Source organism: Lactuca virosa, chromosome 7, assembly GCF_052849685.1.
Source record: "Lactuca virosa cultivar CGN04683 chromosome 7, Lactuca_virosa_CGN04683_v6, whole genome shotgun sequence".
NCBI classification, from domain to species: domain Eukaryota; kingdom Viridiplantae; phylum Streptophyta; class Magnoliopsida; order Asterales; family Asteraceae; genus Lactuca; species Lactuca virosa.
The window spans coordinates 10,481,727-10,553,815 of record NC_136432.1 but is presented as its reverse complement, the minus strand read 5'-3'; the positions used below and the strand labels follow the sequence as shown (position 1 = coordinate 10,553,815).

The 72,089-nt window shown below is 35.0% G+C and overlaps 2 protein-coding genes and 1 pseudogene across 3 annotated transcripts; 1 reads left to right on the top strand and 2 right to left on the bottom strand.

Moving 5' to 3' along the window:
• The first annotated feature begins 32,944 nt into the window (after window positions 1-32,944).
• LOC145124926 (phospholipase D gamma 1-like) lies at window positions 32,945-37,309 on the top strand. The gene is made up of 11 exons (XM_079060408.1): window positions 32,945-33,178; window positions 33,309-34,781; window positions 34,844-34,960; window positions 35,035-35,229; window positions 35,314-35,559; window positions 35,721-35,789; window positions 35,870-36,017; window positions 36,096-36,244; window positions 36,313-36,483; window positions 36,551-36,748; window positions 36,969-37,309. The coding sequence occupies exons 2-11, from the start codon at window positions 33,447-33,449 to the stop codon at window positions 37,260-37,262; spliced, it is 2,922 nt and encodes a 973-aa protein (XP_078916534.1). The 5' UTR covers window positions 32,945-33,178; window positions 33,309-33,446; the 3' UTR covers window positions 37,263-37,309.
• A 912-nt stretch (window positions 37,310-38,221) lies between these two features.
• On the bottom strand, window positions 38,222-41,598 carry LOC145124731 (Pentatricopeptide repeat (PPR) superfamily protein). Its single transcript, XM_079060182.1, has 2 exons — window positions 38,629-41,598; window positions 38,222-38,513 (listed from the first exon to the last, which is right to left on the bottom strand). Exon 1 carries the CDS (start codon window positions 41,559-41,561, stop codon window positions 38,802-38,804), a length of 2,760 nt encoding a protein of 919 aa, XP_078916308.1. The 5' UTR covers window positions 41,562-41,598; the 3' UTR covers window positions 38,222-38,513; window positions 38,629-38,801.
• Window positions 41,599-42,863: 1,265 nt separating this feature from the next.
• LOC145125132 (uncharacterized) lies at window positions 42,864-44,901 on the bottom strand (annotated as a pseudogene). The gene is made up of 2 exons (XR_013715827.1): window positions 44,204-44,901; window positions 42,864-44,109 (listed from the first exon to the last, which is right to left on the bottom strand). The product of XR_013715827.1 is annotated as an uncharacterized LOC145125132 (transcript).
• Window positions 44,902-72,089: the final 27,188 nt, after the last annotated feature.

The following is a 72,089-nucleotide window of genomic DNA, read 5'->3' as shown; positions in this document are numbered from 1 at the left end:
TAGCAAACTAGTCGTTGGTCCTGGAGTTGTCCCAACTCCATTAAAATACCAACAAAAGGACCAAAATAAGCACTATCCCCACCACCACAACCGCCACCGCCACCACCACTACAACCACCTCTGACCCCACCACTGTCACCTCCATTATTTATACCACCGTCATCTCTGTCACCACCATCTTTTTTGCCACCAACTGTCATAATCATTTATGATTACTCAGTCTGCTGTTGCCGGTACGTTGGAGCGTTAGAGTGGCAAATGAGAAATATGTGGCTGAGGTTGAATCTCACAATCTCTATTTTTTTAAATCTCAAGTGAACCGTCTCATATATATATATATATATATATATATATATATATATATATATATATATATATATATATATATATATATATATATATATATATATATATATATATATATTACGTAATAATGTCATAAAATTAAACCATATTTTTTACAACCGTAGAGAAAAGCTTTAATTATTACATCATCAACATCCAATTGTTTTCCAAAATTCAAAGGATTCAATAGGTTTGAACACAACCGTTGATGATAACTCATCGCATGAAAACAAAGAATAAGGTCTTATAATAATTTCCAAATGAAGCAATGATAATCCTTGATAAGAAAACATTTGGATGTGACGATGTTAGTGGTAAAATATGTACAAAATAATAAAGATTAGTGATTAAATATGTAAAAAAAATAGTGACTAAATATATATAAAAAAAGAAGAAAATTACAAAAATAGTCTAATCCCTTAATTACTTTGTGGAAAATAGGCAAAAAAAAACCCAAATTACAAAAATAGCCACCAAAATCGCAAATGGACTCAATCCATCTACGATTTATTTGTCCATCTGTGATTTCTCTTTTTTCAGGGGTATAAAAACATATTTTTTTCTTTTTAATTTTTCAAACTTTTTTTTTTGGAGAACTTTTTTTCTGGAGACACTATGGACGATTTCATTTTTCAAACATTTTTCAAACTTTTTGTTGGAGAATTTATTTTATTAGAGATGTTTTAAACAAATTTTCCAATGAAATAACAACTAATTTGATAATTTTTTGCAAAACTTTATATATAATAATGTTGTTTCGTAGTTAAACCCTATCAATTTTGTAGTAAAAAAAATAAAAAATTAAAAAGAAAAACGCAAAATCGCAGGTGGGATGAGAGGAAATCGCATCATCTGCGATTTTAGTCAGAGATATGGGTATTTATACGGAAAAAAAACTAAAAAAACGATCTGCGAATGTACAAGTCGCTAAAGCACGGTTGTGTTTTAGCGACTTATACGTTCGCAGATAGAATGCTAAAATCGCAGATGGGCTTAATCCATCTGCGATTTTCATGGCTATATTTGTAATTTGAGTTTTTTTTTTGACTATTTTCCACAAAGTAATTAAGGGATTTGACAATATTTGCAATTTTCTCTATAAAAATGATTAGTTATTAAATGCCTACAACAAAACCTAAAATATCCAATCATATTGATATTTTGTGAACAATATAAAAAACTATAATGGTAAAACATATATAAAAAAAACTTTAGTGACTAAATGTGTATACGAAACAAAACTTCATCCTAGCTATTTTACATTTATAATATCATTTTTTTTCAAGATCTTGATAGTTTATATATATATATATATATATATATATATATATATATATATATATATATATATATATATAGGGAAAAGTTCAATAGAGAACCATAATTATTGGTTCTTCAAGGAACCAAATCTTTTTTTTTCAATTTGTAGAGCTTATTCTTTATCGAAAAAAAAATTTTAAAATATCTAAATTCATATATTAACATTGTGAATGTGAAAAATATTTTTCGGATTCACATTGTGAATTTTCAAAGATTCACATTGTGAATTTGACGTAAAAAAATCGAATTTGATATCATTGGAAAAAAGATAAAAATGTATGAATTTCTGTATTTTTAGTTTTTTTGATAAAAATAAGTTCTAAAGTTGAAAAAAAGATTGGTTCCTTGGTTAATTATAGTTCTCTATTGAACCTCACCATATATATATATATATATATATATATATATATATATATATATATATATATATATGTGTATATATATATATATATACATATATATGTATATGTATATATATATATGTATATATATATATATATATACATATATATATATATATATATATATATATATATATAGGGTGAGGTTCAATAGAGAACCATAATTAACCAATGAACCAATCGGAAATCATAACGATCAACGGCCAAAGAATTAGTTGTACACTTTTACATTTGAGGCACACACACCGGATTATACCAAAAAATCCACTCTTTACAAAAACTCACCACTTTTTTTCGTTTAAAATTTTTTTTAGGTCATGTTTTTTATCAAAAAAAAAAACTGAATATACCGTTGTTCACGATTTTTCGTCCTCTTTCCATAGAGATCCATGATGATATATAAAAAACGAACTTTTTTTTTTCGAAAAAAACTCACTTCATTTTCTTTAATGAAAAAAGTTAAGGTCTATTTTTTATAGAAAAAAATTAATAAATATATCAAAATTCATATTTTTTGTACTTTTTAAATATATATTAATATTCATGTTAAAAAAACGATATTTCTGTTCAGATCCACATTGTAAACCTGTTCAGATTCACATTGTGAACCTCCTCAGATTCACAGTGTGCATAATAATAAGTCAGATTCACAGTGTGAATCTGAACTGATCGGAGCTTTTTCACATTGTGAATGTTAAAATTTGAAATATTTACAGTTTAGATTCACAGTGTGAATCTACACTGATCGAGATTTTTTTTAGTGAAGCTTCTCAGATTCACAGTATGCATAATAGTAATTCAGATTCACAATGTGAATATGAACTGTTCGAGATTTTTCATATTGTGAATGTTAAAAATTGAAATATTTACAGTTTAGATTCACAGTGTGAATCTACACTGATCGATGTTTTTTTTTTTAATCGGTGTTGATGTTTATTAATAGAGTACAAAAAATTAATATTTTTGGTATAATTAGTTTTTTTTGATAAAAATAAACTTAAATATTGAAAAAACTAAGAAAATTAAGTGAGTTTTTTTCGAAAAAGAAAGTTCGTTTTTTATATATAATCATGGATCTCTATGGAAAGAGGACGAAAAATCGTGAACAACGGTATATTCGGTTTTTTTTTCGATAAACAATTTGGCCTAAAAAAATTTTAAATGAAAAAAAGGAAGTGAGTTTTGTTATAATCCGGTACATGTGCGTCAATTATAAAATTTTACAACTCTTTCTTTTGCCGTTAATCGCTTTAAATTCCAACGTTTTGGATTGGTTCCTTGGTTTGTTGATTAATAATTGTTCTTTATTGAACTTTTCCATATATATATATATATATATATATATATATATATATATATATATATATATATATATATATATATATATATATATATATATATATCCCGTTAAAACAATGTTTCATGCCTTTTATCTTATTAAAAACTACAAATTATTCATTACTTATTTAATCTTTCGTACTAATAATCAGTTTTTAAATGGATAAAGTAGAAACCATGATACTTTTTAAACTTTACACAGCTAGTTGAAACATTTTAAACTTCAATTTGTGAAGATGTGATTATTCATCCAAGTGAAAAAGTTAAACTAACCACATGTCATCGTATAAAGTATTTCACTTCTATATTTAATTGTTTTCAATTATTTGTAATTCACAAATTTATATCAGACACAATTATACAGGAGTTCGGTTTGCAAAAACTGATGTAACAAAAACAACTATATATCATAAGTCATAATCTCTGTTCACTTGATCTATTTGGTTTATTTTTTGATGTATTTGATCATTTTTCCTTATAAAATGACTTTTACATCTTTTTAAATTAATCCATTTTTTTATAATTGTTTTGATTTAAAAAATGAGAATAAATAAATACATTGCCTCAATCTTTATCAGATTATTGAAAGGCAGGAGAAGGAGACGTCGTCCCTTCACCATTGGCTCCACCCTTCATCACCGACGTTGGCCACTTCCATCGGTGACCACCACCGACACTGCCTTCCATTCTTGAAACCATCTCTTCTGACTTCCAACAAAACTACTATATTCGGCCACCAATCACAAGTTTGGATCTCGACAACCCATGGAAATCGATGCTCAAAGCCCATAATTTAATACAACTCAATTCCCAATATGAAAATGTAGGTTATAAAATCTGATATGAATGTTTCGTTTCATATCTAAAACGGATAGTTCATGTGTGTGTGTTCTCATGCCTATAATATGAAATCGATGTGTGTGTAATATTTAAGTTATTTTTCCTCTTGGCCGGCGATGAGATTAAAGAATAGAAGAACACGAGTCGTAGAATCATTTCGATCCGACATGTCCCATGTTTTTCCCATTTGAGTAATGTATCTATATATTCATGAATTCGTATTCGAGTCAATTACAACTTTCTTTTAGATTAATTTGGCTAAAAATACTATATGTTTACTTTTAATGCCATAAACAAAGTTTTAAATGTTTTAGAACTTGTGGATGTGCATCGTTTGTTATGTTGTTAGATTGGAAATTATATATACTAGTAAAAACCTTGGGCTTCCCCCGGGTCAGTTTTTTTTTTTTTTTTTTTTGTTAATTGTGGAAACATTGTGAAAAAAAAAAGCCAGAAGTCATAGGAAGATCGTATTTTTAGAGGACAGCTAATAAGGGACTAAAACTGTAACAGTTTGGAAAGTAGTGTGGCAAAATGAAAGCGAACAAAAGTTTATTAAGGGACTAAAAGTGTAAAAGTTTGGAAAATGGTGTCGCAAAATGAAGGTCAACAAAATTTACTATTCCTAACTTGGTCAAATATATATATATATATATATATATATATATATATATATATATATAGAGAGAGAGAGAGAGAGAGAGAGAGAGAGGGGGGGGGGGCAAATCAATAGAAAATGCATAAATGTTTGGAAACTCTAAAACTTAGAAAATCAATACTAATACATAGAAAAAACATATTTTAAGATATCTAATCTCTTTTTTTTTTACTATATAGGGCTAAAAATCTCAGCTTTTGGAATAAATTCGTTGAAAAAAAATTATAAAAAAAATTATTTTTTTAAATTATTTTTTTTCTGCGATTTTATAAAATAAAGTAGCGACTTTTATGTTTGTAAAGTCAAAAAAAAAAAAAGATATCTCAGAGTATTTTTTATACATTTTTATGGTTTTAGGGTTTTTTTAGGTTCATGCATTTTCTATTGATTTTCCATATATATATATATATATATATATATATATATAGGGCTAGGTTATTTTGTTTCTTACATTTATTGTATGCTAGAATGCACCAATAGGAATTTAGTAAATTAAATAATTATTTAATTAAATAAATATAGATATTAAATGATTTCCATAATTATATGTATATTAAATGATATCCATAATTATAATTCTATTTTTATGAAAACTAATTAAATCCGTCATTAATGTCAGCAATAACATTCATTCAGAATGAATTCGCATCTAGGTTTTTATATATGAGTTCGTATTTTGTTTCAGAACTCACTCACTTAAAATACAATAAAGTTGCATGGAATATGAAGAACGAGAGTGTATTCTAGTAGAATACACTCTCATTCTTCTAGATATGAATTCATTCCGAAAAAATATTATTGTTGACATTAATGACGAATTTAATTAGTTTCCATAAAAATGAGTTATAAGTATGGATAGCATTTAAAATACATATAATTAATAATAAATTCCTATTGGTGCATTCTAGCACCCAATAGATATGAGAAACATTTGAACCTATATATATATATATATATATATATATATATATATATATATATATATATATATATATATATATATCACAAATGTTTTGAAAATTTTAAAACTTATGAACGATCAATTGATGGATGAACATATATTTTTCATGTTTTGAATTTATAATTAAATTGTTTTTGTAAAATCTTACGATCCCGACTTAATCTTACGATTCCAATTTTGCAAACCTGAAAACGATCTAATGTAGAATTCCGATTTTGACAACCTTAGGTCTAACACAAGTAGGGATGTCAACGGGGACAAACGGGATGGGGACTGCATCCCCGGGGACAAACGGGATGGGGACTGCCCCCGCCCCGCCCCCGCCCCCGCCCCGCCCCCGCCCCCGAAATTCCTCCATTCTCCCGCCCCCGAAATCTCCATCCTTTCTACCCCCGCCTTCGCCCCCGAATTCCCCTTATTACCCCCGCCCCCGCCCCCAAAATTGAAACGAGGGTAAACCTTACCCCCGCCCCCGCCCCCGATTTTTTTATACAAATACCCCCAAACGGGACGGGGCCCCACGGAAACGGGGTCCCACCGGACTTTTTGACATCGATAAACACAAGATATGGTGCCAGGTTTTGGTGGCGATATGGAAGAAGATTTGTACAAAAATTTAGATGTGTAATTGGACATGTATTTGGATGAGGATTAATTTAGCCTAATGTGTTTTTTAGTTATTTTATGTTTCAATTTCGTTAAAATTTATTATGTAATTTGTTTTATTTAGTTTGAAGTCATAAAATATCTCCCTTTATTATTAATTCTTAGATTATTTGTAATTAAATAATATCTTTATATATTTATTATTAATATTCTTGTTTCGCAGGACATATATCAAACACTTTTTGTATTTATCGAAACAATATAAGTATTGGATGCACTTTTTGATGAGAACACGTTACAACTTAAATTTAATAAATTAAATTAAAATGCTACCAAATATTCAAATGGATGCCATTAAACATGATCCACCTTTGTCAAGTGTAAATCACTAACAATGTGGAATGTATTTTCAAACTCCTTTTTCACAAGATAATCATCAAAATCAAAATAAAGAAATTACTCAAAACGTAAGGGTAGTATATTTTTAGAATTACGTATAAAAATAACCGTATTATTTTAGAAGATAATAAAAATTACCTTTTAGTGGTGAGTATTAAAAATGGTGAGTGTGGAGTATGGTTATACTTCCAACCCTTTATTTTCAGTAAAATATTAATAATACATAAACCTAATAAAAATATTATTTAATACTGCTGTAAAATAAATTGCCAAAATATACGATTTTTCTAGTTACAAAATCTCATAATGATGAAACATTATAAAAAAAAAAAAACAACCCAACACGTAGCCATAAAGTTATCAAGTATGAGTACAATATTCATATTCCAAAAGTGTTTTACACATCATCCCGGCTATCAGACCATGAATTTGAGAAATACTTTTCATTAAACCCTATCATATATATATATATATATATATATATATATATATATATATATATATATATATATATATATATATATATATATATATATATATAGGATGTTTCAATTGAGAAAAAAAAAAGGTTGAGAATGGGGGATTCATTCTCAGCCAATCATTTAATTAGCATCTTAACATAAAATACATGGTGGTAAAATTGTAAATATGATATGATATCTTTCAATCACAGATACATAATTGTGGATAATTTGATAACAATTCAAATTCATTACTACTCGATCGTTCATCATCCAAATTTCTTCTCCAACCTTCAGATCATCCAAATTTCTTCAATTAAATCCTCGATCAACATCATCCAGTGTTAATCAATCATCCATCTTCGTCAAAAACACGTTCATCAACATCATTCAACAGTAGGCAAAAAAAAAATTGTTTTTGGTTCTTTCAATCCAACCTTCAATTATGCTTGAATTCGAGCATATCTTCAACATCTACGATTAATTATACTCTCAGTGTTATTAGATCAACATCATCGATAATCAACAACAATTTCACTTCATATCATTCATTCAACATCGATCATCAAACAAAACTTCGAAATTAAGGTTAGAAAAACATCAAATCATTTTTTTTTTTTGAAAAATTTCATATAATTCTCTATCAATCTACTATTTTGTAAATTTTAAATAGTCAAAGTATCATGTTTTTAGCATTTTTAAAAAAGCTTACTTGTATGCACTCCAACTGTTTGATGAAATGCATAAACTAAATCACCACGTTATATTCACATATGAATATGTTTTCGTACCTTAATCAGTATATGATTATTAAAACACAAAACAAATATACAATTTTATATGTTATTCATATGTGAATAACATATAAAAATTATATATATTTGTGAATATACCTTGTAATATTCATATGTTAATATCCTGTGTAATATTCATATGTAAATAAACTGTGTAATATTCACATATGAATATACCATCTAATATTCATAAGTGTATATATCATCTAATACTTACAAGTGAAAATACTATGTAATCTTCACAAGTGAATGCATCGTTTAATATTTAAATATGAATATATTGTATCATATTCACAAGTGTATATACTATATATTATTCATATGTGAATATACTGTGTAATATTCATGAATGGATATACCATGCAATATTTAGATGTGATTAGAATGTGTAATATTCACAAGTAAATATATCATATACTATTCACATGTGAATCTACCGTATAATATTCATATGTGAATATACTATGTAATATTCATTTGTGAATATACCATGTAATATCACATGTAAATATACAATATAAACAACATATATCATATAATATTCACATATGATTATACATTCATATGTGAATATACCATGTGATAATTAGAATGTGATAAATCGCTATTATTATGAACTAAAAGTATATTTTTAACATTTTTTATGTGTATTCATATGTTTTTCAGCTATCGTTATAACTCAATAAAAGAATAACATTTCAATCAATGGTTGGTTCATATCCCGGTGGTTGACGATTGGTTGACGTAATTGAGAAGATATCATTGACGAAGACAATATGTTTTTATATTCACGTGTAAATGTCATACAATTTAATATATTCTTCATTTTGATCGTGTTAAATTCAAATGCAAATGATATTCATTAACCAATACAATGTTGTCTGTCTTAGTATAATGTTGATTTTACATGTAAAATAATATTGTTACAATATACAAAAAAACTATTCACAAACCAATTCTTATAGTGTATTATTTATTTTTATATATAAAGGTTGTATTCACAAAATAAATAAATCAACATGCATAGTTTATTCACATAAATAAAAATAACAGATTACAATATGTTTTTACTAGTGAGATTGAAGTTAGTAACATCATCAGTAAATATGTCGTAATGATTTCTAAACTTTATTCATATATGAATAAATAGCATGTCATGATGATGTCATCACTAGTAGGAATGAAAATTTAGTGACATCATCAAAACAATTTGCCGCAATGAAGTTTAGTCTCGGAATTGGACGAAGTTCGCATATTTGATGTAAAATGGTGCGATTTACAAAATTCACCGCTTCGCCGTGACGTACGGTGTTTTTCGGCCATTCGGGACTGTTTAGGGCCTCAAAATGACATTTTTCTATTTTTATAATTTTCCGAAAAAAAAGTTATCATTTATTCACAAATGAATATAACATTAATAAAAATATATATGCTTATATAATTATTTTATTAACCTAAAAAGATTAGTTGTATGTGAATAAATATATATTCTTATCAAATACTTTTTTTTATCTTTAATTTTATATATTTTGTAGTCTTCGGTTTTATTGACAGTTCTATTCATTTGTGAATAATACATATATATTCACATTTGATTATTACATATATATTCATTTGTGAATATTACATATGTTCACATGCGGATATAATTCTTATATGTTATTCACATATGAATTACAAACTTGCTTAGGACCTCAAAACAATGTTTTTTTTCCGAAAAAAATACATTATCACTTATGAATAAAAAGTATGATTAATTTTTTTATAATTTAAGTATCATTCATATATGAATATAGCATATAATAAACATAGTATATTCATATTTAAATATTAGACGATGCATTCAATTGTGAATATTACATAGTATATTCACTTGTGAATAATAGATGGTATATTCACTTATGAATATTATATGATATTTTCATATGTGAATATTACATAGTATTACATGGTATATCACATGTGAATTTCACATAGTATATTCACTTGTGAATATAAGATGATATATTCACTTATGAATATTACACAGTATATTCACATATGAATATTACAAGGTGTTTTCACAAATATATATAATTTTTATATGTTATTCACATATGAATAACATACAGACTTGCATATTTGTTTTTTTGTTTTAATAATCATATACTGATTCAGGTCAGAAAACATATTCATATGTGAATATAACGTGGTAATTTAGTTTATGCATTTCATCAAACAGTTGGAGTGCATACAAGTTAACTTTTTTAAAAATGTTAAAAACATGATACTTCCAATTCAAGTTATCAAATCCAAATCATCATATACTTTCGATTTCGACTTTGAAGTGTGCAATTCCGATTTTCATTTCATTCCAAAAAAAAATTCCGATTTCAGTTTTGAAACCTTGAAATCCCGATTCCAGATTTCTTTGTAATACTGATAATCAAGCCGCGAACTGTTCCGATTAGAATATATGTTCCAATTTCAAAAGCTTCCGACTTCAGATGCGACATCCTACGTCTGATCGATTTCACATTTTGATTTTGATTTCCGAAAATCCGATTAGGAACCTGTGAGTACCGATTCCGAGTCCTTCAATGTTGATTGTGACTGCGAGTCCAGAACTCCAATTCCAATTTCATGAACAACAAAGAAATTCCGATTCCAACTGAGTTCGTTTGCGAATCTGGGAAATTCAAATTCAAAGTATTCAACAAAGAAATCGATGTTACGTATTTGAGATTGAAGGTTATTATCATATTTACAAGTTTGCCACCGTGTCTTTTATGATTAGATTAAATGAGTGGCTGAGAATGATTCCCCCATTCTCAACCTTTTTTATTTTCTCAATTGAACTTACCTCTCTCTCTCTCTCTCTCTATATATATATATATATATATATATATATATATATATATATATATATATATATATATATATATATATATATATATATATATATAAAGAGAGAGAGAGAGAGGGAGGTAGGTTCCGTTGAGATTAAAAATAAAATAGAGATCTTAAGATTCAACCTCAGCCACATATTTAAAGTCTTCCGCTCTAACCTTCTGGCGTACTGGCACGGCAGGCCTATATAATCAAAAATGATTATATAGCATCGCCCGTTCTTTTCTCCTCCGCCACCATCACCACCACCACAACCGCCACCACCTCTGACACCAACCGACCCCACCACTGTCACCTCCGTCACTTATACCACTGCCACCTCTGTCACCACCACATTTTCTGCCACAAACTGTCATAATCATATATGATTACTCAGTCTGTGAATAGACATATATATATATATATATATATATATATATATATATATATATATATATATATAATCATTTATGATTACGCATACACTGTTGCTGTCGGTACACTTGACGTTAGAGCGACAAATGAGAAATGTATGACTTAGGTTGAATCTCAAGATCTCTACTTTTTTTTAATCTCAAGTGAACCGTCCCCTATATATATATATATATATATATATATATATATATATATATATATATATATATATATATAGAGAGAGAGAGAGAGAGAGAGAGAGCTAGGTTCAGGTATTCAAAGTAATTATTGTGTTTTTGTATGCATAAATGTGGGTCAATCAAAATTTAAAATAAAAATAAATAATTAAATAAATAAATAAGGGTAAATAGGTAATTTGATAATTAGTTTCCACAAATAATATCCTATAATTATGGTAACCATTGTCTTCAACTACCTAGGTTTTCTCCATCCATCGTCGGCTTTTTAAATTTGATTTGAAGACCACATGAGAAATCGATCCTAACACCATTACTGCCGAGGTTGAAGGGGAACATCCGACAGCCCCCAGCCATTGGAGCATCACTATCACATCTCCGAGAAACCCCACCGCACAATCGAGTTAGCACCGTTGCCGCCTTCACGCATTTGTTCATCGCCAAGAGCCGCTCCAATCATAGCAGGGACGCCACCACATTGTTGGCCCTGTAGTTCTTCTTCTTCCAGTCGTTTCTCTCATATACTAAATCATTTTTTCTTCTTCTGTTGAAAAGTAATCGATGACGGATGAAGGATCGGTAGACCTAGATTCGACAAGGCCATCGAATGAGGCGTCGATTAAGGGGAATCGGAAATAGTAAACAAGAACTCCACTACACGTTGTCGTGGATTTATTCTCTCCTCAAATGATAGCTGACCAAAAATATCGTGCAAATTCTCCAAGAGGTGAATCAATTTGTTGTTTTGTCGATCTTTTTCTGATATATTATGATCTGCAAACCTTTATTTGATCCGAATCTTTGGCCTTTTACTTGGTTGCTTTCGGGGTAATTTTAATTGCTTGTTGGATATAAATTCACGATAAGAGTTTTCTGATTTCTCTGCTAATGTGCATTTTTAAATAAGTATATTTTGAGATCGAAATTATGCTCTTTGATGAAAAGAAGCCAAAATTTGAGAACTAACTGTTGATATTTCAATAGGTTGTAGTTTCATAACTATTTACATCTAGAACTGTTGGCAGTAGACCAAATGTGGCCATGGATATTCCTTTGATTTTGTTTTTCTTTCCTTTGTTTTGACAAAAATTCAGTGGAGTGTTGATGTGTTTTGGGTTTGATTGTTCTTGATAGAAATGGATAAATGGAATGGATTTCTGCGGTTAATGTTTACAGGGAATTGTTTGTTTTGCTTGACAGAATTCAATGTGATGTTTATTGCTTGAAATTGCCATGGAAAGAAGATTAAGCAATAACAATGAGTGGTTGTATTTCTCATTTGCAGGTATACATGAAATCAAGAACAAGAATGTTCTTGTTTTCTTGGCTGGGAACGAAACGAGAGATATCAAAGCAAAACAGGGTACATATGAAACTTACAACATTCTACTGGAATGGAATCTTGAATTCCGATTCTGTGAGAAAAGAATCTTGAAGATGAACATTGTATGGGATGAAGATGAACAATGACCATCAATCTTCCAAAAAGAATGGATTATTCCAGCAGAATAATATGCAATATTATGAAAAAAAAAATATGTAATAGTATAATCTGGTAGAATGATTTATATATTGTATTTCTTTTTTATTAATAAGTGTAACATTCTTATAGAATAATATATAAATTTTTTTCTTTTCTAAGAATGTAATGAAATTATTTTTTAACTTGTATCCAAAATTCTGTTATTCTTCAAGAAGTTCATTAAATCAAAATATATATTATCTCAGAATGTGTATTCTTGTATGGTTCAATCATATTTGTTATTTTTCAATATATTGATAAACATATTCCGTCAGAATGTTACGAATTAGGAGAATTATCATCCATACAATCATATTTTTAAAATTAATAGAATCTATTTTCCCTTAAAATATGCAATTTTCCCTAAAGTATGCAAATTTCCGTTATTAAATCTATATTAACTGACTAAAATACCCTTCTAGTTAGAATAGATGGTATTTTTGAATTATATTTAATTCAATAATATGTAATAATCACTTACTTAAAATAAGTAAAATTGATTGGCCCACATTTATGCATACAATAACACAGATGGTATTTTTAAATTGATTTGACCGCGAGGAGAAGTTGGTTTGACCACGAGGATTAATGAGGCAACTCGACGAGTTGAGGAGCCTCAACTCGACGAGTTGGCTAATCAGAAGGAAACCCTAAATTTTAGGGTCATGCACCCTATTTAAGGCCTTAAACTTCCTTGACCAGCCTCCTTGTCCTCCAGAAACGCTAAATCGAGTTGTGAGCCTCTTGTTGGGAATCTTGTGGTTTTTGAGTGGATTTTGTGTGCTTTTGGTGCTTGGTGAAGGTTTGGAAGAGCTTGAAGTTGTTTAGCTTGGAGGGAAGCTTTGGGATCCGGAATCTATTACAGTTTTGGCAACCATTTGAGGTAAAAAGTATGAAACTTGGTGATTAATAGATTAGATCTTCTCATTTGGGTTTTTATTGTGATTTTGGCCTCTTTTTTGAGTTTATGGATAAGATAGGTGGTGTAAAGGTTCATCCGTTCATATCTGAGATTGTTTTGCTACCCTTGAGCTTAAAGGTGCAAACTTTAGGAGGATCTTGAGGTCATGCATGCATTAAGGCGAGTGTTAAGTTCATTTGAAGCTTAAGAGATTCATCTAGACATGCATGGACGTAAATTTAGCAACTTTACGTGGTTTTCCAGATCAAGGAAGTCAGATCTATGCTTTGTGGCCATGCCTTTATGGATTGGGTGCTTAATGAATTAAGCTGTTGGACTTTGAGCGAACTCGGCAAGTTTATGGATAAACTCGACGAGTTGGCTCGGTTCTCCCCCATATTTTCAGATGAATAGAGGAACTCGACGAGTTGGTGGGTAAACTCGGCGAGTTGACTTGGGTTTTCTCTATCTGTGCAGATTGATGGAGAAACTCGACGAGTTGAAGGACTACTCGGCGAGTTGGGTCAACTTGGACCGTTAACTTTGACTTTTGACTTATGTCTTTGACCAGGTTTGTCCCAAGGGGGTGTTTGAGGTAATCTGAATTGTATTCAAGGAAATATGGGCTTAGGATAAGACCCATATGGAATTGGGCCCAATTTGGAAAATTGGGCATCTAGTGAGCCTTTGTGGATCTTTTGGTTTTGGGCCTTTTTGGTATGGGAGTTGGGCCTCAATTTTGGTTCTTGTTTGGGGTTAGGGGTAAAATGGTCATTTTACCCCGAGTATGGTTAGTAGGACTGGGATTGAAATCCAATTGTTTATTTGATGTTATTTTGATCTGATAGATTGGAGGCGTCGTCAGGGTAATAACTAGGGATTTATTTCAGGGAGCTTCTGCATTCGAGGTGGGTTTCCTCCTGGATTGAACGGGTCGAAGGCACCAATGTCGTCCCGTGTTTATGATTGTATGTTCCGGACTAGGGTCCAATGTCGGGCGGTGCCCGATGGTTATTATATGCCTCCCGGATTACGGTCTGATGCTGGGCGGGCCCGAGGAATAGTTGTATGATTTGTGTCTTCGTGACTCCTGCATGTGTTTGTACTTGTATGCTTCCGAACTAAGGTCTGATGTCGGGCGGTGCCCGATATGATTGTATCTATGTGATTATTGTATGTGTATATTTGATATGTGTTATATGCATGCCGAGGTCAGCTCGATACCGGGCAGGGCCTGATGCCTGGCGGGGCCGATGCCGGATATAGTCTGATGTCGGGCGGGGCCCAATATATGTGATTATGTGTATGGTATGTGGTATTTGGGGAACTCACTAAGTTTTGTGCTTACGGTTTTCAGTTTATGTTTCAGGTACTCCAGTTTTCAAATGAGGGAGATCGGGACGATCGCAACGCATACACCCGTGTTTTCTGCAATATGTGATTTCTGGGAATGAACTCTGATAATTGTTTTATTCGAAATGCTTTCCGATGTTTGATCAAAATTTATATTAGTGTTTGGACTATAATATAAAAATGAAATTTTTACCCTTGATTTTTGGGTCGTCTCACCCGCCCTTCCTCGGGCATCGCCCGACATCCAGCCCTGCTCGGTATACAGATGTGTCAGTCATCAGACCCCGCCTGACATTGAATACCGCCTGGTACACATATAAACATATAATCATACGAACATATGCGATAATCACCAAGACAATAACATACAATACAATCATCGAACCCCGCCCGACATCGGGCCTTGCCCGGTAAGCATACCAACACATAACACATTCAAGAGTAACGCAGACATATAACATCCTAACATAATAAACCATGGTCCGGCATTGGTTATTTCGACCCGCTAAACCCAGTGAGGAAACTCACCTCAAACTGTTGAATCACTCGAATGAATCTCTGACTGTTAACCTGAAAAATCTCCGCGTTATCAAAATCAATAACATCCAATTATTAATTGGATTCCGAATCATAATCAAAAGTCTAAACTATGCGGCCCATAAACATGGAAAAAAATACCAATTTACCCTTTATCTAACTCGGCCCAAACCAAGGCCCAACTCAACCATACAAAAGCCCAAATCCTAAAGCCATATATATATATATATATATATATATATATATATATATGACCCAATCTTCTAAATTGGGCCCGAACCCATCATGGGCCTAAAATCCAGGGAAGCCCAACATGCAAGTCCAAAGCCCAAAACAGGGGTCTGATGACCCAAGGCTCAAAATCGACCCATTAGGATTCTGCACAGAACGTCTGGCGTTCCTCCCTACGACGCCCGGCATCCAAACACTAAGCATTCATATGAAAACACCTGGCGTTTGCTCGATGTTCACCAACTTCCAAACCAATAACTTAATGTCTTAAGATATCAAGTCCAAACTTCAGATCCATAGCTAATAGAACGTCTAAAGCCATAAAGTTGCAAACTTTATGTCCATGCATGGTTACAATGAGCCCAAAAGCTAAAACTCCAACTCCTTAACCCATTAAGACACCTCAAAACTTGCATGGAGTTAAAAGAAGGTCCAAGATCACACTTTTATCACTTAATCAACCCTAAATTGTCATAAAGGACAACTACTTCGGTATATGGTAGCTCCTACCCAAAATACAAAGAAAATGGGGCTAATAAGCATAAAATTCTAACATAAACAAGATCTAGAGATATGATGATCAAGTTCAGAACTTTATACCACAAAACGATGCTCCAAGATGTCAAGAGTCCAGATCCACAAGCTAGATGGCAACCACAATACTCCAAAGATATTCCTTCTCTTATCAAGAACACTAAATGATACCAAAAATATGAACCAAGGCTTCAAACTCTCTTACACATTTAGGGTTTTCAAAATGAGGATGGAGGCTGGAGTGGTGAAGGGTTTTGAGGCCATAATGTTATTTAATTAGGGTGCAAACGCTAAAATGACTGGCGTCCATCGTAGAACGCCTGGCATTTAAACGCCTAGTGTTCTATGCCAAATGCCTGACGTTTGGACCAAAGAACAAAAAATTAATACAACAAGGGTCTGAACAAACAAGTACTTTGAATTGGGTGTTACAACTCTCATCCGCTTAAATTAGATTTCGTCCTCGAAATCATTCTGTACCATCCCAGGTACGCCAGACAGGTTGAACAAACCAACCACAACCCTGATGTGGACCGACTAAGCAACCCCGACATACAACAGTCTTCCAAAAATGCAACCGAACCTAGACTTAGCAGGTCTCCCAAATCATGATGAATAACGGATCGTTACTCAACTTAAATTAACCCCTGAAGAATAACCATTTCTACTCTGCCTAAAATCTGAAATATTAAAACTTGTCTGTTTCCCCGACAGACAGCCCATACTGAACCACTACTAATTCAGCTCCATTTTGTATTCCAAACTGATCATCCACTTCTGACTACCTTGTTGTTTCCACTGGTAAACAGAGTCACCGTCCATTTGCTGTTGCCGGAAACTTTTCACTTGATAAAAGGGGCTAGATAATCCTTCGAGTAAAAGACTCATCCTGGAGTTAACGAATCCATGAACATAATGAGCAACAAGAGGCAATCTGGGAGTTAAACCTAATATCTCTGAACAAGTAACTGATTCCTTAACTGTCGAACCAATATACTACTGCTATAATTTTGAAACCCCATAACTTGGCAGACCTACATACAGGTAGAACCATTCCAAATCACAATCACAAGGGCCTTTTCTACCATCAGAACTGAAAAACATCACTTTTTACCCTGAACCCTTTAGCTAATGCCCTTGACATACAGATCCCTTAATTCATATCTTGATGAAATAAAGATCTTGCACATATACACTAACGATTCCCAACGGTAGTCTCAACTAAAAGCCAACTCGGTACATAAATAATAACCTGAGATCCAAGGATTGCACTTGCATTTCACCCGAAATATTCTGATTCATGGAAACCATTCACTAAACCGAGATATAAAAATCCCCAAACCACCACTGAGACTAGCAGTCTCGCACCTGGTCCAACCACCAGGTTCCTGAGCGTCGAACTGATAAGGCTACCCCTAGCCTATCCATCACTGTATGCCACTCACTGACCACATAATCATCCCACTAAAACCATGATCCAATAGTTTGACCCAACCGGTCTCTACCAGGTCTCACTTGTATTGCCATAATCATACGGGCCTCGCCCACGGGTCTCACCGAGTCTATACCAACAAACGGGCCACGCTTACGGGTCTCACCCCATCTAGAGCTACACAAGCCTAACCTTGCCTCAAACCCCAATGGTCCTCCTCCTATTACAGAGAAATGCTCTCCGAAAATATTGTTCACCTTGCCCATGACACAAACTGATCCTCCTTTATACCAACGACCACCTCAACGATGGTCTATCTAAATATGGCGAATACTACAATCCCATCACAGACTTACAACAATTCCAACAACTGTCTGATATCCTGGGGAATGCTATGGCCACCCCACAGTCTTACAACACTTTCATACTAGCTGCCAACCCAGTGAATTCTACGACCACCCCACAGCCTTACGACACGTCTATTCCGCTATGGTCACCACCCATGGTCTTACCACACCTCTACCATACCGACCAAAATCGACTTGAGTCGAAACCACATCCAACTATATCCCAACCAGGTGTCCGGGTCATGCTTCGAACCCCAAAGCCTTCATCAAACAAGAACAGGCAGTGAGGCTCTAACACAACCCTCAACCTGGATCCATCCACATGCCTGCTATACATCACAAAGAAGACGCCAACCAGCTGTTGGAAGTTTCCTGAAATCCCAACTTACACAACTTCAATCCAAATGACCACTTGATTCGTCTTCCCTCTCGACTGGGATGTGAAACTCACCCTAGTTTCACACTTGATTCAGCTCACATAATTCTGTACGATTCTCCCCCGTTTGGATTCGTCGAAGCTCTCCCAACCCACAAAATTTGATGAATTCCCAATCCATCTTACCTTCTTATAACTCGAACCGTCGTCGATCTGAGCTTACCAATACTAGTGTTCCATTACTAGCCAATCTTGATGATCGCACAACTCTTGAAATCCAGATGAATACTACCCGAAATCTCAGTGAGTCGAATAACCCCAATCGCTTCCCATGATACAACACCAAATCCTTAAGTCCTTTATGTTGGTGACAAATACCATAACCCTTGCTCTGAGTTGGCGAATCTTCACTCCGAATTCCCATCCTCAGAAGGATCTTTGAATTCTAACCATCTTCAAACCTTGCCCTAGGAAAATACCCCTGACACTTCCAATGACCAACAAACTCATGCGACTGCCATCACCATCTTCTTGCTACCGCTCCTTGCTTAGCAACGGTAGTAATTGGACCCAAAGGTCCTTCCATAGACGATTGCCAATCCCACTGAAACAAAAGATAACAAGGCTAAACTCTGACTTCATTGGAGAACTTGTTGGATTAGGTGTCTAAGCCCATAACTATAATTGGTATGTACTTGATTTGATGGTAGCATGGTCCTTTTGGGTTGCCTTCACATTGACAACTAGACATGATGACTATTGGAGAGAGAGGCTGAGTTTATTATTTAGAATAATAAATTGGTGCCTAAAAATGATTTATTAATATATTATAAGAATAATATATTAATTATAAATCATATTATTAATTAGTATTTAATCAGAAATTAATTCGGAATTAATTTTGGGATTAAAGGAACTGATTAAAAGTGCAGAGGCTGTTTTGCAATTATTTGATAGTTGTGGTTTTGGGCCATAAGGGAGGGAGGGCCAAAAATCCCTAGAAGGTTCTAGAGATTTTTTTCCATTCCCTAAGGAAGGGGTCCATGGATTTTCTTAGGCCCTAAGCTAAGGAATTAGGGTTTCCACCTTAAAACCCTAGCTAGCCTCAACTATAAATAGAGCCCTTTGCCTCATGAATTCTAGCACAATATTGAAACCCTAGAAGAGTCGAATTTTTGAGCAAGTGACTCCTCTCTCCTCTCTCTCATATTCATCTTCTTGCCCTAGTGTGTTTGTGAGCCATTAGAGGTACTACGCTTGTGGTACTTGTTCTCAAAAGCAAGGATCTTCGAGTTTTGGTTGTTATTACTATATAGCAACAAAGGTATGTGATCTAATCTTTCATATGTATATTTTGAACTATTATATGCATATTAGGGTTTTCCTTTGTGTTCAATGCTTGTATGTCTAATAGAGAAAACATAGATCCAAACTAGGATTGCATGCACACATAACATTGTTTGTATAAAAACCCATAAGTGGTATCAGAGTCTGGTTTTGTTTTCAATTAGATTTGATACAATAGATTAAACTTGACAAATTAGGGTTTATGGCAATTAAACCCTAGGTATTGGATTTTTCGAAATTAGGGTTTCTAAACCCTAGGTTCGAAATTTAATTAGAGTTTTTGAACCCTTTCCTTTGACCCTCATGATTTCGAGTTTTAGGGTTTGCTAACCCTAGAATTTTCGAAAAATGCCTTCCCCAAGATTAGATTTCGAAAATCTAGGGTTTTGGGTAGGTATTATCTTTTAATTGTTTAAATGGATAATTGATGATTTTGAAATATCCCTTCCCAAAATTTCGAAATCTAGGGGATAAAAGGATTAGGTTAAATTATTTATTTAATTTAATGGATAATCCTTATGAGATTTAATAATTTAAATTAATTGTTTAATTTTGGATAATTATTAAATCAAGGTTTTTAATATTTAAGATTTTAAATTAAAAGGTGTTAATTTCAAAAAATTTAAATTAGATTAAAACCCCTAGTATTTTGAAATGTTTAAAATACACCCTTATACTATATATATAATTAAAAGTTTAATATTATATGTGTATAAGAAAAGTCAGTCTTACCGTTAGTAGACCTCATTCACGAAGGTGGTCTATAAGGGGTGTTTAAGGAAGCGGCCTGTAAAATAATCGTCATTGGGTATCCACTCTTACCCACCGCACTCTTGACTAGTGGAGGGTCGTTAGTCGAACGGGTAGGATAGGACATTAATCCTCTTATTAATAAGTATAATGATAAATATAAAGTAACTAAATGTTTTATAAATTCCCAATCTTAGTTACTTTAGGAAAATATGAATTTGATGCTTATCCTTGAAATTGCACATTGCACTTTGTCGAGTCGTTAGTGGAGCGTGTGTGGTTAACCGGCACACTAATCTGGACTAACAAAGAGTGGCAATTGGTAGCTCGTAAATTATCATTGATCAATGGAGCGTGTGTGGTTAACCGACACATTGATTAGGTGGTAAATGACATCCAGAGTACCACGCTAATTTGCATGGTTATTCACACCTTGTTTGTGATCCTCGGTATCCCAGTCACAAACTTGAAGGGCATAATCGAGATTAAACATGCCATGGAGTTCAATGAATCTCAAAGATCTAGGAATTTCATTTAATAAAACCTAAGTTATTTAAATTTCGTTTTTCGTGGTGGAATTGGTAAATCGTCATTTACCTACCTTCATAATAATTTACAATTAGATTACGACATCCCTCTTTTGAATTGTAAATTATTGTGTTGGGTCTTAGCCTTAATATTTCATTTGGGTGTTATATTAAGGATTAAATCAACTCACTTGAATTTTTCCCTTTTGTAGATGTCTAGTTCTGACAACTATGGTCTTCCTCAATCCTTTGAAAAAAGCTTTCCTTTTGAAGATGATCTTCCACGTGTCGATCAAGGTGAAAGATCATTCCCTTCCTCGTGCATTGGTGGAATTGGAAATCATACTTCACTTCCTCCACCTCCTCCAATAATTCTCACTGACCCACGTTTTCGGCGACTTGAAAAGTTCAAGGTCACTCAAGCCCTATTGTCTTGCAAGCATCGATATGGAAGTTATGTGTGTGCACACGTCCTGAAGATGAAGTCGCACATTGACAGAATGGGAATATTGGGTGTCGATTTCCCAAGGAATCTACCTTTTGAATTGGTTCTTCAATCGCTTCCTGAGTCATATAGTCAGTTCGTCAAGGACTGCTATATGACAGACCATGATGTGACCCTTATTAATTTAACATATTTGCTAATTGCTGCTGAAGCAGCAATGTTTTGGCGCACTGGTCAAGCAAATTTGTTTGGAAGATCTACCTCCAAAATTTCCATGGACATAGGTAATGACAACGAGGATAGTCCATAAATGATTTCTTCTCCTAAGGGAGAGAAATTGGCCATGGTCAAAAAGTTTGACCGTAAGAGAAAGGCCAATTCTGAGATAGTTTCATGTGTCACTCGTAAAGAGTCTATCTGTCTCTATTGCCGATTGAAGGGGCATTGGAAGCGAAGCTACCCTGACTACCTGAGAGATCTTAGAGATGGTAAAGTCAAATTGTATGACTCTACTTCAGGTACATCCGCTATATAAATCCTTTATTAAGTTCCTGTTCATAGATTCTTAATACATGATGTGAAAGTTGCATTTTGATGTTTGACAGAATCTAAGAGAAAGAAGGAAGCTTAAGGAAAGTGAAGGCTAATTCTGATCTGAAGAGATGGATTTCGGTCACATGGTTCAATGATCAGGATTCGGAGCTGCTACTTAGGAGTTGTGATAGATTGCTTAGGAATATTTAGAGACATAGTTTTCATGTGTATTTGCATTGTAAGAACAAGTTTTCCGCACATTATCAATAAAGTAAATTTTTGTGGTTTATCTTATTTACTTTATGATTACTTGCAATGGCATTTATGAAAATTGGTGTTCATATTTCTATGATTAGCAATGTTGAAAATGGATTTGATTCTTAGTTATATATCTTGTGGTAGTGTCATAATTTACCAAATAAGGAAGGATTCTCATCACCCAAGGTTCAATTGGACAGAAACTTGGAATCATACAATTTGAATTGTGTGATGTATGAGAATCTTGATCTTTGGAAAATTAAGACTAAATTCCTTGCTCACGTGTATATATGAGTTGAGCGAAGGACTAAAGGATCTAGTACACATTGATGTGAACTGATCAGATCCACCACAAATGACAATAAGTCTATTCGTCATGATTTACTGATAGTTCAGTAAATATGGTTATGCTTACAAGATTAAGTGTAATTCTGATATCTTGAAAAGTTTAAAAGTATAGCAGAACAAATAAGAAGAATCCATTAGGCAGAAAGATAAAATTTTCTCCAATCTGAAAGGAAAGGAGAGTACTTTAGTATCATGTTTTATGATCATCGTAATGATTATGGAACCATGTCACAATTGATCCTCTAAGGACACATTAGTGCATTTATATGACTAAGAAGAGGAGTCATACTTCGTTCCAAAATCAAGTTTTAGAGTCATACTCTAGTTACTCCAAGTTGTACCTTGAGTAACATGTTCTAAGTAGGTTTATAACACCTCATAAAATGTGGAGTAGAAATGTTTTCTTGCTCTGGCACATTTAAAATTGGTATTTGTGATGTTTTGGTTAATACAAAGACCAACTAAGAACAATTATATGAAGTATTTTATTGATAAGAACCCACACTAACTCTTGAATATTTGTTTATCAAGGGATGTTTCCTGAAAGAGAATCTTACATGTCAAGAAGTCAGTGGGAGTCTTGTTGATATTGAATAATTTCAAGAGTCAATCAAGAATGAACCTTTTAGTAATCACTAGCACACGACCTGAGGTTGATAACCTATCGTGTTGACACATTCTTGTTTCTGTGCCCATTCCAGTTGAGTTGGCAATGCTTATGAGTTCTATAGTTTTCATTCGACTGCATAAGGCAAAGCACCTTGATCAGTGAAAGTACATTGATCTGTATGGGTGAGCAGCTCAATAACTTAGAAGCACTGGTAGGTCCTTGTGCTACCAGATGGCAAGAAATTAAGATTAAGCTAGTTCAGTCCATATGAGTTTGAGTTTGTCATAAACATTTTTCTTATGATAGTGGTTGGAAGTGACAAATTCACATGGATAGGAACACATACACCATAAAATCTAAGTGGAAAGAGGTTTCTCTCTACTTCATGAAAGTGATTGTGAGGAAACGCTTTCGCTAGTAGATTTTAAAGGATTGATTAATATCATTAGTATTAGCAATTGTGATAATTGCGCTCTTAAATTCGAGTATGATTACGACATCCCTTTTCATAGTTCGAATTGTGAGAAATGGAAAATAGTTTGAACATTCAGGACTTATTGCTATAAGTTCTGAAAGGGTTTAGACACCCACATGAGTTATCTAATGAAAGGTGTGTGAGCTTTATAAGTCTAGATAAATACTTATCGAAACATCTCGTATTAGAAATCTGAGCTTTAGTAAGAAAGCAATAGGTATTGATTTCTAGAAGTCCAGCTGAAGCTAGTGGGACCATAATTGTTATGCTAGTAAGAACTTAACGTTATGCTAGTGGGAGCATAATTATTATGATAAGTATTTCAAGTTAGCAATGCTATTTATAGGAAACAAAGTTTTCAATTTGCAAAGTTGCAGAGTTTGGAAATTGTTTCGCTATAGTAAGGCTTAAGGGAGAGGGTACTAATACTTCATTTCAGGTCTAAAAGTTTAGATTGAAGTTTTAATGAAACTTAGTCATTAACATATATTAATATCATGTTGAAAATGTTTCAATATAGGAAATTCGATATATAGAAATATTATAGCAAGAAGTTGGTCTGATATCAGTTCTTTAGTGTTCTTCGTTTTTGCTTTTGGAGTTTGTGATTCGAAATTCATTAGAGGGATTTTACTTTAGATCCTTCATCTACTACAATCATTGGCATTCATAAGATATCAAGCAATGAGTAAAGAGGTCAGTATGTTCTTTCTTGTTGTTTCCAAAGTTCGTTGCTATAACTAGTAAAACCTAGATCTAGGGTGCATGTACATTTAGAAAAACCTTTTGATTGTTTCCATTACAATTTGATAGTGTATTGAAGCTAATAAACCCTACATATTTATGATATATTTAACATAAATCTTCTCATTTTTGGACGCGAACTTTCAACTTCATCTTCCAAATGTTGGTTTGTTGCTCCAACGATTGTTGTGAAAACATTACTTTGGCATGAGGATGAACATGATTCTATCTTTAAATTTTCACATATTTGCAAACAAATTATTAGAAACAAATTGTGAAATAGTTCTGAAATGTGAGAGATTAAAGGGGTATTTATAAGAGGTAAAATGAAAAACATAAAAAAATATAATAATAAAGGCGCAATGGTCATATTTTCAACATAAAAAAGGAGAAGTCTAGTAGAGTGAAACATCTCTTGCACGAGCTATTTGAAAACAATTTATAGAATCCCATTTTAAAATTTTAATAAAAGTCAAACTGTTTAATAGTGCGGAAAATAGTCAAAAAGTGAAAGTAAACATAAGTTTGTTTGAAAATACGATGAACATAATAATTCACATCAAAACAAATAAGATTGTTTTTATTACCAAACCTGTTACACTTTCTTATTCATGGAAACATAAAATCATGTTGTTTCTTATGCTCTTCAAATCTTGAAAGGATTCCATCAAGGAACTCCACTGCATGATCATAATTTTTGTTCTCTTCATAAACATATATCATATCCAATCCATGATTCGACTCTTTTGTGCACTCGTCAAGGCATCCATCTATTTTATTCTCTCTTCTCAAGTTGAATGAATCAACTATTTGTCAACTTTAAGGTCTATGGCGAAAATATTTTTTTTTGTTAATCGCTCTTTGGGAAAATAATGACAAGTAAGCATCGTATTCTTGAGGGGTCAATTTTGAAGCGACCATGTCCGAGGATGAGTTGGAAGACGAAAGAATGGGTTTGGAAGGTGTAATGATGAAAGACCAGGGTAGGAAGGCTAAGGCTAAGTACGGATAATTTTTTTTGAACGAAAAATCTAATCTACTCCTAAACTACTCCTTAAATCTATATATGTCCACAATGAGACTTGAACCCTCAACCTCAAGGAGGGAGGACAACACCTGATATTGTTGGGTTAGAAGCCCTTTGGTACACATAATTATAAAGATGGTATGAGAAGTAACAAAAAGGTCTTCTCTAAAATACATTAAACCAGGAGAATAAACTTATAGGTCTTGTTTTAAATGCATTTAAACTAGGTAGTACGAGAAGCGACTTAATTATTAAATGTATTAATACCATGAGAATCCAAATCATGCTCTCTTAAATGCTTCTTTTCAAGGATTATGTTCAATACATTTACACCGTCTAGCTGTCATCCAATACACTAACCCTTGTAAACTGAAAATGGCTACTCCATATCTTGAATACGTCTACTCCATATTTAAACAATAATGATGCATTGATCTCCATTTTTATTTATAAACAACCAAGATTAGCATACGTGTTTCACACACAATAACCCCAAAGAAAATCACTCCACAAGTTTGAAAATAGCTTCTTCATCTTTATCTTTCTCTCATAAGTTCCAACTTAGAAGTGAGATTAACCAAGATTTAGTGATGGATCAACAAAGAAGAAAAATAAGTCCATAAGAAATGGGTTGCAACAAATTCATTGATTAAATAGAAAATATGAATGTTGGAACAACTTGGTGCCTTTCCTTATTGCACCAAAAGCTGCATAACACAAGTCTACATAAGGGGTCGTTTGATAGTTGCTGACTGGGTTAGAAGCTGAATGAGTTAGAAATGTTGACTGAGTCTACATCTAACTGAGTTTATGATGTTTGATTATTTCTTTGACTAATTGTGATGAATCATGAAAATGACCATATTACCCTTATGTTGTCGATTGTGCTGGATAAAATAATTATAAAAATACAAACTATCACATAAAATCCAAATTAAACATACATAATTTAAATTCTAATACAAATTGTCATACAAAATCCCAAAGTACATAATAAATTGCATACAAATTTAACGTTAGCCATTTGAAAGTAACTAATTAGCAATTTGGTCACGCAAAGTAGTCATATAGTCAACAACTTCTGAACCCCATTATATGCCTTGTTTGTTTTGGCCCTCATTTCCTCCACCTTCCATATTAGGATTAACCATAGAGTTTTGTTCAAAGATCGTAAATAAGTCATCTTGAATATTGTACTTCCTTATAAAATTGTGGACCGCAACACAAGCAACGACTATGTCTCTTTGCACTAGAAAAGGATAAGGAGCCATTTGTTTTAAAATTGAAAATATCGCCTTCAATACACCATATGCACGTTCAATGATATTTCTAAGTTGTGCATGAGCATGATTGAACCTTTCTTCCTTAATTAAAACTTTGATTTTTCAAAAATCGGCTAACCAATACCTAATATTATGGTAGGGAGCCATAAATCCACGGGTGTTGGTGTATGCGGCATCACAAAGGTAATATTTAGCTGTAGATGATTGAAAAACTTATTATATAAATAATACAAATGATAAATCTTATAGAAAAATTACAAACTTAGTGGATGGAATGGAAATCCGAAGTCGGATTAAATGTAACTTCTTTCAAAACTTTAGAATCATGTGATATGCCCTCCCATCCAGCTCATACAAAGGTGAATATCATATCAAAATCACAAATTCTGATTACATTTTCATAACATTCACTTTTTCCTCTTCCCCTATAGCGATTTTGTTGATCAACAGGCACAACTGCATGTACAAGTGTTGCATCTAGTGCACCTATTGCTCCGGGAAATATATTTATTAGTCGTTTATGTCGTTCTAAGGTATTTCTTGTTGGATTAGACGATGTTGGCACTATAATTTCTCTTGCAAAACACATCATTGCACGTAGGACCTCATGAAAACATTGACGAATTGTTTGTATGGAGCGGTGAAATCTTCCTTTAACTGCTCGAAAAACGTTTATTATGTCCTATAACATGTAAAAATATAGCCATATTCTCTTCAACACTTATTGTACTACTACGTTGCAACCAATTTCTTTGTGTAAAATGATTGTATAATAATACAAATGCATCTTGTGAAAGACGCATCATATCGTAACATTGTATAGGATCTCTGGTTATCAAATCTTGCGTATACGCATGCCCATTTTCTACCGGTTCGCTAGCGCTTATTCTTTTAATTATTCGTTGCCTTTGCCGGACCAACATCAACCAATACCATGAGAATACAAGGAAATATAAAAATTGACCTTGTTTATCCATATATGACCTATAAAATGTTAAATACAAATTATATAAAAATCAATAACATAACAAACCATAACATATAAATGATGCAAAACACTTAACATTCCATAACATATAAGTCCAACAACAAAAATCCAAAACACATAAAAAAACCTAACAAAAAAATCCATAACACATAACAACTCTAAACATAAAAATCCATCACATGAACCATAACATGCTAAAGTCAAACAATGAACCATAATATACTAAAGTCAAACGATTAATCCAAATTTTTTTCCTGCATTTGTTACCCACGACCCACAAGTAGACAAGTTGAGGCGCAACCAAAATTTCCTATTACCCACACTTTCATAATAACATAAGAGTAGTGGTGTATTTCAGATCATATTCTCCCCACTCCAACCTTGCCAACTTCGCCATGCAATCATCCATCTCCTTGTGAAGATTGTTTGCTTGCGTGAATGCCAGTGCAGCCTTGACAATTTCTCTGCTAACTTCTTTCAACTCATCATTAAGTGTGGTTTCTTTGGGACCATTTCATCCCCCCCCCCCCTTGTGTTTTTTTCCGCCCAGATGATTCTTCACTTGCAGGTGAAGCACTAGTAGGTTTGGGTATTGTTGAGGTTGGGGTATCCATATGAGGTCTTGGCTCCTCCATCTCATTATCCTCAAAATCATGTGTACCAAACACTTCCGAGGATGAGTTAGTGTCGAAGATGGACCCCAACCGTGAACGTTGGTCGAGGTCGTCCCATCAAACAGTTGGGTACAAAGATCAGGGCAAGGTAGGGGTGCATTTCTCAGCTTATCTACACACTTGTTCACCTATTAAAAAATTTAATAAATAAAAAATAATCTAATTATATATATATATATATATATATATATATATGTGTGTGTATATATATATATATATGTATGTATGTATATATATATATGTATATATATATATATATATATATATATATATATATATATATATACCTTGGCCTCCGCTTCCCATTCTTCATCAGTCATGTTGAAAGAGTTCGTTAAAGGATTATAAAGATTTCTAGTTTTATTTTTCAGTTTCAATCACACTGAATACTTTGCTTTTAAGTAGTCGTATCGGTTTTTCATTTGTTTTCTATCGACAACAAAATTATGCTCATTTTTTAATTTCTCTGCGAGACTGCGACTACAATCCACCACGGGCTTCCTTTTCGGCCACCATCCTCCCGGCCATTAGTGGTTTATTCGTGTATACATGACTCCAAAAAAATTTTGTCCACACTCCCCAACTTCCAACTAATTCCAGTTCTTTTATCTTGTCATGTCTATTAAAAAAAATTTAACACACATAGCATAAATCTGATTTCATCATTTTTTTAACTACACTCACAAATAGAATCTGATTTCATACCAAGATCATAAAACATTTCAACAAATTCAGATTTCATAACAATGCTTACAACATAAATCAAGAGCATACAACTTCACATTTAAGCTTTCATACAAAAGATTCATATTTTTAACAAGTTTCAGATTTCAGCTTTCATATATATTCAGATTTCGACTTTCATACAAACAAATTTCATATTTAAACTTTGGGAAAACTACAAAAAGTCTTTACATATTGGTCACTTAATCGATTTAGTCCTTAATTTTTTTTTCAACTAAGTCCCAAAAACCGGTAATCGTATTCAATTTGACCCTTTTACCCGGTCAACAGGTCATCCAACTTTTAAAAATTACACTTTTGGCCCAGAATTCAAAATTTTTACAAATTTGGTCCAAAATTTACACTTTTGGCCCAAATTTTAAATTTTATTACAATTTTGATCCAAAATTTACCCTTTTGGCCCAAATTTCAAAATTTTGTTATGAATTCATCGTAACTTTAGTTTTTTTTACAACGTTTTTCTCAAATAAAATTTTTGAATATATTTTTTCTTTATAAAATCATATTTACAAAAAAAACATATTTTCACATAAAAAATCTTATATTCTCTTTTGTAAAAACATATTTATATATTTTTTATAAACACCTATTTTATAAAAAACACATTTGTAGTCAAACACGTTTATATATAAAATGTATACAAACACGTATTTTATAAAAATATATTCAAACACGTTTTTATAAATAAATGTATACAAACATGTTTTTATAAATATATATATATATATATATATATATATATATATATATATATATATATATATATATATATATACAAACATATTTTTGATAAAAATCATCATTTGAGAAGTAAATTATCGACAATTAAATTCTTCTTTTAAATGTATACTCTAAATAATAGTTATATAAGAATTAATACCATAAAATAATAACTCATATTCAAAATTCAAAAGGATTTTTGATCACTGATAAAAAATATGTGTCTTTAAATTAAAAAACAAAATTTAATGACATACAACTTTTTTGTTTCAACCCACACAACTTTATATTTTTGTTTTAAACCCAAAATAATATATCAAAATGGATTAATTTCCAAATTATAAGTTACCATATTCCCAAACAAATTATATTTCACTGTTAGGGGTTTACCTTTCATTACCTTCGTGTCAAAGTTGGGTGCCCAATCATACATGTTACCGAATAGAAATAATACTGAAAGAAACTATTCGCACCCTTCGTTTGGCGCGGGTAAAAGGCTACTATATATATATATATATATATATATATATATATATATATATATATATATATATATATATATATATATATATACACACACACACACACACACACACACACACACACATGTTTACTATGAAATAGGCGTTTGTATATATTTTTTCTAAATATTTGTTTGTATACAAATATATTTATAATAAAATAGGTGTTTGTATAGATTTTTTTTGTAAAATATGTGTTCGCATACATTTTTTTTATAAAAACCAATTTGTATATATTTATGTAATTAATAAATACCAATTTTTAAAAATAGGTATTTCATATACAAAAAAAGTTTTTTTTTTTAAAAAAATTATATAGAAATTATAATATTTTTTATGTGAAAATATGTTTTTTTTTGTATAAATATTATTTTTTTAAACAAAAAACATATTCGAAATTTTTTTTGACAAAAAAAGGTGTAAAAAAACTAAAGTTAGAATGAATTCATAACAAAATTATGAAATCTAGGCCAAAAGAGTAAATTTTTTTACCAAATTTGTAATAAAATTTAAAATTTGTGCCAAAAGTATAAATTTTGGACCTAATTTGTAATAAGATTTGAAATCTGGGCCAAAAGTGGAATTTTTAAAAATTAGATAACCTGTTGACAGTGTAAAAGGGTTAAATTAAATACGATTACCGGGTTTTAGGACTTAATTGAATAAAAATATATATAAATACTAAATCAATTATGAGGTCAATATGTAAGGATTTTTTTGCAGTTTTCCCTTAAACTTTCATAGAAACATATTCTGATTTGATAAAACTGATTTCATAACCTTATAATTTGTCACATACAAACTAATTTCAGCTTCATATAAAACTGACATACAAACAAATCACATACAAATTACTGATTTCGTACACACATGGTCATATTTCGTGTAGACAATTTGATTGGAAAACTGATTTCATACATCATAAAAAAAGATGCGATGATTTCATATGGCCTCGAGATAAAAAAAAAAGAAGAAAAACCCGAAGACTAACCTGTTGCTGTCGATGATGTTGCAGATGACGATTTCAAAATTGAAGGAGTCGTCGAAACTTGCTGAGAAAGCGTCGAAGTGGGAGGAAGTCGCCTGAGGAGTCTGTTTTAAGTTGCGTTGAATATCGAAGGAAGGGAAGAAGATGCGATGCATGATTTCTTTTAGGGCGCAGGGGCACAAATGGGACGATGGGGTTTTTTTTCGGTCAACATTGTTTTTGTGGGGACCGAGTCAGCCCATTGGTCAGTTATTGTTGACCGAGTCAACAGTTTTTGAGGCCTATCAAACAGCCTGACTGTTGACCGAGTCAGCAGTCAGCTCTGACCGGTCCGGATAAATGCAAAACAAACGACCCCTAAGTGACTTATTAGAAAGATATGTGCGACACCTAAGTGCCTCGTTGAAGATGGTGAATATTCTTGATGCAAGGATAGAGAATAAGTTCGCATTTCTTGAAAGAATCCATAATACATGCTTGTATTTTGAGTTTGTGTTCTATGTATATGTTTTGAAGTTTAAATATATGCTTTATTTCTTTATTTTAGCAATGTTCGTGTTTTATGCATGTTGTAAGTATATGTTTTCTTATTTTAGTCATGTTCATGTTTCATGAATGCAAGAGACACAGAGTAATTTTGTTTTTAAAACAAAAAAGTTATTACCCATTTTAAGACGTTCTCATGTTACGTAATTACAACGTGAGTATATACATTTAATTATATGAGAAATTAAATATCATCTTACTTATTCTTTTTATCTATCTTATCATTTTTAAATGATGACAAGTATAATAAAAATTTATTAATTATATTAAATATGATAAGTGTTCAAATCATAAGTGATCATGAAGTTGGTAGGAAAAAAAATACAAATAAATTTGGTAAATGATGCTTTTTGAATATTTTAAAATGTTAAATGGTATAATAAACAAGCAAAAAAAATCAAATGATATTTTTTTACGAAATAAAAAAAAATACCTTGAAATGATAATACTTTTGAACAAAATAATTTTTTTTTGTCATTTTTCTTTTTTATTATAAGGTGGTAAAGATATTCAAACATTTGAAATACCGTTAGGAGTTAGGACTTTGGGTCTTGGAATATTGATGGATTAGGATCTTCCCTCATAATTTCAAATTCTTGAAACAATTGCGCGAAACCAACGCAATTTCCACAGGTTAGCTACATGTCTCCACGTATACCCTACACAAAAACAAAATTTCTAACAAAAATGGTGAAGATTTTGCGTTATAATCGTAGTTATTTTCACCTTGGTCCTCTTTTTTTCCCCAACTTTCCTTCCCCCATGTTTTTCTTCCAATCTGTTATCGTCCCCATCAAGATCTTCGAAATTACAGGTATATCTCTGTTCTTTTTTGTATGCGTCTTTTGAATTTCTCAAAATTTATTAGATTCTATCGTTTTTATTTACCTTATCACATGTAGAAATCCCAATTCTGAAACTCATATTTTTCAATCTGTGGGTAGCTTTGAAGATTGAACATGATTACAGATGCAGATGAACCTTCAATTCGAAATCCCGTTCGTTATTGTGATCTCTTACGATTGCAATAACACATGATGAAGTGAAGAACCCTAATCGAATGTTTGTGTATGCGTTATTGAATGGAAAACAATAACAACCAGTATTTGTATGACCCTAATTTTGCCCCATTTCCATCCACTTTCAATCAACCTCCATATCCACCACAAAATTCAGCTCCATATCCCCCATACCCTTACCCATATCCATACCAATCACAACCACCACCACCTGTCGGAGCACCACCACCAGTATACCCTCCTCAACCCTATCCATATCAGTACCCGGGATACCCATATCCCTTCCCAACACTGGAAACTCAACTAAACAGCCAAGAAAGTGGTGGCAGTGGGTCTACTGCCGCCACTAACCACCCTCATGAAGATGACAACAACTTGATAAATCAAAATCCATATGAGAATGAAGCAGCTTTAAACCACCCGGGGCATCATCACAGTGCTTCTTATCCAAGTGCTGGAGCCCCAAATCTCAGTGGGTCCCTAGATTCCTCCTCCTCCCAATGTCTTGCTATACAACAAACGGCTTCACTAGATTTAGCAAGCAATCAAAATTACCAAATCGTCCCCTTTGCTGCAACTCCTAAAAAGGCTCTAAAAGTCCTTCTCCTACATGGAAACCTTGATATTCTTGTCCACGAGGCGAAAAACCTTCCAAACATGGATGTGTTTCATAAAACAATGGGAACGAGTGACCCTTATGTCTCGATTGCTATAACAAGTGCAGTTGTTGGAAGAACATATGTTCTTACAAACGTTGAAAACCCGATTTGGAATCAAAGATTTAATGTCCCTGTTGCACATCACACTGCTGAAATCCATTTCCTTGTGAAAGATAAGGATGTTATGGGGTCACAACTTATAGGAGCTGTTGCAATAGCTGTTGAACATATATATTCGGGATCAAAAATTGAAGGTTTTTTCCCTTTAATTAATGCAAACGGAAGACCTTGTAAGAATGGAGCTGGTTTAGCACTCACAATGCAATATTTCCCAATGGCAAGATTGTCTTTTTACAACTTTGGAGTTGGAGTGGGACCTCAATATATGGGTGTTCCGGGGACTTATTTTCCTTTAAGGAGAGGAGGGAGGGTTACTCTGTATCAAGATGCACATGTCCCAAATACAAGCCTCCCAGATATTAAGCTAAGTGAGGATGTGGATTATGTTCATGGGACTTGTTGGATGGATATATTTGATGCAATTACTAATGCACAACGTCTTGTTTACATAACGGGTTGGTCTGTGTGGCATAAAGTGAGATTAGTGCGTGAAGAAGAGGAGGAATCACCACCGACTCGTTTAGGAGATCTTTTGAAAGCAAAAGCACAAGAAGGTGTTAGGGTTTTGCTTCTTGTTTGGGATGACCCTACTTCAAGAAACATTATGGGCTACCAAACAGTAAGTTATTATTCACTTGAAATGGATTGAGGAAATTGGTATATGACTTTTAGTATGTGTAGGATGGATTAATGGCTACACATGATGAAGAAACAAGGCGATTTTTCAAACATTCTTCAGTGCAAGTCTTGCTTTGTCCTCGAATGGCTGGAAAAAAGCATGGCTGGATGAAGAAGAAGGTTATTTTTTTTTTTTTTAAATCAAGGTTTTGAATTTGATAAAAGATACTAAAAGGTTTTTTTTTTTTTTTTAGAAAGTTGGAACGATATATACACATCATCAGAAAACCGTGATTGTAGATACGGATGCTGGAAATGGTAAAAGAAGAATTATATCTTTTATTGGAGGACTTGACCTTTGTAATGGGCGATATGATACTCCACAACATCCCATTTTCAGGACTTTAACAACTCTTCATGCAGATGACTATCATAATCCAACTTTCACAGTAAATATTTCAAATTCAATTAATTACATTCAATGACACATGTTTTAAAACCAAAATCCAAGTAAAAATAAATAATAATGACAGGGTAGTGTTACTGGTTGTCCAAGAGAACCATGGCATGATTTGCATAGTAAAATTGATGGGCCCGCAGCGTATGACATTATGACAAACTTTGAGGAAAGATGGATAAAGGCTTCAAAGCCTAGAGGTATTAAAAAACTTAAGGCTACATCTGATGCTTTGTTGAAGTTGGAAAAGTTTCCTGAAATTTTGGGTGCAAATGATGAACCTTGCCTTAGTGATGAAGACCCTGAAGGGTGGCATGTACAGGTAATCATTACCAAAAAACCATCTTTCTTGAAAATTTGCTAAAAAGAACAAGAATTTTTTGACAAAAAAGTTACTATGAAAATGGTCCTAACAAAAGATAGTTTTTTGACATGTAAACAAGAAAAACGAAAAAGACAGAATTTTTATTTTGATTGATGCAGATTTTCCGTTCGATTGATTCAAACTCTGTTAAAGGATTCCCAAAGGATCCACATGTAGCTACAGCCAAGGTGATGAGATTTGAACAAACATTTTGTTAAATGGATTATTTTTTATCGATGATGATTAATAAATAAACTTATTTGAACAGAATTTGGTTTGTGGAAAGAATGTGATGATTGATATGAGCATACATTCTGCATACATAAAAGCCATTCGTTCTGCACAACATTTCATCTATATTGAAAATCAATATTTTATTGGATCTTCATACAATTGGAAGTCTTACAGAGAGTTGGGTAAGGAACATTGTCTTTCTAAACTGATATTGATAATAAATATGAACTTTAATGGAGTATTTGATTATATATGATTAGGTGCCAATAATTTGATTCCAATGGAGATTGCACTTAAGGTTGCTAGTAAAATCAGAGCACAAGAAAGATTTGCTGTGTATATTGTGATCCCCATGTGGCCAGAGGGTGTCCCCACGGGGTCCGCAACTCAAAGGATTTTATTTTGGCAGGTAACGCAATATTTGTTCACTGCTATATTTTTCAAAGTAAAATGTAAAGTAAGTAAATTAATTTGCAGAATAAAACAATGCAAATGATGTATCAAATTATCTACAAGGCTTTGGTGGAGGTTGGTCTTGAAGAGGCGTTTTCACCACAAGATTATTTAAATTTCTTTTGTCTTGGAAACCGTGAAGCCCTGAGCCCGACTGATAGTTCACATAGCCATTCTCCTGATAATACTCCTCAGGTTAACATTCATTTTTTGAGAAAAATAAGGATGTTTCTGTTTATGGAAAGTTATTTTTTATTTTTAGGGACTTGCCCGAAAGGGCCGGAGGTTCATGATCTATGTTCATTCGAAAGGAATGATAGTGGATGATGAGTTTGTGCTTATAGGCTCCGCAAACATAAATCAACGCTCTATGGAGGGAACTCGAGACACTGAAATTGCAATGGGAGCTTATCAACCTCATCATACTTGGGCTAAAAACCTCACGGATCCACGTGGACAGGTAAAACATGACATGACAGTTGTACTGTGTTTGTGTTTGTGTTTGGGACTGAAACTGACATGACAAATTGTATTGTGTTTGACATGCTGAAAGTGATATGATATGACATGATAGTTTGTATTGCGTTTGACATGCATTGAACTAGGACTCACATGATAGGTTGGAGTGTATTGGACTGAGACTGATATACTGATATTTTAGAGTTTAATGGATTTTGAAGGTTCATGGATATAGAATGTCACTATGGGCGGAACATCTTGGCACGGTTCGCGAGTGTTTTGAAATACCGGAGTCAATTGAATGTGTAAGACAGGTTAGATCAATGGCTGAGGCCAACTGGAAACAGTTTGCAGGAAATGAGATATGTGAAATAAATGGTCATCTTATGAAGTATCCTGTGGAGGTTGTTCGAAGTGGCAAAGTCAAATCTCTTCCTGGATTCGAGAACTTTCCGGATGTAGGAGGTCAAATCATTGGGTCCTTCCTTGGGATTCAAGAGAATTTGACTATTTGATTCATGTTGTAAAGATTAGGGTTCTTGAATCCCCCCTCCCCCCCCCCCCCCCCTTTTTTATCAAAGATTTGTGTTGTTAAAAGGACAAATTCTAGTGTTTTAGAATGTTGTTGCAATATTTGACATCGGTATATGTATAAATATGAAAATGACGATTTTTTCCTCTTATGATTCGATATTATACTCTATAAAGAGTAAGTGTATTCGAGAGGTGAATTTAAATCATGTATTATCATAACAGATCTTTTATCAAAATGTCTTATAATCACCCAAAGCAAAAATCATATTGAAAAGATATTATAATTTTTTTTTCTAAATCTGGGTATGCACCATGTATTTTGGATCTTGTACTATAACGAAAAAAATAAGTTGTGATTATGTAATGTGAATTTTAAGTTTTAAGTCTAGGTATTTATTATCATGACAAATCTTTTATCAAAATGTGCAATTAACCGAAAAGAATATGTATATTAGAAAACATTTACAAGTGTTTTCTCATGAGTGTGCAATATGCACTATGTTTTTCACCTTATATATTAATGACAAAGAACGTTTTAATTTTGTAAAAAGAATAAAATTACAATATTGTTTAATGTTTATATTAAAAGAATTAATTTTGCCATTTGGCTTCCTCCTCAATGACGTTTTGATTTAATATATAACTTTAAATATAATTAATAGATAATTAAAACATATATATATATATATATATATATATATATATATATATATATATATATATATATATAAAACAAAACATAAAAAAAAAACATAAAAAATCGCTGTATCTATTTATGTTGAAACAAAATAATGGAAAATTCGGCTAAGTACCAGTTTAAGGCGCAAAGTTTTTATTGTTTTGTAATTCATAACATATATCAGTAACAACTTTGTTTCCTCATAACATCAATCAAATCATTTCAATCCAATTATCATCAAAATAACGAAATTCATGCAGCAATCTGGTAGAATTGCACTACAAATGCAAGAGATCTATTTCCAATCTACTTACTGGAAAAATACTACGATTTGTGTTAAATTTTTTTATACATCTTATATAAAATTATTTTCATAAAAGACAAAGCAAATCTAGTAATCTACAATCAGATTAAGTGTTAAAATGATACCCATTTCAATTCACAAAATTATGTATAGCCAGCCGCATCTAACTAACAAACTCTAACCTCAAAAATCTTTGTCAATATTGGAACAAAGAAACCCAGTTTCCCATGTTCACCGATTTACCTTCATCTGCAATAAAAATAACAACTTTGCTACATAAATAACCACTCTTTTAACATAAAAAGAGTTCTTCATTCTTTTTTTTACAACACATTAGAACAAAAGTTAACAAACAACTTGTTACCTGAAAATGGACAAGCTTTAAAGAATGATCGGATAAACCACGAACCTTCAATCTCCATTGTGTGGGTCCCAGTCCCACTCCATTTCTTCTTACAAAAAAGAACTCTAGATCATATTTTCTTCCCAAAGATCCCAATATGATGATCTTATTGTAAGTATTTATATCTAACTTATTTAAACACCCATTTGGTCAACTAACATTTGATAAGTATATCGATTAAGATGACAACCTTTCTCCTCCATAACACCCACAAGCTCAAAATACCTTTTAACCAAACCTCGTTTAAGTAACCCATCAAGAAGAATAGTCCAAACAACTTCATCCGAATTATACCCATCAAGCAAACTACAAAACACTTCCTTACCCTTTTCATGCTTTCCTTCCTCATATAACCCACAAATAAGCAACTTATACGTCTCTAAATCTACCAAAACCCCATTTTCAACCATGTTGTTTACTAAACTCAATGCTTTATCAAACATTTTCAAGTAACACGAACAATTCACCAAAGACGTGTATATACTTTCATTTGGAGAAATCCCGTTTGTTAACATATGATTCACCAACTCTAAAGATTCTTCAAACCGCCTTTCTTTACACAACCCCTTGGTCAACGCATCGAACGTGTTGACTTTTAATTCACAACCCCGTTTGACCATTTCCGAAAACAGCTCGATTGCATCATCGAATTCCATTATCTTCCACACGGTGTTCACCGGAATGGCATTGTCGATTCCGGTGTTTGACTTGTAGTTTTTCCTCAAAAGATGCTTCAAGATTATTGCGTATGTATGTTGTGAAGGCTCACATCCAGCATCCATCATACGTTTTAAGAAATCAAAACCACGGTTTATCTGTCCTACGTGGCAATACGCGTCGATGAAAACCGTATACGTGGCGGTGTCTGGTTTGACACCTTTTTGAATCATTTCATTCATCATATCTTCTGCTTCTTTTATCATTCCTTGAGTGCAGTATGCAAGTATAAAAGAAGTGTATGTACAAACATCGGGCTTCAATCCAGATGCACCCAATTGGTTGAACAGCTTATGTGCTTCAAAAAAATCGAAACTTTTTAACAAATGTTCGATAAAGATTGTGTAAGTAGTGATTTCCACTTCAAAACCTATCTTGATCATCTTCCCGATTAACATTAACGCTTCTTGAATCTTATCTTCTTTACATAACCCATGAATCAGCACATTATACGTCCAAGAATTCGGTGAGAAATCATTGGTCAACATTTCTTTAAACAAACCCATGCTAAGATCCGCCTTCCCAGTTTGGAAATACCCGTTTATAAGAGTCGTGTAGGTAACTTCATTTACTTTTATCCCCTTTTCTTTAAGCAACAAATGAGCTTCTTCAACACTTCCTCGTTTACATAAAGCCTCTATTAGAGCACTGTAGGTCCATTCATCAGGAAGAACACCATTGTCTTTCATCAAACCAATCAACCGATAGGCACTATCAACATGATTATGCTTACATTGTCCATTGATTAGCAAGTTGTAGGTGATAATAGTAGGTGAAAGTTTCATCTTCATCATCTTATCAAGCAATGCCATTGCCTTGTGAATGTTATCACCTTTACAATACCCACCAATCAACCCGTTGTATGTGCGGACATTTGGTTTTAACCTTTTCTTTTCCATTCTTTTAAGCATCTCAAATGCACTCTCGACCTTTCCTTCCTTACAAAATCCATCAATCAAAGCATTATATGTCACAACAGTACCCTCCACTCCTTTAGCTTCCATTACATATAATAACTGTCGTGCATTATTCAACTTTTTCTCTTTACACATTGCATCTATGAGAACAGTGTAAGTATGGGCATTCGGCTCACAACTTTTCTCACTCATTTTGCTATATAAAGCCCATGCTTCTGCTGTTCTACCTGACTTACTTAATGCAGAAATCAAAACAGTAAATGTACGGACTGTAGGGAAGCAATTATCATCTCCCATTTGGTGAAATAACTTCAGAGCTTCGTCAATACGACTTTCTTCACAAAACCCATGAATTAAATTGGTATAAGAAACCTCGTTTCTGCAACACCCTTTCTTAGGCATTACATCAAACACCTTGTGTGCTCTATCGACATCTTTATTCCTGCAATGGCCTAGAATCAAGGATGTATAAGTATGAGTATCAGGACTAAGCCCCGCTTGAGCAATCTTGGTAACATACAGGCCAGCTGCATCAACTTTCCCCAATTTACAGTATCCGTTCACCATGGAGTTATAAGTGTATATATTCGGCATGATTTTATCATCTAACATCTCTAGAAACACATATTTCATATCGTCAATCATCGAAAACCTTGATAAACACATTAACAATGTATTATAACATCTAATACTGAGTTTAAATTTGCATTCAAAATCTTCATCGTCATCAGCATTCATTTTTCTCAGAAACCCCAAAACAAACCTCGCATCGTCGTCCGTTTCGCAAGCCTTCACCATCGAAATCCGGATCTTTTCAGCCACATTTAAAAATCGATTCTTGATCAGTATCGTAAGCAGTGATGCAAAAGACTCAACACTAGGTCTAAAATTAGATCTCTGTGACAAGATATTGAAAAATGAAAGAGCTGTTTGTGGCTTCAAGTTAGGGTTATCGTTGAAAAGAGAGGTGATATGTGATGGGGAAATCGATGGGATTAGGGTTTTGAGACGTGGGTTTTTCTGCCAATTGGGTAGCGAGAGGAGAGAGAGTAAATGAGATGCGGAATCTTCTCCCGTTTCTTCAATGGGTGAAGAAGGAGGCACAGAGTAATGGAGGAGAAATGAAGAGAAATATTTGAATTTGTTGATGAAGTGATCTGGAGCTTGTTGTTGGAGGATGCATGTTGATCGTATCATCATCCATGTAACGATTAAGTTCGAGTTACCAATCCATTTGAGGGCGAAGATGTGTCTGCACATTGGTTGCAGCGGAAGGGAAGAAAGACGCAAGGTAGGGGGAATTGGAATCTTGAAAGGTTTGTGGGCTTTGTAAATCTTAATGGGTTGGGCACACATTAATCAGTATCACCTTATGGGCCTATGAAGTATTTCAGCCTTTCACAATATATATTATCTAAATGTTATCTTTAAAGCCGGAATTTTAACTAAAAAACTAAACATTGCATAATACTAATTTGCAAAACCATGAGTTATTGTCTTATTGATGAGGAAGCTTTAGGATGCTAAGTTAACTACCTAAAAATCAACTCAATTACTTATCATCGAACTTGTATTAGTTATTTAATGTTGAAAGGTGAAATGTATTTGTCAGTTTTCCATATCCATATCGTAATCGAAAGATGATTGTCTAGGTATATATTACCATCTTAATGTCTTTTAGAACATGTTTATATATAAAATCTAACTAGATGCTAGAAGATTTACATGGAAGCGAGATAGCATCAACGTTAAGATGATATTTTAATTAATGAAAAAGCATGTCTAATGTCAAAACTTGTTTTACTATTTTTATACTTTTTTTTGCCAAAAGAAAAGAATACACTTGGACATCATCGATATGTTTTGGAACCGGTTTGAGGACTCCCTGAAAGATCAACTTGTTCCTTGCATTCGACATACAAAGCAAAGTGAAGATTATCAAGCAAACTAGTTTTGCCTTTTTATTGTCTGGGAGGTTAGCCAACAGTGTCGAATATAGTTGATGCATATCATAGTGAGTATTACGTAAAATATGAAAACGTAATTTATAACGACATAAAGGGAAAAAAAACATAATTTACATAAATATAAAAGAAAATGGGTTTTCAAACCGAAAATATGTCATGTTTGAATAATATATTCGGATTTATACCACTTGAAAGTTGGACTAAAATTGTATATAAATAAATAAATAAATAAATAAAAATCTAAGAGAGTTATAAAAAAGCGTTGGTGCCAATTTGTAAAAATAATTTGCAAGATGGCCCAAAGTTGTAAAAACCGAAAGCTGAAGGGGTACATGGTCGCATCCCTGAGTAGTGCCTTAGTGGGTTATTCCAGAACAGTTTATTTACCCACGAAAAAAAAAGATGGAATGGAGGGGATGCGAAACACGGTCACAAAGTCACTCTCAAACCATCAAGCTACATACCATTTACATTCAAATCTCCTATTTAAACACTAAAATGAGTTATACGTCACATTTTGGTAATTGTATAGCTTATATTATGTGAGCATTAATAATGAGTTTTTATTTATTGAGAGCACTATTTTAGTTGTTTGTTTAGAAGGGTAATAAAAAGTTTGAACACTAGTTCTACCACTTCTACGTAACAAAATACATATGTTGTGTCTTGTGTTTAATATTTGAATAAACTAATCGAACCTCAAATTTAGTATGTCAATATAATTCTTCTCAATTGCATTAATAATTATAAAAAATGTGAAGATATCACTAGGAAAATAGTCAACAAACATAAACACTCCAGTTTAAAACCAAAGGGCTTCTGGCCCAACGGTATCCGATATTGTCCTCCCTCCTTGAGGTCGAGGGTTCAAGTCCCGTGAGGGACATAAGTGGAGAATTAGGAGTAGTGTAGGAGTAGATTAGATTTGACGTTCCAAAAAAAAATCAGTTTAAAAAGACACATGTCATGTTTTATCCGGTTTAAAAAGACACATATAGTGTTGTGTAAGAGGACCTTCAAGCCATGTTTACAAGCTTTGCACGTCGAGTCAGTTGATCGACATCGACCCGCAACCCAAGATTAGACAACTCCGGTAAGTTAACCGACCCTTGGATTTCCAACTCACTAACCACCCTTTGATTCTCTACATTCCCTTCCAACCCACTCCCTCAAAAACGGGTTTTCATCATCCGTGACACAATGCTGCAACATCAAAAGTATCCCATTCTTCTCCCTCACCTCATTTTGAACACGCTTCCTCCCATACGCACAATTCCCAATAACCGCAACAATATCACTACGAAATCCCTTATAAGGGCATAGTTTACCCGAATGCGTTTTCGTTTCTTCATTCTCATCATGTTTCATTGTTTTTCTTATTATTGAAGGAGCTTCAAGTTCACGAAGCAAATCAAGAAACATTTCGATAAACCCTAATGAAAGTAACGGATCGACCATATCTACATGACCCTCTTTGTTGAGAGGATCAAACGCACAAATGTCTCTCAATATGCATAGAGAGTATCCGAGGGCATCAATGTCATTTGAGCCGGTTGGGAGACCGGATTTTGGGCGTGAAGCATAATCAACAACACCTAAACTGGTTTTTAGGATCTTGAAAATATCCAAAGCGAAAAGCTTGGATAATGTAATATGCTCGAGTTGCTCGTTTATCATTTCGGATAGGATGCTTAACAAAAAGGATTGCTCTTGTGTGAAGGTATTTGTAGTTTCAATAGAAGGATGAGGATATTGTAAGTTTGAGAAGATGGATGTGAAGTAAGATTCTTCAATGCATGTTCTTGAAAGAATTAGCTTCACCCAATCTTCTCCAAACCCCACTAGTGCACATAAAAATAAAACAAGTTAAAAGTCAAACTCAAGAAAATAAGAAAACTAAAACAAATTCAAAGGAATAAGAATCAAGAAACATACCTTCAGATGCAGTTCTTATAATTTCAACAAGAAGAGGCAAAACACGATCCGAACACAACTTGTCAAGCAGTTCATGGTTCTCTTCAACACAAGCATATATGATCATACACAAAGGGTCACAGGTTTCTTTTCTTCTAATCTTTGCAATCTCAAGAAACTTCAAAGTATAAATATGATTCCATATAACAAGTTGATGTTCCTCTCCAGCCAATGAAACATTTGCTAGAACTTGTAATCCCATTCGAATAAGCCCATGATTTGAATCGTTAACAATTTCTTTAGAACTGATTATATTCGAAACAATATCAACTCCATTTTGTTTGATAAATGAATTCTGATTTCGCAATTCTCCAGCACACTGGTTTCTGATGAGTTTAAGTGCCAATAAAAGTGTGTCGCCTGAAGAAGGGTATGATAGTAATTTACAGAGTTGAAGGGTTGGGTTGAGCATATTCTTGGAAGCAAGATCAGATCGACCATCTGTTGTCCTAGCCAGTTCTATTAGATTCTCCAAAGCTTTATTTAGTGTTGATGAATTTGTAGCAGAAAAGAAAGGTTGAAGGATGCTTTCTGGTATAGATTCCTCCAATGAAATTGCAGAATCCATTTTGAAATCCAATAAAAGAAGCACAAACAATCACTCGTTTGATTTGCCTACAAAAATGAAAGCAACATAGTTGATCAAATAGAAAACTCATAATTGTTGGAATAGGTCAGTGGGGCATAAACTCCTTGTATATGTAAAATGACCAAAAAGGATATGCTTATATGTTGTGGATTATTTTTTATTTTACATATAATACTTTATCTTCAATCATTAATAATAATAATCTTTTTGAAAAATACTTGCATTTACAACATCACAATTTATTAACTTCAATAATTATTTAGATAATGTTTTATATTCATGCGCATTCATCCTTAACAACAAATGTTCATGATAAGTCATTTTTAGTGTTTGGCAAAAAGAACATCTTATATGTGCAAAATTACCAAAAAGGGCTTTCTTTTATATTAGGCTTAAGCTTATTTTTTAGATGTTTCACAATCAACAAGATTAACATTGTTCGTGTCCATAACTTAAATTGCATTCAAGGTATCATATAAGCTTGACAGTTGAAGCACAAACACTGCACATTCAAAATCAGATTTCACATTCAAAGGTAAACTACACATTCAAAGGTATTTCATTCAAAATCAGTTATGAATTCACATTTCAAGGTAAACTACACCATTGAATAAATAAAATCAACAACAACACAATTCGAAATCCATAGGAAACAGGAAACAGCATGAAAAATTCAAAGAAGCAAAAAAACGAAAGAAAAGAGAAGAAGAAGAAGTTTGACTGAAACGCAAACAGCGAAAGGAAAAAAACGACATCAGCAGAAACGCATGAAAGCAGACAGAAAAAGGAAAACCTAATGAAAAGGGATTACATAGATGATACAAGTATGGAAGTCTTGAACACTTTGTCGAAACCAACACCAGCAACAAACCAAACTATCAGGATTTTCAAATCAACACCAGGTGCAAAAATGTCCTAAATATGAGAAGCATAAAAAACTACCAGGGTGTACAAGGAATGGCGTGAAAACTGAATTAAACAACACCCAAAAAGCAATATCCCTCCCTTTGAAGCAAAATCTCAACAGGAAGTATGTAGACCCAAGGGTAAAAAAGTCTTATCTTGAAAAACTTAAGCTGCCAGTAAACCATTAAACTGTGAATAGAATAGGCAATTCCCAATCAAATTAAGCCATGAACTTTTGGGAGTGAAACCTGAACTTCTCAAAATCAGGGAGTAATCTGTTCATGGATAGGAAGAAGACCAAACGAAAAGTCAAATTAATGTGAAGTTCCTAAAAAAAATGGCTCCAGTTTCGCACAGCAAACTAAAATCGAATTAATATGAACGTAAGCAAAGATACTTGATTCAATTTCGCAAATCAAGAATTGCAAGCACAACATGAATTGAACTTAAATTGAGATTCAATAAAGTGATTAATACTTCAAATTGGACATTTGTTGAAAATCAACCAAGAAGAAGAAACAAAAAACGAGATTTTGTTAGGGCAAAGCGTATGATACCTGTATGTAAGGTAGGAACGGAAGAGAAGAACTAGCCCGATTCAATAAACGATCGCATGAGATACCCGGATAACGATTATTAGAAGCATAATCAGAACTTGGGATGCAGTTGGTAGGGCTCGAAGTCGGGGGCTTCTTATTTCTCCGCCTTTTTTTTTCTATTTCTCAGAGAGTTGGCTTTTCTTTTTCTCACCTTTTCTCTACTATTATTTATAGAGAATTATTTTGATGGAAATGGAATTGATTTTTTTCTATTTCTCTCCATATTTAATACAAACCAAACAAGAGAAATGGAATTGATTTCATTTCTCTCCTCCAAATTCTCTGACCAAACACCCCCTAAAGGGTGGAACAAGGAGATTTTGATAAAGAAATGAATTATTGGAGGTTCTCAACACCTATAAATTGTTTTTAAAAAAGTTTTTTTTTGTGTGAAATCATTAATAAGTCAAAAAAAAAAGCTCATTTTTTAAGCTTTGACAAACACCCTTACTGCAAAACACAAAACCGGCCCACGTTGCGGTCTCTCCCTATGAATCACAAACTCTTCCCCACTTGGGGTTCGAACCCGAACTAACTTGTAACACCATAATTTTTCAAATAAATTTTTTCCATTTTTAAATCCAATTTTAATCCAAATATCATAATCACCAAAAACCCAAGTGTATAAATTATTCAAACACAAGTCACAAAATGTCTAACAAAATCCCAGAACTCTCCAAACAAATCTCCAGTTGGTGTGTACAATCAAGCCGGCGCCTTCCCGTGATCCTGAGAAGTACCTGAAACACAAAACAAATAACACGGTAAACACAAAGCTTAGTGAGTTCCCCAAAATACCACATACAACACTGTTAGCCACTCGAGGCTATAACTCTGTAAGACCCTCTGTTCTATGTGTCTCAGTGGGACCCTCCAGTCCCATGGCTCGTTGGACCCTCTGGTCCGGTCTCAGTGAGGACCCTCCGGTCTCACAGCTCGTTGGACCCTCTGGTCCGGTCTCAGTATCACATAATATAGCATATATATCACACAGACAGATACACAACTCAAGTAAGCACATAAGACCCTCTGGTCACACATAAATACCACTCAAGGTAAAGTATAGGGAGAAGACTCACCTCGTAAACTAGCAAGTAACAGTCACATACTCTGGAACCCCGAACTAGCCTCCCCCTAACACATTAGATAAGCGTCTCTAATCAATACCCCATTCCTACTCAAATACTCCAAAGGTTTCTCTTACTCTCTCTTTAACTCTTGGAATGGGTGAAAGACCATTTTACCCCTCCATGGTCTCTATTACTTCTGTTGACTAAACCCTAGAGTCAACAGAAGTCAACTCGAGTCAACAGTCCCAGTTTGACTTGACTCGCCGAGTCCAGTCGCTACCCAGAGGTCCTTATCATGGTCCAGCTCGTCGAGTTAACCCCTAACTCGACGAGTAACAACATTGACAGCTCATCGGGACAAACCCTAACTGACTCGTCGAGTTGGCTCCTGGACTCGGCGAGTCCATTCAGACTCTTTCCTTAATCAGACGATTTTAAGGCAGAAGACTTCCCCAAACTCTAGATCTATACCCTCATGGCTCATTTATCACGTAAAGTCACAGGCTTTACATCCATGCATGGCATTTTGGGCATGAAATGCCAAGAACACGCTCTAATATGGGTTTTTCACTCTAGAGTTCCATTAAGGCTGAATAAAGCAGGGACTTTTGGATGCTAGGGACCTCACAAGGTCCATATCTGAAGTCCAAACCTCCACATTCCCTCATAACCCTCAAAGTCCCAATAATATGCAGACAAGAAGCCCTAATCTCCAAAAACTTGAGATCTACCCAAACAATTAAGAAAGGTTCGAACTTTATACCTTAGACTGAAGCTCCTGGATGTTTAGTCACCGATCTCACAGCCTCTTCACGATCCTTGCTTGAAATCCTCCTCTTCTGTACCAAAAATGCACCCAAAATTCTCAACAATGGCTCACTACTCTCTCAAAAGCTCAAGGGGGCGTTTAGGGTTTCTCTCTGGAAGGCATAGCCGCAAATGAGGTTATAAGTGCCTTTAAATAGGCCCCAAACCCGGGGGATTAGGGTTTCCACTCACAACGCCTACTCGGCGAGTCGCCTCTCGGACTCGTCGAGTAGATCACTAATCCCATGTGGCCACCCCCGAACCTACTCGACGAGTTGTAGCACCAACTCGTCGAGTAGCTCAATAAACCTAAAAAATAAATAAGTAAAATAATATACTTGGGAACGCGGATGTTACAATTCTCCCCCACTAGAATCAGACTTCGCCCTCGAAGTCATGATTCGAAAATAACTCTGGATACTGCTCTCGCATCACGGACTCCGTCTCCTACGTCTCCCACGTCAACTCGGACCCTCTCCGATGTTGCCACTGGATCTGAACCAGGGGTACCTCTTTGTTCCTCAGAATTTTCACTTTTCGATCCATGATCGCAATCGGTCTCTCAATGTAATTCAGGCTCGCATCCACCTGAATGTCCTCTAGAGGTACTACTGCCGTCTCGTCGGCTACACACTTCCTCGGCTGGGATACATAGAAGGTGTTATGGATCTGACTTAACTCTGCAGGTAGCTCCAACTGGTATGCTACTCTACCCACTCTGGCGGTCACTCTGAAAGGACTAATGTAACGGGGCCCCAGCTTGCCCTGGTTCCTGAATCGGATCACCCCTTTCCATGGGGATACCTTCAGGAGCACAAGATCTCCGACCTGAAATTCTAACTCGGATCGTCGCCTATCCGCATAACTCTTCTGGCGAATCTGGGCCATCAGTAACCTCTGTCTGACCTGTTGAATCTGCTTAGTCGTCTTCAGCACTATCTCCGTGTCACCCATCACTCTCCGTTCCACTTCTCCCCAGCAAATGGGAGTCTGACACCTCCTCCCATACAGAAGCTCAAAGGGAGGCATATCGATACTCGAATGATGGTTGTTGTTGTACGAAAACTCAGCCAGTGGTATGTAGGTGTCCCAACTTCCTCCGAAATCCATGACACATGCACGCAACATGTCCTCAAGCGTCTGAATTGTCCGATCGCTCTGTCCGTCCGTCTGTGGGTGATACGCAGTACTGAAATGCAAGCGTGTGCCCAACTCCTCATGAAATTTCTTCCAAAACCTGGAAGTAAAACGCACGTCTCGATCTGATACTATTGAGGTCGGCACTCCATGCAGTGCTACCACCTCTCTCACATATATCTCGGCCAATTTCTCCGCAGAGGAGCTCTCGCTAATAGCAAGGAAGTGAGCACTCTTCGTCAGTCGATCCACAATCACCCAAATTGGGTCAACTCCACGTGCGGTCCTTGGTAACTTGGTGATAAAAATCCACCGAGATCTGCTCCCACTTCCACTGGGGAATCTCCAGAGGATGCAATGGGCCATGCAGACGCTGGTACTCCGCCTTGACCCAACGGCAGGTCAAGCACCTCTCAACTACCCAAGCAACATCCCTCTTCATACAGGGCCACCAGTAGTCTCTCTTCAGGTCCAAATACATCTTAGTGGCCCCGGGATGGATTGAGAATCTCGATCTATGCGCCTCCTCCATCAGTATACACCGAGCTCCGCCCTTATAGGGCACCCAAATCCGCCCTCGGAAAGTCATAAGCCCTCGGCTATCCGTCACAAACTCGGACACCTGCCCAATCACCTGCTCTCTCTTACGGTACTCCGGTCTCACGGCCTCCGCCTGGGCCTCTCGAATGGTATCTAAAACTGGAGTCATCACCTTCATCCTCCTACACACATCTCGAATCGTAGCACACTCTGCTCTGCGGCTCAGGGCATCGACTACCACGTTAGCCTTGCCCGGATGATACAGGATCTCGCAGTCATAGTCTTTCACCACATCCAACCATCTCCTCTGTCACATATTTAGGTTGGGCTGGTCCATGAGACACTTCAGGCTCTTGTGGTCCGTGTATATGGTACACTGAACCCCGTATAAATAATGACGCCAGATCTTGAGAGCGAACACCACCGCCCCCAGCTCCAGATCATGGGTGGGATATCTCGTATCATGAGGCTTCAATTGCCTCGATGTATATGCTATCACATGCCCTCTCTGCATTAGCACTGCACCCAACCCGGATATAAATGCATCGCAGAAGACTACAAAGTCCTCCACTCCCTCGGGAAGGGCTAACACTGGGGCTTCGCACAATCTTTGGCGAAGAGTCTCAAATGAGGTCTGATGCTTGGGACCCCAAGTAAAAGTAACACCTTTCCGGGTCAACCTGGTGAGGGGGACGGCAATCTTGGAGAAATCTCTGATAAATCTCCGATAGTAGCCGGCCAATCCCATAAAGCTCCTGATCTCGGCGCCTCCCATCTCATAACGGCCTCAATCTTGGCCGGATCGACCAAAATCCCATTCTGATTAACGAGGTGTCCTAGGAACTGGACCTCTCGTAACCAGAAATCGCACTTGGAGAATTTGGCATAAAGCCTCTCCGATCTCAATACTCCAAGAATCTCTCTCAAGTGATCCTCATGCTGCTCTTTGGATCTCGAATACACCAAGACATCGTCAACGAACATGATCACCGATCGATCCAGCATAGGCCTGCACACCCGGTTCATGAGATCCATGAACGCTGTCGGTGCGTTGGTGAGTCCAAAAGGCATCACCACGAACTCGTAATGCCTATAACGAGTCCTAAAGGCCGTCTTCTGGATATCCTCCTTGCGGATTCTCATTTGATGATATCCCGATCGCAAATCGATCTTGGAAAACCAAGACGCACCCTGCAACTGATCGAACAGATCGTCGATCCTCGGAAGTGGATAATGGTTCTTAACCGTCAGCTTGTTCAACTCCCGGTAATCAATGCACATCCGGTGTGAACCATCCTTTTTCTTGACAAAAAGGATCGGCGCTCCCCACGGCGAGCTACTCGGTCTGATAAAACCCTTCTCCAACAGCTCTAGAAGCTGTGAAGATAACTCCTGCATCTCAGGCGGCGCAAGGCGATAAGGTGCCTTGGCGACAGGCGCCGCTCCCGGCATCAGATCGATCCAGAACTCTACTTGCCTCTCAGGAGGCACACCCGGTAACTCCTCGGGAAAAACATCTGGAAACTCACTCACTATCGGAACCTCAGCTATGGATCTAGGTCTCTCAGCAGCAACCCGTGTATCCGTCACATATGCCAAAAATCCCATACATCCCTGCTGCAAACTTTGTCTCGCTCTGGCTGCTGAACAGAAGACTGATCCTGACCTGGTACCTCCGCCATACACAATAAGTATTCCCCCACTAGGGTCTCGTATAGTCACCATCTGCCGCTCACAGTTGATCATAGCTCCGTACCGACTCAACCAGTCCATGCCCACAATAACACAGACGTCACCCATCGCGATCGGTACTGTTGGGTTTTGAGCATTCTAACACTCCTATGGTGTACATGCAACCCTATAAACCTTGGATCTATGTTTTCTCTATTATACATGTAAATATTTAATATTCCAAGGTTTTATCCTCACTAGCATATTATGAAGTACCTATACTATAAAGTTCTAGTTAGATGACATACCTTTTGATGTAGCTTGATGTCTTCAAGCTTTAAGAGCTTAGCCCCAATAATGTGGAAGCCTCAAATGGAATCACAAATCACGAAAACACCTTGGAAGAACTTGAGAGAATATGTATGCACACTAAAATCGGCCCACTCTTATTTTCACACACTTGTACCAATTTTGTGAGCCAATGACCCCTTTATATATTATGGAGGATTAGGGTTACATCCATGTAAACCCTAATACCCATGACCTTTCATTTACATAGGATCCATGGGTTAAAAGCTCCATGGACCATCCATGAAAGCTTAGCCCAACCTAAATGAACTTGGCCCATTCCATATATATAAGAGTCCATATTTAATTAGTTCTTTTTGATCACTTAATTAATTCTAAATTAATTCTTGATCAATACTAATTAAATAATATGATTCCATATTAATATATTAGAACTTATAATATATTAATATAAATCATAAATATACTATTCTCAAAAGACTATCCATATAAATTGTGCCGGTGAAGTGCAACCCAAATGGACCATGCCGGGTCGGGTCAAGTACATACCAAATATAGTTATGGACTTAGACATTAATCCAACAGTCTCCCACTTGGATAAGTCTAAAACTATTATTGAGTATGACTTCAAACCTGACTAGCAATCGTAGCTCTCAAAAGCTTTTGTCGAACTCTGACCTTGTCAATGACTTGTCCATTAGATAAAGGATCATATATTCCTCCATTCTAGATATCATATGGACTGAGACATGGATTATAATCATTCTCTCTGTCCATTTGTTGTTTCCCGATTTTCGATTTATGATGACTGACAGATTGAACAAATCAAATCAGTCCTGGCTTGGCCAAGCACTCACATGTGTCATCGCTAAATCATCGAGGGGCCCACAGATATCGCTTTTATCCCGAAGGTAAAAGGAATGGATAAACTTCGACTCATATGGCTTGTTCTACTACTTGTTGAATCATACACAAAGGCACGTTTTATAACATCGAGTTACCAAATGCGTTTTCGTGCAATCAATGTATAACCAACTCATAGTAACAACTCATATCTCTAGGTTTGAAGAATATAAGATATTATCGTCTCATGATCACTCGTGATAAAATCCATGAAGTGATTCAAATGAGCGCGGGTTGAATCCAATACTCAGAACTTATGAGCACTCATGAGTGTTGTAACACCACTTTGTCCACCAACTTGGACCTCTACAAACCAACCCATGACAGTCTTGATTCATATCTACTTCCAACATATGACCGACTGTGGATGGTTTGAATAACTTAATCATTCAGGAAGAGCGACTTAGTTATTCTGGAAGTCAAAACATGCAAAGTGAAACACAAGAATAAATGAATCAAATATGGTATCAAACCTTATGAATATAAATAAACACTTTTATTTATCACCATACTGATTACTCATTATTCATTGTTTCGGTTTTATCAACTTTATACTTGAATTAAAAACACTAGTTGTCCCATGCTCCAAGCATGTACACTATGTTTTTCTTAAACAATAGCTTTGCCATACACCAAGTATGCACTCTATGTTTGTCTATGATCCTTACTTTGTGAAATAAACCAATTGAACATAATTTCAATGATTCTAATTTCACACTCCCAAATCCTTATCGAAAATTGTGAGAATTTCAAATTCCTATCATTTATCGAAATCTGTTTAGATTTTAAACTTATATGCACTGACCCTCCTGTAATGAATATGTACAAAGTCACAAAGACTTGTCAACAGTCATTATAAGGTATTCCAATGGAGATCAACTCCATGGAAACTAAGTCTCATATTCAAAGTACATTGCTTTGGACATGCTTCTTGCATTAAGTTTTCTAATCTTACACAGATAACTTCCACCTATGGAGACAACTCCATATTCTCATTTTGACTATCACTTCTGAATAAGAGATGCCTCTTTTCAGAATATGTCAATATGGTCCTTCCAAAATTAGCACTATACTTCCAACTGTTCCTGAGCAACCAATCTTTGGTAAACCTCAGATTGTTCTCGACAATTGCTTAATCATTTTAGTCATATCCAATTCTAGACCTTTTCCCTTCTTAATGCCTCTGGGCATTTGGAAAAATTTAGAAATGACAAATATTATAGCACATGCAATCGATCCTGTACCCAAAGCAAATGGTACACGATTCATGATGTCTCACATAAATACATGATTCTAGACCAGTCTTTTGCTACAATATTTTTATTTGCCATGTTTTCAAAATTTGACTATGAAGAGGGATGTCGTAATCATAATCGAATTTTGAGAACGCAATATATATAGAATTTCCTTAAGTTGAACCAATCCAACATGAAATTCATATATATATTCTTGACTAAAGATGATTAAGGTCTCAATCTAAGCCTTTAGAACTGAAATGAAGTATATCCTCTCCCTTAATTATAGCAAAACAACTTTTTCAATCCCTGCAGCCTCACGAATTGAAACTTTTATTTTCTATAATTAACATTGCTAACTTGCAACACTAACAATAATTATCATGCTCCCAGTAACATGATGATTATTAGCATAACACTTATGCTCCCACTAGCTTTGACATGTAGTCAGAAATCAGCTGGACTTCTAGAAATCAATACTTTATTGACTTTCTTACCAAAGTTCAGATTTCTGATACGAGATGTTTTGATAAAACTTTATCAAAATCATACACCTTTCCTTAGATAGCATGCATGTGTGTCTAAACAATTTCAGAACTATGAAAAGGGATGCCGTAATCATAGTCTCAATTGTTTAGACCTTTTGTCATCTGCTTCAAATGTACTTGGTGGAACCATCATTTTCATGAATCGGAGAGAAACCTTATGACCTTTAGATTTTATGGTGTATGTGTTCTTATCCATGTGAATCGTCAAAACCATAGTCACAAGACAAGGATAATGACAAATCCAAACTCATATGGACTGAACTTATGCAATCTTAACTTCTTGCCACCTGGCAGTACAGGGCCTGCCATTGCTTCCAAGTTGTTATGCAACCAATTGAGAACTTTCAGAACTCCTATGCAAAGCCAACTTTAACTAGAATGGGCACAGAATATGTCAACACGATAGGTTATAAACCTCAAGTCGTGTGCTAGTGAAGAACCTCAGGTTTTATTCTTGATTAGTTCTTGAAATTCTTTTTAGGATCTTTAAGACTCCCACTATCCTCTTGACATATAAAACTATCTTGCCAAATATTCAAGAGATAGTGCAGATTCTTTATCAAGACAAACACTTCACACACTTGGCCTTAGTTGGTCTTTGTTTTATCCAAAACATCACAACTTACCAATTTCAAATGTACAAGAGTAGGACACTTTTACTCTTACATTTGACAAGTGTTTTAAACCTTTCTTTAAGATATGTCACTCAAGTTACAATCTTGGAGTATGACTCTAAGAATTGTTTTGGAACGAAGTATGACTCATCTTCCTGATCTAACCATTTCAACAATTCATGACTCCTCTTCTTAGTCATAAGAATGCACTAAGATGACCTTTAGAGGACTAATTGTGATATGATTTCTAAATCATTAAGATGATCATAAACATGATACTAAAGTACTCTCCCATCTTTTCAGATTTGAGAAACTTTTATCTTTCTGCCTAATTTGATTCTTCCCATTCGTTCTGCCATACATTGAGACTTTTCCAATGTTTCAGAATTATACTTAAACTTGTAAGTATAACCATATTTACTAAACTTTAGTAAATCAAGTAGTCTTAACGAGCTTTGTGGTGGATATGACCAGTGCACAAGAATGTGTACTCGATCCCTTTAGTCCTTCACTTGACTCACACATCCATGTGAACAGGTAATTAGTCTTGATTTTCCAATGCTTGAAAGTTCTCATTCATCATACTATTCAACTTGCATGATTCCAAGTTTCGGTCCAATTGAAACTTGGGTGATGAGGAACTTTCCTGATTTGGTAAATTTAGACACTACCACAAATGAAAGAATCAAATCCATTTTCCAATATTGCTGTCAGTGGAATCATATAAGCAACAATTTTCCACAAATGTCATTGTAAGGATACTTCAAATAAATAAAATTAAACAATTTTCTTTTATTTTAAAACTTTGCGGAAAAACTTATCCTTACAATCCACATGGAAAATTGTTGTTATCTATTCCTTAGCAATATATCATAACTTCTTAAGCAACTGCTCAAAATTCTGATACGATCGAAATCCACCTTCGCGATCAGAATCAGCATATACTTCCTTTAAGATTTCTCTCTATTCTTTGATTCTTAAAACATCAACATGTGACCCAGTCACATCATGTAATGAGGATCTCAGAATAGAACTTAACAGAGTTAGATAATGGGCTCTACCTGATGTAGAGTCAAACTTATTGACTTTAACATCCTTAGGTAAATTTGGCAGGTTTGCAATCAACGCCCCTTCCTTTGGCAAAATAAACATATGGACCCTTTGGTAATGGGACTATCTCAGACTTAGCCTTTCTCTTTACCATTTGGTCAACCGGGTTGACTATGGCCAATCCCTTTCCATTGGGAAGAGAATGTTTTTTCTGGATTTCCAGTGTCACCATTGTCACTGTCCATAAAGTTTTTGGGAAGTTGATCTTCTAATCAAATTTGCTTTACTATCGTTCCAAATCATTGTTGATTCAGCAGCACCAAGCAAATAGATATGATCATTAAGGTTCATGTCATAGTCTGTTTCATAGTAGTCCCAAAGGAACTCACTATGTGACTTAGAAAGTGATTGAACATCCAACTTTCTCAAGACTTTGACACCCAACTCTCCCGGCTTGTCAATATGTGACTTCATCTCTAAGATGTGATCACACATAGACCTTGCTTGCCATTAGGGCTTGAGTGACCTTGAACTTGTGGGTTAGGGAGAATAATTGGAGAAGGTGGAGGAAGAGAAGTATGACTTCCATGAGCCAAACTCGGGAAGTCATATTCATTAGGAAAGCTTGGTTTGGGAAGATCATTGTTGTCTAAACCAGACATCAACAATGGGAGAAATTCACGTAAAGTTGATTTAAGTCCTTAATATAACACCCAATATGATATATTAAGGCTAGGACCCAACAAACTATTTTATAACTTGGAAGAGGGATGTCGTAATCCAAGCTATAAAATATTTGAAGGTAGGTGAATGACGATTCACCAATTTCCACCAAGATAAACGAAATGTATTATTAGGTTTTAATTGGTTTTGAAACTCCTAGATTCTTTTGAGATTCATTGAACTTTTCAATGGCATGTTTCAATCTCGAGTGTGCCCTTCAGGTTTTGTGACTGGGATGCCGAGGATCACAAAACAAGGTGTGAAGTAACCATGCAAATATACTTGGTACCCTTAATATTTACCCCTCAATCGATGTGTCGGTTAACCACACACGCTCCAACGATACTATGATAAACATTAATTTACTCTTTGCCTACCTTGTTAAGTCCAGGTTAGTGTGCCGGTTAACCACACACGCTCCACTAACAGCTTAAACAAAGTGCAAAGTGTAATTTCATGGATTAGCACCTTATTCACATTTTCCTAAGTAACTAAGATTGAGAATTTATAAGTGTTTAGTTACTTAGTATTTATCATTATACTTATAATGAAGGGAGAATTATAGTCCTTGTCCTACCTGTTCGGCTAACGACCCTCCACCAGTCAAGGAAGCGGTGGGTGAGAGTGGACACCCATTAAACTGCCATTTTATAGGCAATAACCTTATACCCCCTTATAGACCGACTTCGTGAATGAGGCCTACTAATGGTAAGACGACTTGCTCTTATACATATAATATATTAAACTTTTAATATTATAATAGTATAAGAGTGTATTTTAGACATTTAAAATACTTGGTGGTTTAATCTATTAATTAAACTATACTCTTAATTTAATTAAATTTAAACCATGTCATTATGGAATTATTAATTCTCTTTTAATTAAACACTTTAATTATCTATTAATAAAGTCCATAAGAGTTAATTGAATTATATAATAAAAACATCATAATTCCAATTATTAAATTCAAAATTAAAACCATTTAATTAATTGTTTAAGTTATGAACCCAAGAGTTTTAGAATTCAATTCTTTTTTTTTATCATAAAAAACTTTTTCCAAATTCCAAAACTTGAGGGCAAGTTTGGTAACTCTTGAAAACTTTTGGATTCCATAACTTATGGAGTTAAATACTTGTTTTATGATGAAACTTTTCATGTTCCATAACTTAAGAACAAGTTATGGAATTCTTTAAAACATTAAGACCAAGTTTTGTAACTCCATAAAAAACTTTGAATCAATTTTTTTAAAAACCTTTTCATATCCATAACTTATGGAGGTTTCAAAAAACTCTTTAGATCAAACTTTTAAAACTAATAAAATAATCATATCAATTTATCTTTTACTAAATTTGACCTAATTCAACTCATATAGCAAATGATTCAAATTTTACAAATAATTAGTTTTTCACAAAAACAAGTAATTATCTTAAAATTTGACAAACGTCATGTTTTTTTTTCTTTTTTTTTTCAACTTGAAAATAAAACATTTGCATCAATATAACAGAAAACAACCCATGGCTCTGATACCACTGTTGGGTTTTGAGCATTCTAACACTCCTATGGTGTACATGCAACCCTATAAACCTTGGATCTATGTTTTCTCTATTATACATGTAAATATTTAATATTCCAAGGTTTTATCCTAACTAGCATATTATGAAGTACCTATACTACAAAGTTCTAGTTAGATGACATACCTTTTGATGTAGCTTGATGTCTTCAAGCTTTAAGAGCTTAGCCCCAATAGTGTGGAAGCCTCAAATGGAATCACAAATCACCAAAACACCTTGGAAGAACTTGAGAGAATATGTATGCACACTAAAATCGGCCCACTCTTATTTTCACACACTTGTACCAATTTTGTGAGCCAATGACCCCCTTATATATTATGGAGGATTAGGGTTACATCCATGTAAACCCTAATACCCATGACCTTTCATTTACATAGGATCCATGGGTTAAAAGCTCCATGGACCATCCATGAAAGCTTAGCCCAACCTAAATGAACTTGTCCCATTCCATATATATAAGAGTCCATATTTAATTAGTTCTTTTTGATCACTTAATTAATTCTAAATTAATTCTTGATCAATACTAATTAAATAATATGATTCCATATTAATATATTAGAACTTATAATATATTAATATAAATCATAAATATACTATTCTCAAAAGACTATCCATATAAATTGTGCCGGTGAAGTGCAACCCAAATGGACCATGCCGGGTCGGGTTAAGTACATACCAAATATAGTTGTGGACTTAGACATTAATCCAACAGGTACTAGGTCTATTGGAAACTCAACACCAAATATCTCCAATACACACCCACGGAATACTTCGGTAGCAAAAACCGCATACTTGTCGGCTATAGAAACCCTCAGAGGTCGATTCAACGCCTCCTGCTTGGTACTGATGTGGCGACTAAACGCTAAAGACACGAAGGACCGACTCGCACCCGAGTCAAATAACACCAAAGCAGGCACATAACTTACAAGAAAGGTACCTATGCACATCACTATATAAGCACCAAAATAACTCAAAGTAGAATAGATAAGAGAATACATACCGGACACGACATCAGGTGCTACGCGGACCTCCTACGCTGTCAGCTGGAACGCTCTCCCACGAGCTCTCGGTCCCTCAGCCTTTACCGTCCGACTATCAGTAGCCCGCAAAGCAGCAGGCGCAGATCCCTGTGCTGTACCCTGAAGAAGCTGGGGGCACTTGGGCTTCCGATGGCCGGTCTGGTTGCAGTGGAAGCAGACTGAAAACCCCTTGGGGAAATCCCTCGCCATATGTCCCTCTTTGCCACATTTGTAGCAAACTCCCGCTCGACATATCCCCTCGTGACTCTTGTCTCACTTCCCACAAGTACGACCCTTCTGGCCCCCAGATCTCGTATCGGCTGGCTTAGCCTGCTTGGCTGCCGGCTGGGACTGTGTCGGCCGCCGATCCCTCCCCTGAGACTTCGCTTCCTCCCTAGCTTGAGTCTCCAGCTCAATCTCCCTCTTCCGGGCATTTGCCTGAAGCTCAGCAAATGTCCGATAAGACGATTTCGCCACGAACTCGCGAATGTCCCTCCGCAGAATGCTCAAAATAGCGGCTCATACGTGCCTGTTCCGTGGACACGTGCTCAGGGCAGAATAATAGCCTCTCATGAAACATCCTCGTAATCATTGTCACCGACTTTGTCTGCTGCTTGAGGGACATAAACTCCTGGGCCAACCGTTCCCTCTCCACTGGGGGAACATACTCATCTCGAAACATCTCAATGAACCTCTCCCATGACAATGCAGTGTGCTCTGCAGGAGTAAAATTGGCTGTCACGAACTTCCATCAGTCCTTCGCCCCCAAGCGAAGCTGGTTCAAAGCGATACGTACCCTCAAGTGCTCCGGATATAAACAAGTATAGAAACATCCCTCGATATCAGAGATCCATCTCATCGCAGCAATCGGATCCTAAGTCCCATCAAAATCTGGTGGCTTCGTGTTGCTGAACTCCCGGTACAACAACGAGTCACCCCCCCTGTGGCCTAGCAGCAGCGACAGTTGCGGTGGCTGCAGCAGCAGCCGTCTTGGTAACAACAACATATCGCTCATCAAAGGTCTCGATCAAAGTGGTCTTAACAGACCCAAACATCTCTGGGATAGCCTCCCGTATGGCTGCGGCCACCTCGACGTGAATCATCCTGCGAATCTCGTCATCGCTAACTCCACTTCTCTCCGGGTTGTGGCGCATACCCACCATGATGTCTCTGAAACACAACATAAAATAATCAGAGACTCGCTCGAGTATACTCACACTCGATCACTCGCCCCTACTTGTTCCTTAGCACCCTAAGGATTTTTACTTGGACTGCTCACCGATCCGGTGCTTTCAGTAGTACGGGACCAATACTATCTTCCACATCGCATCGGTATTCACCCCAAATCCTCCTCCTAGGATCCCAAATCGCAAGTACTCTATATCTCACTGAACACAGACTACTCTCTCAGTAGGCGTCTCATAAGCTCCTCTTTGCTACATACTCATACTCAAAGCAAGTCACAGGTAGCAGTAACTCCTAGGCTAAGGCATCACAAATCAGGCCACTCTAGTCCTAAATTACGAAGTACCTAGCCTAATCTCTATCATGCATGATATCTCATAAAATATCTCATGTAAATCTCATAACGCAAAAGTAAGGGTATTTTGGGAAATCACCGTTCGGGCTCTGGCTGATTGTACACACTGCTCCAACTTGTTCTCTTTTGAAATTTTTTTTCTCAAATCGTCAGTTTGAGTCCGAACACGCCCGAAGGTGCATCCGAATCCCTTAAACCAAGGCTCTGATACCAACTTGTAATACCATAATTTTTCAAATATTTTTTTTTCCATTTTTAAATCCAAATATCATAATCACCAAAAACCTAAGTGTATAAATTATTCAAACACAAGTCACAAAATGTCTAAAAAATCCCAAAACTCTCCAAACAAATCTCCAGCTGATGTGTACAATCAATCTGGCGCCTTCCCGTGATCCTGAGAAGTACCTGAAACACATAACACGGTAAACACGAAGCTTAGTGAGTTCCCCAAAATACCACATACAACACTGTTAGCCACTCGAGGCTATAACTCTGTAAGACCCTCCGGTCTATGTGTCTTAGTGGGACCCTCCAGTCCCATGGCTCGTTGGGCCCTTTGGTCCGGTCTCAGTGAGGACCCTCCGATCTCACAGCTCGTTGGATCCTCTGGTCGGGCCTCTGTATCACATAATATAGCATATATATATCACACAGACAGATGCACAACTCAAGTAAGCACATAAGACCCTCTGGTCACACATAAATACAACTCAAGGTAAAGTACAGGGAGAAGACTCACCTCGTAAACTAGCAAGTAACAGTCACGTACACGGGAACCCCGAACTAGCCTCCGCCTAACACATTAGATAAGCGTCTCTAATCAATACCCCATTCCTACTCAACTACTCCAAAGGTTTCTCTTACTCTCTCTCTCTCTCTAACTCTTGGAATGGGTGAAAGACCATTTTACCCTCCATGGTCTCCATTACTTCTGTTGACTAAACCCTAAAGTCAACAGAAGTCAACTCGAGTCAACAGTCCCAGTTTGACCTGACTCGCCGAGTGCACTCATGCGTCTCGTCGAGTCCAGTCGCTACCCAAAGGTCCTTATAATGGTCCAGCTCGTCGAGTTAACCCCTAAATCGACGAGTAACAACATTGACAGCTCATCGGGACAAACCCTAACTGACTCGTCGAGTCGGCTCCTGGACTCGGCGAGTCCATTCAGACTCTTTCCTTAATCAGACGATTTTAAGGCAGAAGACTTCCCCGCACTCTAGATATATACCCTCAGGGCTCATTTATCACGTAAAGTCACAGGCTTTACGTCCATGCATGGCATTTTGGGCATGAAATGCCAAGAACACGCTCTAATATGGGTTTTTCACTCTAGAGTTCCATTAAGGATGAATAAAGCAGGGACTTTTGGATGCTAGGGACCTCACTAGGTCCATATCTGAAGTCCAAACCTCCACATTCCCTCATAACCCTCAAAGTCCCAATAATATGTAGACAAGAATCCCTAATCTCCAAAAACTTGAGATCTACCCAAACAATTGAGAAAGGTTCGAACTTTATACCTTAGACTGAAGCTCCTGGATGTTTAGTAACCGATTTCACAGCCTCTTCACGATCCTTGCTTGAAATCCTCCTCTTCTCTACCAAAAATGTACCAAAAATTCTCAACAATGGCTCACTACTCTCTCAAAAGCTCAAGGGGGTGTTTATGGTTTCTCTCAGGAAGGCATAGCCGCAAATAAGGCTATAAGTGCCTTTAAGTAGGCCCCAAACCCGGGGGATTAGGGTTTCCACTCATAGCGCCTACTCGGCGAGTCGGCTCTCGCACTCGTCAAGTAGATCACTCATCCCACGTGGCCACCCCCGAACCTACTCGGCGAGTTGTAGCACCAACTCGTCGAGTAGCTCAATAAACCTCAAAAATAAATAAGTAAAATAATATACCTGGGAACCCAGATGTTACATAACTGCTGCTCACAGTCGATCGCTGCCCCATTAGGGCTCAACCAATCCATTCCCAAGATGATATTGTTCCCACGCAGCAGAATGTGAACCAAATATACCAAATACTTCTCACAGAACAACCGAAGAGTACAACCCCAATAAACTCTCGCAACCCGAACATACCTATCATCCGCAATCTCAACTTCAATAGGAGAATTCAGCTCCCCCGGAGCTCCAAAAAATCTCTTGCGAAGCGCAGCGACACAAAGGATTGGGTAGCCACCGAATCAAACAATACCAATGCAGAAATACCGTTCACAAGGAACGGTCCTAAAATAAAACACATAAAATAACTACATAAGCAGGCAATTCAACATAAATAAAGAGATAAGGAGAGGAAACATATCCGTCACCACGTCGTGAGTTGCACGTGTCTCCTCTGTCATCAACTAGAAATCCTGCTCTTCACCACAGGTACGTCTGCTCGGCCCTGGCGGCCATCAGTAATCCGTAGAGTTGCAAGAGCGGGTGCTGACATCGGTCCTGCTGCAGCAAAAATCAAAAAATGGGCCTTCTTGTGGCCCCTCTGATTGCAATGAAAGCAAAACAGATCAGATCCCTGGGTGGTGGTAGCAGTACAATCCCTGCTATAATGACCCATCTGGCCGCACTTGAGGCAGGCAGATCCACCAACCTTGCACGGTCCCTTGTGCGTCCCGCCGCACTTCCCGGGATGTTACAGTTAAGTTGATTACTCGAAACATTATACAATGAATAAAGTCTAATTAATATGGTCATTAAATAATAAGAGTTTTATTTATATTCAATAGTTTTGAGACCATAGTTAATTAGGTTATTATTGTGTTTCATTTTGCATGTTTTACTTCCATAATAATTTGATTATTCGAAATTTCACAGTCGCTTATACTTTTGGAAGTAGGTAGTGAAGAAAGATTGTCATGAATTGAGTTGTAGATTGTCTATGGAGATTAGACATAGCAATGGTTTTGCTGCAATGTTCATGAGTCCTTGGAAAATGGGGATTTTGAGTATTGGGTAAACCCACGCTCAAAGAATTACTTCATGGATTTTATCACGAGTAATTTTGAGACGATAATATCTTATATTCTTGAAACGGAGATATATGAGTTGTTGTTTACGATTCGGTTGTGCATTGATAATATGTAAACACATCAATAACTTGATCTTATAAAACGTATTGTTGTGTATGATTTGATGAGTAAATAGTGCAAGCATATAAGTCAAAGTTTATTCGTTCCTTTTTCCCTAATGGAAAAAGCAATATTTGTAGGCCCCTCGATAATTTGATGTCGACATCTAAAGTGCTAGGCCAAGCCTGGACTGAATTGATATGTTCAATTGGCAATATGATTTTAGTCGTCATAAATCAGAAATCAAGAAACAAAACTTGGACAATGAGATTGGTTATAATCCATGTTTCATGTCCATACGATATCTTGTAGAACGGAGGAATATTTGATCACTTATCTTATGACACGTAACTGACTGGGTCAGAGTTCGACAATGGATTTTGAGAGCTACAATTTGTTGATCAATTTGGAAGTTATACTGGCAGTTATAGTTATTAGACTTATCCAAGTGGGAGACTGTTGGATTAGGTGTCTAAGCTCATAACTATAATTGGTATATACTTAAATTGACAGTAGCACAATCCTTTTGGGTTGCCCTCAAAACTAGCAATTGGATAGATGATTTTGGAGAAAGAGGTTGATTTATTATTTGATAATAAATTGAAATAAATAATTTGTTAATATATTATGAGAATAATATATTAATTACAAATACTAATATTTAATTAGAAATTAATTGGAATTAATTTTGGAATTAAATGAATTAATTAAAAGTGCAGGGATTGAAATGTAATTGTTCAATAGTTGTGCAAGAGGCATTCTAGAACCCTCTATATGGGTTGGACGGTTTCTTGAAGCCTAAGGGATTCTAGAATTGTCCTAGTTGGATAAACAGGAAAGTGGATAATTATCCGATTTAAGTTGATCTTGGATTTGAGCATATCTAGGGTTCTCTGACAACACTATAAATAGGGCATAACCCTATGATTTTCGGCCAACTCAATCCTTTAAAGAGCTAGCAAAAAATTTGATCCTCTATCCTCCTCAATCATATTCCTTTGCTAATGGTGGGTGTGAACCATTAGCGGCGTGACATTTATGACGCTTGCTCTCAAGGCTTCAACAACACAAGGATTTGTATTGTTATCACTATATAACAATCAATGTATGATTCACCTAACCCTAATTGTGTTTACTATATAACAATCAATGTATGATTCCTTTGCTAATGTTAAGGTTTTCCATTTTGTTGTTCAAGTTGTATGTTTAATTAGAAAAAATATAGATCAATTACTTAGGGTTGCATGCACACATATGATTTATATGTTTTGCATAATACCCATCATTTTATACCTATAAATATGTTGGGTAAAGATGGGTAGATAAATGTGAAATAAATGATGAATGATGAAATAAATGAGGAGAGGCCTTAACTTTAAAGCTGATCCAATTATCTAGCGGAGTATAGATGACAACCACATACTATTCTAGACAATCCAGTGGAACGCTGGCAGACTCGCAACATGTAGGTGTTTTGAACGACGTGTTCACCAGATGTACTCTATACCCCTCATGGTTGCCTTACCGACATATATTGCTGAGGAATCCCCTAAGCATTGTTGTCTATCCTGAAGATAATCCTTAGGATAGGTCCCTTAAATTAGTTGCTTTAGGGACAAAAAGTGAGGATAATGGGAATCGGTAATCAGGTTGAATGATTGGATGAAAATAAATAATTTAATTTTGTGGGTTGAAAACCCTATGTGCTCACCAGGCTCCTAAGCCTGACCCACTCAGTTTCTTGTATTACAGGTAGTGACATAAGAGCACAGGTGTGATGATCAGATGAGAGATCTATGGATTATAGGCTGTTAGAATAATAGATGTTTGTAAGGCCTATATTATTTGTGTTTATTCTTATGTAATGTATTTACAATGACATCCCAACGTTTTTTAATATAATTAAAATACATTTCTTCGGAAATGCTTTGATAATATTTTTATCATATTTTGGGAACAAATTCCGCACTATTATTCTTCAAAAGATACTCTGATTTTTAAATAAAGCATAAACAAATCGGTCTTTTTGGGCTGTGAAATTGGGGATGTCACACAAAGCAGTCCGGTCTCAACCCCACATACTATGTCAACATATATATAACAAGTGACATATATCTAACAACAGCTAATCATATAACCAATCAACAGACTAGTAGACATATCTACAGATCATTACCACATACCAACATCCTATATACCAAGATACATAATCTAATGGGTCGACATTGGTGCCTTCGACCCACAAGAACAGTGAAGAAAAATCACCTCTCAGTCCGATCAAATAGCTGGATAGTCCCCTGCTCCGAATCTCAGCTCTACCCATCACATATTCATCAAATAGTGACCAATATCAAATACAACTCAAAATACCCAAAATACCCTCAGGTCAAACTTGGTCAAATCCTGGTCAAAGCCAAAAAGTCAAAATCAATCGGGATAACACAGCTTGACAACGCATAGCGTCCATAATGGACGCATTGCATTCCAGGAGAACGCATAACGTTCTCCAGCTGTTCCCTTTTTCTTCCATTAAGAGCTTAATCCTTAAGCTCTTTTGCACAAATTCCAAATCTAGCCCTAAACTAACATCTTTAACCATAAAGTTTCCAACTTTATGGTATTGCATGGCTAATAAGTGCCCAAACACAAAAAGTCTAACTACTTAACCCATTAAGACTTGGTAACTCATGCATGGAAGGAAACTAACAATCAAGATCACATTTTTATGCTTCTAAATACTCCAAAACATATGAAAGGACAAATTATATGTATTATAGTAATCCATACCTATAATACCAAGCTTATAGGACCAGAAGAACACTATTTCATGGCTAAACAATATCTAATCAACTCTTAGTCAAGTTCAAAGCTTTTTACCTCCAAATGATGCCAAATAATGTTGCTATTTTGGATCCAAAGAGTTCCACTCCTCCAAGATGATCTTATCTTCTTCCTCTATCCTGGAAATCAAGATGTTACACTTCTATTTGTTACTGGGATACCGAGGATCACAAACAAGATGTGAATACCCATACAAATATGCTTGAAACTCTCGATGTCATTTATCATTTCATTTTAATGTGTTGGTTAACCACACGCACCCCGCTAACTACTGTATAGTATAATGTGCAATTTTATGGATTAACATACTTTTCACATTTTCCTAAAGTAACTAAGAGTGAGATTTTATAAAAGGTTTTGTTACTTTTATAGTATTATACTTATTAATGAAATTATGTCTTATCAAACCTGTTAGGCTAACGACCCTCCACCACACAGGAGAGTGGTGGGTGAGAGTGAACACTCATTCAACGACCATTTTTATAAACAATTTTCTTATACCTTCTTTATAGCATGGTTTCGTGAATGAGGCCTACTATTGATTTGATTGACTTATTCTTATATATAGTAATTATTAAACATTTAATTTTACATATAGTATAAGGTGTATTTTAAAATTATTCAAAATATTATGTTTAAATTAAATTTTCGAAATTAAGATTTAACTTAAATTTTAAAAATTAAAAAATTAATTTAATTTAAAGTAAACGAAAAAGATTTAATCTTTATTTTTAATTAAAAATTAACTAAATTAATTTAAATCTTATAAGGATTAAATAATTATTTACTATTAACAATTAATTAATTAATTTAAGTTTAATCATAATCCCTTCCCAACTAGATTTTTCGAAAATTTAAGGGGATAAGGGTTATCCAATTTTATTTAATTATCTTAATTTAAACAATTTAAAAGCAATAATTATCAAATAAGGAAACCCTAGGAATTTCGAAAAATGGGGTGGAGGCTAGGGTTTCAAGAACCCTAGCCCAAATCGAAATCTTGATCCCCCAGGGTTTAATTTCTATAAACCCTAATCTTGAACTATTCAACAATTATGAAATTCAATTGAAAATATATGCTCTAATATCGCTGATGGGTTTTATACATAACAAAATATAATTTTGGGCAGAAAAATAAAACCTTAAGTTTGCATACACCCTAAGGATCTAAGTTTTCACTATTGAATGCAATAATCAATTTGAATATCAAGAACCCTACAAGAACCCCATGATTTTCAAAAATCATAACAGGGTATAGAAAATATACCTTTTGATTATGCTAGTAGATAATAAAATCAAAACCTTTCTTGAAATTACTTGGAAGCTAGCATCATAAATCTCGTATCTCTGATGGTCCATAGCCAACCCTAATAACAAGGAGGCTTAAAGAGAGAGGAGAGGGGAGCTCAAAATTTTGGCCTTTGGTTATTGAGAAGGGATGATTGAAATATGAAGGTTATGGAGGTCTTTATATAGTTGAAGGAAACTTGGGGCCAAAGCAATGGTTTATGGGATAAGGCCTGGATTAATTAATTTAATAATCAAGCTGCCTTATCTTCTTATCCAAGCACCCTTGGATGAAAAGTATAGGCTTGCCCTAGCTAATTTTCGTCCACCTCTTTCCAGGAGGTTCTAGAGCCTTCCCGCTTCAACTTTCAATAAATAACCAAATAATCCTACACTTTTAATTAATCCAATTAATCCCAAATTTAATTCTAATTAAACTCTGATTAATTACTAGTTAAATAATACAATTTCTAATTAATATATTATTTCCATAACATATTAATAAATCCATTTTGATTTCCAATTAATTTATTAATCATATACATAGTAATAAATTAATAAATCAGTTTCTCTCTCTAAACGTCATTCTATTAAATTACTAGGTTTGAAGACAACCCAAAATGACTTTTCTAATAATTCAAGATTATACTAATTTAGTTATTGGCTTATACATCTAATCCAACACATATATGGTGTGTTATGAATCATTTATTCTAAAAGGATCTGATTATAACAAGTAAATGATGGTTTTACCACTATTAGATCTCATTTGTGTGTAGTCGGCTTAGGATAATCCTATAGAAGTTTCCTTCATCCTCTTTCATGACCAATACACTTGCATGTGAGTCATTGACCATACCTGATCTTCCAATGATGAGACAAAAACTTGTCTTGTCTATTTGATGTTCATTCTTTTGTGTTTCAATCATGTCTTTCCAATTTGTGTTTTGAACATTGACAACATTTGTTAGTTTGATCTTTTGTTTAGCCTTGTAAAATATTGTTTAGGTTATTTTAGCAAGTCAAATAAATGGTGAAATTCCAGAAAATTTATTTCGCTTGGTTCTAAAGTTTGTTAAAAACAAAACTGAACCTAACGATTGAAGGTGTAGTTCTAGAAAATTCAAGAAAAATAGTACAAAAACATAAAAAAAATAGAACAACGAGATTTCCTTTTCTTCTTTTCAATGAATTTTATTATAGTATTTCATTTAAGTTTCTATAATCACTTCATAATCATTTTGGTTTCTTCTACTCTTTCTTCTCACCTCTAGAATACCTTTAATTGCTTATCACAATACACTTTTATGATCCATTTTTTGGTTGCTTGGTTCCTGTGTCTATGCAACTTTCCCACTTTTATGAAATGCTTGATCACTTTTAGGAACCTTCATTTGTTAAAATGTATAAGATATGCACTTATGGTGGGTTATGAATCACTTATTTTAAAGGGATCTAATTATAGCAGTTTTATAGCAAACAAGTGACGTTTTACTCCTATTAGATCTCTTCGTGTGTACTCGACTTAGGATAATCCTGCAAAAGTTTCCTTCATCCTCTTTCATGCCCAATGGTCTTAAATATCATACTCTATAACAAGTTGTTAGAGATGTTTTGGCTATACTAGCGTCTACAGTTCCTTCATCCTCTTTCATGACTAATGGTCTTAAATATCATACTATGTAACAAATTGTTAGAGATTTTTGGCTATACTAGTGTCTAAAATTGCTTCTGAATCGCTCTTTAGTGTTGGCGGAAGACATGCCACTCTTCATCGTTATGAGCTTCATCTTGATACATTGGAAATGTTAATTTGTGCACAATATTAGCTATAGACGAGAAAGTAGGCATGGTTCTCTATATTATAACTTTTTTATATTTTATTTTATTTACTTTTCTTAAACATACAAATACTACTTATCTTTGCTTATTTATTTATTGATGGATAAACATTTAAATAGAGAAAAAAATATTGCAAAGTTTGAAGTTATAAGAGATGATAAAACAATCCAAGCTTTTATGGATTTTGATACTTAGTTTATGAAGATATGATGGTGATAGCGATGAAGATCAAAGATTTTTTTTTTACAAGAACACGAGAATGAAATTTATTTTTATTTTAGTTTCTTAACTCACATGAGGGACTCCATAAATCCTCTTTAATTGCTTCTTGTGGGGGAATTTTCCATGGAAATCCCGTCAGAGGCTGGTTTTGTCCGCTTTGCGGAGCTTGAACCTGGGGTGCACGTTTAAAAGTACGCGTAGGCTCCGTTAATTCATTTGCTGTTTCCAAAAAAACTCACATGAGGATGTTGTAATCATCTTTTTAATTTTGTTGGCTATAATAATGAAGTATGAACAATTAAACATTCTAATTGTCGTTATTATTGTTTATTTATATTTTTCAGAGTTAAAAAAAATGACATTTTTCACTAAACGAGTATCCGTAAGGTATGGAGATTTTTTTTTACTTGAACCGTCAATGGATTAGCCTAACGATTTGTGAATAGATCTATTCGGGACTGAAAATCCCACACCTGAACCGCTAGCTACGGTTAGGCAGGCATGCCTGGGGTGACAAATGTCATATCGGCCGACGCCTGAAGAACGTCGTAGAGGTCACTAGTCATATCAAGTATGGTTATACGAACTCACAACAATATAAACTAACCATTTGTTTACGGAATTTCAATTCTTCAAATAGTTTTATTTTAATTAATAGAACTATCATACATTACTCTGGAGGATCCCAGGGATACAAATACATGGTTTTATTCTAAGTAATAAAACTAGAACAAATTACTGAAATCGTCCCTGTGGTTTGGTTAAAATTGCGCATTTGTCCCTAACTTTTATTTTGCACTCGGACCATCCCTATAGTTTCTTTTTGTTACGTTTTTCGTCCCTACTCGACATAAAAAGACTATTATACCCTTACTATTTTTTATTTCTATTTAAAAAACTCTTAAAGATTATTAAAAGTATTTTATAGATTGTTAAAAAGGTTGGGCTCCACACGTCCCCACCACCCCCAGTCTACCCATTCCCCTCTGTAACTTGAAGATATCGATCGTAGTTCAAGGCTTCAAGATATACCTCTCTCCCTCTGAATCCCACCTTAAATCAACGATCTTCACCTCAACTCCCCATCAGAGCCTTCTCATCCCGAAAGTCGCAACCTCCATTAGCCATCATGTGAACAGCTCCTCCAGATGACTATAACCTTAATGCCTGAAACCTGTAACTGTAAAGATGTTGGAAACCTGCAACCCTAACGCCTCCGGAAACCTGCAACTGTAAAGCCACCGAAAACCTATAACTCTATTGTTCTTCTTCGCCTTCGCACGTTCCCGTCTAATCCAATTTCTTCTTGTTCCGCTGACCACGTGGATTTCACCTGGAAAAATCGATTTCATCATCTGGAAAATTGGTCTTTGATTTTTGGGATATCTGGTGAGGTGTTTCATTTTCTGATTAATCCCAATGTGTTTAATCCGGCGACGTCATCGATTTCAAATACAAGAATTTGACTCCATTTGTTTTTCGATTTGATTTTTGGGATTTCATCACCGATTTTAGGTTAGGTTTACATTTAGGTTATAATTTTCGGATTTGATTTTGGTTTCCGTTTATGTTCTGATTTTACGGTTTCAGGATTTGACTTTAGCTAGGTTTTAATTTCAGAATTTGATCTTTGTTTGGTTTTGATTTATGTGTTTTGATCATGGTTTTGGTTTGATTTTGATTTGGTCAAGGTGACGATCAATTGTGGTTGCAGGAAGTGAATGCTAGTTATTGTCGGAGGTGAACA

What these genes read in the sequence shown, in the direction of transcription:
- LOC145124926 (XM_079060408.1), top strand. Translation starts at nt 33,447, where the DNA reads ATGGAAAACAATAACAACCAGTATTTGTATGACCCTAATTTTGCCCCA. An exon ending in ATCATAATCCAACTTTCACA is followed by an intron (nt 35,230 to 35,313) that starts GTAAATATTTCA and finishes TAATAATGACAG; the next exon opens with GGTAGTGTTACTGGTTGTCC. An exon ending in CACATGTAGCTACAGCCAAG is followed by an intron (nt 35,790 to 35,869) that starts GTGATGAGATTT and finishes TTATTTGAACAG; the next exon opens with AATTTGGTTTGTGGAAAGAA.
- LOC145124731 (XM_079060182.1), bottom strand. Translation starts at nt 41,561, where the DNA reads ATGTGCAGACACATCTTCGCCCTCAAATGGATTGGTAACTCGAACTTA.